Genomic DNA, 60948 nt, shown 5'->3' with positions numbered 1-60948 from the left:
AAGAAGGGGCCTTGGTCTGTCGTCCAGGCTGGAGTGCACTGGTACGATCACAGCTCACTGCAGCCTGCAACTCCTGGGCTGAAAGGACCCTGCCCGCCTCAGCCTCCCAAGTAGCCTAGACTACAGGTGCGTGCCACCATGCCCTGCTGATTTTTACGTTACTGTTATTATTATTTTTGTAGAGATGGGGGTCTCTCTCCAGCCTAGCCAACACAGTAAAACCCCGTCTCTACTAAAAATACAAAAATTATCCAGGCATGGTGGCGTGAGCCTATAATCACAGCTACTCAGGAGGCTGAGGCACGAGAATCGCTTGAATCCGGGAGGTGAAGGTTGCAGTGAACTGAAATCATGCCACTGCACTCCAGCCTGGGCGACAGAGCGAGACTCTGTCTCAAAATAATAAAATAAAAAAATAAAGATGGGAGATCTCTATTGCCCAGGTTAGTCTTGAACTTCTGGGCTCAAGGGATCCTGTCACCTCTGTCTCCTGAGTAAACTGAGACTACAGGCATGCACCACTATGCCTGGCTAATTTTTGTATGTTTTGGTAGAGACGGAGTCTCACTATGTTGCCCAGGCTGGTCTCGAACTCCTGGCCTCAAGGTATCCACCCACCTCAGCCTAGGCTTGCCACTTTTAAATAATGGAATGGACTCCATGGCCTATTGCCCAGCAGTCCCAGGGAGTCCAGGGGTAACAGCCTTTCACATCTCACCGTGAACCCCACAGAACTGAAGAGAGATTGATTTCTCCTTCAAGGGGTTGATGCTACATGGCTGTGGCCCTTGGCACACCTCCTCCCACCCCAGCTCCAATAGATGTGGCCAATTGATCATTGCTTTCTGGGAGTCACCGTCAATCACATGTGCTGACTCCAGGCTGAAATGAACTTGCCAACCGCCCCATGGTGTCTTCATGGAGATACCTGCAAGGAAGGCATTTTGACGGGAGGTGGCTTAGAGCAGGGGGCAGCAGGCTGGAGGTGTGGCCCTCCTAGTGCCACTGCTCTCAGGTCACTCATGGACAGCAGCTCTGGGGTGCTGGCTTTGGCTCCTGAGCTCTGCCCCTCAGGGACTCAGGGCTGCTTCCTGCCAGGACTCCTCACTACTCTGCAACCTGTCAACTACCCTGTGCACCGGGTCCCCTCACTCACCTTCCTCAGGGTGAGCCACATGGCCACCAGGGCCACAGTTGAAGGTCTGAAGATGCCCAGGCAAGAAGGACGCTCCGTCCAGGGCAGAGCCTTTGGAGCTACAGCAGACTCTGTGGAGGCAGGGGAGGCGCTCCTTCCAGGAGAACATGAGGCCCAGCCAGAGCCAGGTGGCCTGGAGCCACAGGCTGAGTTCGGATCTGCTCCCCTTCCCTTCCCAGGACAGCAGCCAGGCCCCAAGATAGACCCACGCCCAGGTCAGAGTCAGGGAGGTTAAATGAGGGCACAGGAATGAGGGGTGCAGAGGGGACAGGTCCAGAAGTGGTTCTGCCAGAATTCCCTTCCGGAGGGGCTGGAGGAGAGGGAGCTGGAGCTCAGCGGGTGGGTGGATGGGAGCGCTCTCCTCCCCTGCGCCCTCCCTCCCATGCCCCTGCAGGTCTGCATGGGTTCCCTCCCTGGGGAACCAGGCCGCCTCACCCACCAGCCGGCCCCTAGCACCTCAGCACTTCCTGCTCCCATGACCCTAAGGATTAAGTGATCTCAAGCCTGGCTCTGGGAAAACTGTGGGAACCGGCCGCTGGGAAGACGACCGGGCTGTGACTCCCACGTTTCCAACTGCCTAGACAGACCCGCCTTGCCCTCCTTTCCTCAAGAAACCCGAATCCCCTTTCCTTCTGAGACATCCGGGCTAGGCACCAACCTCCCTCCCTGAGCCCTCAGAGGGAATGGAAGGCCAGGGAGTCACGGAGCCCGCAGTGCCAGGCCTGCAGGCTGAGTCACAGGCCAGTCATCCTTCTATGGCTAACGGGACGACTTCACTTAAGAGGTTCAAAAAGAAGAACAGAATAAGCCCAAAGGAAAGACATAATAAAGGCAAACGCAGAAGTAATAAAATAGAAAATAGATATACAATAGAAAATACGAACAAAACCAAAAGTTAGTTCTGAGAAATGACTAATAAAGTTGACAAACCTCTGATAAGACCGATCACGAAAAAGAGAGACGGCACAAATAAATAACCTGAGGACCAACAAAGAGAACATAACTATGAATGCTGCAGAGATTTTCAAAATAAAATACTTCAAATCAACTATAAACCTATGGCAAGAATTTTGAAACCCTCCACAAGATGAACGCTGTCCTAGAAAAATATCTTACCAAATCTTGCTCAAGAACAAACAGAAAATTTGGGATGTATAACCATTAAATTAAAGTGGAATAGGTAATTACAAGCCTTAGGGCCAGGAATCTCAGCAGTTCGGGAGGCCAAGGCAGGAGGATCACTTGAAGCCAGGAGTTCAAGACCAGCCTGGGCAACATAGTGAGACCCCCTCTATACACAGATTTTAAAAATAAGCCAGGCATGGTGGTATGCAACTGTAGTCCCAGCTACTGGAAGGCTGAAGTGGGAAGATCACTTGAGCCCAGGAGGTTGAGGCTGCAGTGAACCAGGACTGCACCACTGAACTCCAACCTGGGCAATACAGCGAGACCCTTTTTCAAAAAAAAAAAAAAGAGAGGGCCAGGTATGGTGGTTCAAGCCTGTAATCCCAGCACTTTGGGAGGTGGAGGTGGGCAGATCACTTGAGTTCAGGGGTTCGAGACCAGCCTGAGCAACATCGTGAACCCTCGTCTCTACCAAAAATACAAAAAATTAACGTCACTCCAGCCTGGGCGACAGAGTGAGACTCTGTCTCAAAAAAAAATAAAAAAGAAGGAAAGTATTCACCACTGCCCACCCCCCACCCCCAAGAAAAATCACACAACACCAGGCCAGACGATTTACAAAATCTAGTACACTTCAAGGAACAGATAATCCCAACAGCCTATTAACTCTTTCAGAAAAGAGAAAGAGAAAGAACATCTGCAAACTCCTTTTCATGAGCCTAGTGTAATCTTAAAAACAAAAACTAAAGCAGACAAGGACGACATGAGACAAGACTACCAACCAATCTTGCTATGGGCATAAATTCAGAAATTCTAAACACAATATTAGCCTACCAAACCCAGTATTGAATGACAAAAAAAGATATGCCATAACCAAGTAGGGTTTGCCCCAGGAATGAAAAGATGATTAAGTACTAAAAAAATATAATACTGCGTTACAGTAACAAAGGAGAAAAACAATATGATCATCTCAATAGATGAAGAAAAAACAATCCATAAAATTCAACCCTTACTATTGATTTGAAAAAAACCTACAGAACTTGGAACAGAGGAAACCCTCATAGCCTAAGTAAATGGTATCTATCAAAAGTCATCAGCTGGCCAGGCATGGTGGCCCACACCTGTAATCCCAGCACTTTGGGAGGCTGAGGTGAATGGATCACTTGAGGTCAGGAACCTGAGACCAGCCTGGCCAACGTGGTGAAATCCCGTCTCTACTAAAAACACAAAAATTAGCCAGGCATGGTGGCTTATGCCTGTAATCCTGCTATTGGGGAGGCTGAGGCAGGAGAATCGCTTGAACCCGGGAGGCAGAGTTTGTAGTGGGCTGAGATCACGCAGTTGCACTCCAGCCCGGGCGACAGAATGAAACTGTCTCTCAAAAAAAAAAAAAAAAAAAAAAAAAGCAGCCGTCATACTAATGAAATGTTAGGGTTCCTGTCAAAACCAGAAAGGAAGCAAGGATGCCTGCTGCCACCACTTCTAGTTACCAAATGAAGGAAGACAAGAAAAAGAAAAAGAATCATGATTGGAGAAATAAAACTGTCATTATTTCCAGACAGTCTGATTGTCTATGTAAAACACCCTAAAGAACCAAGAGGAAAAAAACGATTACAATTAACCCAGAGGTAAAGGCTGAGGCTGGACAGGGAGCCCAGGTCTCCGGACAGCTGGCCGGCTAAGGCGGGTCCCCATGCCCCACCCGCCGTCATGGCTGCTCTCTGTCCTGCTCCCCCAGGACCCCCCTCTCAATGACAGACCCAAATTCCAACTGCACTTGTTGAAGACCCACTCTGGCTACCTTTGCTTGCTCCCTGTGCCGGGGGTCTTAGTGAGACGGGGACTGAGTCCTGCTTGGGGAGAGGATTTGCCCACTTCGAGTCCCGCATGCTGAGGTGCAGCGTCAGAGTTCTGGCCTCGGGGCCAGGGCCTTGTGGATGCGACAGCCCCCCTCTGTGTCTGAGTGAGATGTGCTTGGGCAGAAAAAGCCTCAGAATGTGACTGCACCAGAAGTTTCCGCTAGACTCTTGTTACAGCCATGGGTTGGGCACTGACCCTGTGGAGGAACACGGGCCTGCAAGGGCTCAGCCTTGGCAGGGAGCAAGCTCTCCTCTCTGTGGCATCATCTGGCAACTTGTGCTCGTCTTCCCAGTCACAGGCCAGCAGGCTCCTCAGACCTGACAGGCGATCTGCCCTGCTGTGGCCAGACTGGAAGCAGAGGGCACTGGAATGCAGGTCGCTAGGGCCCAGGGCACTGACCCACCTCAACCCTGTGCCACCTGCCAGGCTTGGCTCTCATCTCTCCCCATCCTCTCTGGCAAACACATCCTCCCATGGCCACTGCATCAGTGGGTGGTTAACAAGCTTCTCATCCCTGTCAGATCCAATCAGCCCTTGTTACTTCACTGAGCAGCAGAACCCGCAGGGAAGCTGTGTGGGCTGGGTTGCCAGGAAGCTGGGCATGCGAGCACGGAGGTGGCAGGGACAGAGACAGCCAGTCTTCACCTCCTCATGCCAAGGAGAGGGTAAGCCCAGGGTCAGGGGAGAGCTCTGGAGGGATCAAAGGAGGTGAGGCTGTGGGAGAGAGGCAGGGGCTCAGGCAGAAGGGAACCGGGGGGCTGAGGGACGCCTCTGAACAGGGGCCACGCCTGACCCTCAAAGAGGGTGACTCTTGCGCTCTGGGAAGTGGCCGCAACAGCACCCACAGGCTAGAGTGCACGCTGAAGCTCGACTGTCCAGGGGCACACTCGACCCAACAGAGAGCCCACATGGGAGGAGCCAAGACCTTCCACCAGCAGCCACCAGCCGCTGTCAGCCAGGCCAAGGAACTGCGAGCAGCTGGACCCAAGGATGGGTATTAGTTACCTACTGCTATGTAAAAACCCACTCCAAAACTTACGGCTTAAAACAACCATATGCATTTCTCACCTCCCACTGGGGTCAGGCATTCGGGACCCACTTGGCTGGGCATTTCTGGCTCAGGCCCTCGGTGAGGCCGCAGTCCCTATCTCAGCCAGGGCTGCTGCCACTAGAAGCCTTGGCCAGCTGGGAGGACACACTTCTAGGCAGCGTCTTCGCCTTGCAACGAGCTGCTGCTGTTGACCGTTGGTGGGAGGCCTTGGTTCCACATGGGCCTCTCTACTGGGGACTTGGGTCAACTGTGCCCCCAGACAGTTGAGCTTTGGTGTGTCTCTGCCATGTGGGCGCTGCCGTGCCCTGCCACTTGAGATGCGGCTCTGAAATTCGAGGTAGCCACTACCCTTCTTTGGGAGAGTCCATGCGGGAGAGGGACTTGATCCAGGATTAATGAATAGCATCAAAGAGTGTGAGGTCCACACAGGAGCAGGCTGGAGCCTGTGGCCATCCTGCTACCACCCCTTGTGAGGCACCAGGACTCCCGACCACTGCCCTCTGCTGTCCCTTGCATCGCAGCCAAGGGCTCCTGTTCCCTCCCTTGCCCAAGGTTCTCACTTCCTCCGCGAGGGCACAGGTTATGAATTCAAATGCCTGCAAAAGCGAATATGTGAAAAAGTCAGGTGTGACAGGAACTGGGGAGCCTGTGGCAAACTAGAGAGTGCCTGAGGGCTTAGGCTGCAGATACTGGCCAAGCAAATGGTAGCTGCCAGATTTGGCCTCTGTCCACCCGTCTGCAACTCAAACACCGTAGGGGATGAGATGAAAGCAAAGCCAAATCACGACCCCACAGCTGCCCCTTACACACACCCACACACACACACACACACACACACACACACGCGCACACACACACACACACCCACACACACACACACAGGCGCGCGCACACACACACACACACACACACACAGGCGCACACACACACACACACACACACACAGGCGCACACACACCCACACACACACACACACACACACACACACACGCGCGCGCACACACACACACCCCCACACACCCACACACACACACACGGGCGCACACACACACCTGTACCGGTGCTCCGGGCAGGCTGGAGAGCGAATCAGTCGCCCCTTGCCCAGGTTGTGGAGCCATTAGGCTGGATCCCTGTGAACCGCGAGGTCGGCCCGAAGTCCCTTCCCGCACTCCCCGGTTCCCTCCGTCCACCCCCGTCCGGATCCCTTCGGACTCATCCAGAGAAGGGAGCGACGGAGGGAGGCGCGGTGGACGCTGCAGCCAGGGCTCTGGGGCAGCCGAGAGGGTGGCGAGTGGCGCAGGGCGAGGGCATCTGCAAGAGGGCGGCGTGGTCCGCGGAGAGCGAGGCTCGGGAGCCGGAGCCCAGGCGAGCCCACCAGGGCGTTTGGAGGCGGGGAGGCGGCGGCGGGAAGGACCGGACGAGCCGAGCGCGCGCTGTGGGCCCGGGGCGGGCGGCGGGGCGGGCGGCGGGACGGGCGCGGCTCTCCTCTGCCCCCGCGCGGCCGCAGACAGCGCTGCGCCGGCCTCGCCTCTTGTTTTCCGCCAGACCCGGCCTCGTCACTGACAGCATCTGGCCGAAGCCGGTGCCGCCACCTCTGCGCCCTGGGCCTCGTTGTCTCCCCGCTAGCCGGTCCAGGGAGCGAGAGCACAGGTGCGCAGAGTGGTCCAGAGGGAAACAGGTCGGAAGCTAAGAGTGCCTGAGATGGCACAGGGCCGTCGAGGACGGGACTCACCCCAGCCAGACCTGAATTTTCCCGCAGCCACTGGGCGGGGGCTCCAGGTGGCATCTATATACCAATCATCCCCCTCACCCTGGGGGGCTCCCTTGTCCCCGGAAACTGCCCCGAAATTCCCTCCCCAGCCCCAGTCCCTCTCCTCCCTTCCCTTCCGAACACAAGAGCATTGAACTTCTCCAAACCCTGCCTTCCTCCTCCAGGCAGCCTTCCAGCCAGAGAAGAGGTATGTGGGATTTGGTAGGGGTGTGGGAAGAGAGTGGGTGAGAAAGGGGTGGAACCACGTGTGGCAGCTAAGGAGAGCACCCCCACACCCGCTCACTGGGAGACTCTCGCAGACTCCATGCATTCCGTGGGGGAAGAAGAGGTGGCAAGGACAAGAACAAAAGGATCTGGGAGGACATCGGGCCAGGTGATGATGGGCTGATGGCGGGATTACCAAGGGGGAGGGGCACTAGTCTGGGGAGAGCTCCTCACCACCTCCAACAGAGGGGCCTCTCTTCCCCCATCCCAAGAGGCAAAGCTCAACAGCAATGGAGCAAAGGAGACCAGCACACATGGCAGGCAATCCATACACACTTGTTAACTAAGGCAGGGGGATTAATGGGTAGACACTGGCCTGAGCAAAGGAGATAAGGTTTTAGTCATATCTCTGGCCCCCAAGAAGCCATGTGAACTTGAAAAAGTCTCTTTGTCTCTTTGGTCTCCAGGTTCTTCATCCATGAAGTCAGCGGTTTGCATTAGAAGCAGGATGCCAAACGGTGCTGCCTGGAGCGCATTCGGAAGGATTGTGAGGTGGGAAAGAGTCTGTGATCAGTTAGCAATGTCGGCCTTGGGCAGTGGAATGCACAGTACGGGAGGCGTGCCATGTGTTTGTGAAGTCTAGGAATCCTCTCCTAAGCCCCCTCCATTCCAATGCTCCAGGAGCTGATGAAACACCGCAAGAACAGTGTGGAACTAGGGCGGGGGCTGGAGATGCCATGAGAGACTCGGAGGAGACTCCAGCCTGACGGGGTGTGAAGGCTTGCCTCTGTGGTTAAGCCTAAGGAAGAACCCTAAGGGAACCTCCGATCCAGCGCAGTTGCTCAGTGTCACTTCCAACAGGGTATGTCCCATCAGGCTCTCCACATCGGATGGCAGTGCGCATTCCAGTTAGAGCTCCTCTCCCCGTGTACAAATGCAGTAAGCTCCAACAAGAGCCACCCCCACAGCGGACTCCTCAGAACTCGAGGCATTACAATCAGATGGTGGCCTCCAAAAAGACCCCCCTTTATAAAAACGATGGTGCCGTCCCACAGGGATGGCCTCCCAACATGGCACGTCCCAGTGGTAGTGCTGTCAGCACAGGGGAAGGAGCTGCTCCAGCTAGCACAGGAGAGGAGTCTGGCCTCCAGCTGGGGGTGCCTGTGGCTCTCCAGAGGTTCCCAGCAGGACTGTGGCAGGAGACAGAGGCAGAGACTGTCCGCTGAGAATGGAGGGTGGCCCTGACCTAGGTTCCCGGCTTAGGAGCCGCCTGACCTCTGGCTACACCCTACAAATGGGTCTCCTTCTCCCCGGCTATCAGTCCTTCCTTTGCTGGGGAGGGCCCAAAGTCCCGGCCATCGCTGCCATCCAAGTAGAGGTGTTGCTTGGGCTGTGGCAGACTGGAGTCAGGGGTGATGAGCTGACATAGGCGCTGTGGAGAGAAGAGGCAGGGATTGGAGCCGTTGGTGAGGGAGGCACACAAGGTTCCTCGTGTGAGCATCCCCAGGGCCCAGCCCAGAGCGGAGCACATGGCCAGCACCGCACCGTGTGCGTGAGTAAATGAATGAACCATGTGAGGTGAGAGGGGAGGCAATAATACCGTGACTGCGAACGAGTGTGCACTGCCTGGGTTCCAGCTCTGGCCCTGCTACCGACCTGTGCCGTCTAAGGTCACTCACGGAACCCCTCTGTTAATTTAATCCCCTCAATATTCTCACCTGTAAATTGGGAATAATAGTAGAACACATCTCACAGAACAGTGCTTGGCACAGAGTAGGTGATTGATAAATATCTGTTTTTGTTTTCCGATTGTTACTTTTGTTATGTGCTCAATAAGTATCTATTATTTTTCTTCTTATCAGTGGTACCTCCTTCTTCTTGCCTCGAATGCAGATGTGATCACGGAATCATGACAACCTTCTTGTGACCATGAGGTGATCAACATGGTGATGAAAAAACAGCATGCTCAGGATGGAAGTGTAGAAATACAGGAAAAGTCTGGTCCCTACGGGCTTCTTTAAGCAGCCAAACCAAATACTGGCAGCCCTAATCTCTGACCTTCTTGAAATGTAAAAAACAAATAAGCCTATTTGCTAAAACTGTTGTAGATTGGGTTTTCTATTATTTATAGGCAAGATAGATTTCTGCCTTTGTGGGTCACTGGCTATAGCTCCTTCCAGGAGGACATGTCCCAAACTCTAAACAGGGAGCCTCTTGGGTGTGTCCCCAGGAAGAAAAGAAGCCAGGAGCCTGTGTGTGGAGTGAACTGTGCTTGCTGGTTACCAGTTTTCCGAGGGCAAGAAACCTATAGTCTGTAAACCTTCTGTGTCTGGGCACCTTCCTATTCATGTTTGTGACTTAGTTTTCTCCTGAACCTCTCAGCAGTTTGCCCTTGGTTAGCCTGCCCAGGTCATCCACAGGAGGTCAGATTCTGCAGGTCTAGGACTCTAGAACTTTTCAGAACATTTCTGAAAAGCCACTGGACTGGCCTTCAAAGTTTGTCTCGTTAAGATTCTGTGAGACTGAAGGGCTGCCCCACAGAGTATGTGTCTGCTCCCTGGCCCCAGCCGTGTGTCCTGCCCCACGTCCAGCCTCTCTCAGTGCCCTCCCTTAAGAGGTCACTCTCCCCCGCACCACCTACCTTCTTGAAAGAACCCTGAGTCTTCAGGAGGGTGATGACGGTGAAGAGTGGGACACAGACCATGGAGGACAGAGCCAGGAACCAGCCAATGGAGTATCCCCAGGGCGGGTACACGTAGACGTTGTTGTACTTGAGGGGGGTGTACTTGCTCAAGGAGAAGAAGAAGGTGGCCTGGGAGGAGGAAGGCGCAGCCATGGGTGACATAGAGACTGAAACCCTCCCTGCAGCTACGCACAGCCAAGGACAGAGGACAAGTCAGGTGCACTGCAGCACGTCTGTAAGCTGGAGGAGCAAAAGCCCCCGCAAATCCCAGACCAACCCATCATTCACGTCACAGACGGAGACAGGAGGTCATACAAAGGGGGGAGGGGCTCAGAAGAGAAGCACAGACAGACAGGAGACCAACCACTGAGAAATCAGGTAGAAGGGGGAGGCACTGTGAGGAAGGGATGGAGCAGGAAGTAGGATAAGGTTCTACTCATGGATGGATGAAATGGCCCGGAAAGAAGAGCAGGGAAGCCAACAGAGAACGGGAAATGGACCAGGCCCCACGGTAGATGGGACAGGTGGGGAAAGAGCCATCCTTTCCCTCATCTCTGGAGTCTTCCGGGGGCAGGAAGGAATAGAGCGGCAGCTGGGTGGGCACATACCAGGCAAAGTCCAGGGGTGAGGAAGAGCCAGGAGATCTTCACCAGGGGCCATGGCCGGTAGCCAATCATGTCCTCAATGTTGTCGTAGAAACGGTCCGCCCCTGAGCAGACGTGGTGTGGGAGAGTGTGAGCCAGAGGGTGAGAACAGCTGCCCGGTGTTTGGGAGAGACCCACTTGGCTCTGTGCTCTTCCCTCACCCCCGCCCTGTGCAGGGAAACTGGAACAAGGCACATGAGTGAGATGCGCCTCCCTGACACCCTGCATCCCTGCAGGAGATGCACTCCAGTCACGAGGCAGGGAGTGCAGCGCAGACGGGGGCTGCCCCCAAGCACTGCTGCTGCCGTCTCTTGCCAGTGCCGTCTCTTGCCTCCGTCTCACGACGGAGACCCCACTGTCCTAACCACAAAGGAGAGGTGTGTTTTAGACAAACGCCTGTTTACGTGGGTAGCAGAGATGAAACTGGTTCAAGTCAAAACAGCGAAATGACAAGGCTCCCCCGTTCAAGCGTGTCACAGAAAACTCAGAGGGCTGGAGGGCTGCTGGGAACAGAGCGGTGGTCTGGATTCCAGACTCCGGAGGAACCACCTCTGAGTTCCCAAAAACGCATGGTAAGAAGGTTAATTTGTGTTTAGTGAAAACATTGACTGGCCTTATTTTGTTCTGTTTAATTCCTGAGGTTTCCACATTTGCTGTAAGTTCTGGGCAGAGCCAATCTTCTAAGTAAAGAATCACTGATTGGTAAAGATACTTGGAGGGCCTCTCTACCTTCCCACCCAAAATACCTTCCCACTGATCCCTGATGCATGAAATCACACCATGAAAGAGTCATTCCTTTGACTGTGAAAAGCCAAAGTTGAAAGCCAGATATTGCCGGGTGAGCGAACCATGTTAAGGCTTATCAGCCATTCACAGCCGCTGTGATCAAGTTTAGCAGGTCGTCTCGGAGAAGAAGTTTTGAAAAGGAGTTGGGGAAGATCGGAAGGCATCAGATGCCTGGGGTGAGAAGGAAGGAACATCTCCATGCAGAGGAAAGGACCCAAGTGGGAAGGCTTAGGGTAGCAAAATAAAGTCTTTACTACTCATGGCTTTTCCTGAGGCCCTACTGTGTGGCCCCCACTTGACCTCTACCCTGAGCCTTGTGACACTGGCACTGTGTTCCCCCAGCGTGGTGCAGTGGAGCCAGAGGGACCTGGGGTATGACGACGGCTTCTCTGCTTGCTATGTGAGCTTAGGCAAGAGGCTGAACCCTCTGAGCCTCACTCTCCCCCTGCACAGATTATAAGTGCGTGAGACCAGCCAGCAGAGTGCTTGGCACGCAGTCGCGCATTGGCTCAGTAAATCGGGTTTCCTCCCCTTCCTGTTGTAGGACAGAGTCACCACCTGGCTGTTGCAGTGATCTCAGTCTGAGGGGCCAGGCTGCCGGCGGGGGCCAGTGAAAGGCAGAATTCACCTCAGTGTAGGAAAGAAATGCGTAAACGGAAAAGACCCTCTCGAAAACACAGGGATGAGCTCCCTGTCCGTGGAAGCACTCAGACAAAGTCTGGGTGATCCCCTAGTTGTTGGAAGGGCAGTGTGGGAGTTTGTGGAGGATTGGGCTAAGTGGCGATAAACATCCCTTCTGACTAAGATTTCCAGTGGCAAAGGGCCTCTGGCCACCTCCATATCGAGGACACGGTGCCCTGTGCACTGTTACTGATCATTCTCTCACTGTTGAAGGAAATCCATTTTGTCATCATTACAGCTCTGCCTGCTGCCATGAAAATGCCAGGCTTCCCAGCCACAGGTAAATGTCCCAGCAAGAGGCAGGGCAACAGCGCAAAGACAGACAGAAACCAGAGGGCCAGAGAACCGCCTCCCCCAGGCAGAGCCTGCCCCTGGCTGGCCTCGGTGGTCTTTCTCCCGCCCCGCTTGCCCACCCCACTCCACCCCACTCACCGTACACCCAGCTGATGCAGACCACTTCAAACACTGAGAGGAACAGCAGGCATATGCCACTGGAAGCATAGTAGTCAAACAGCTGGAAGATGTACATCCCGCCCTGTGGGGAGAGAAGGAGCTGGGGCATGGCCAGTGCAGGGATGGGACACACGCCGCCCATCGGTGAGATGGGAAATGCCCCTGTGGGGCGCCCTCCTGCCCGGCCCGTGGGACGCCATTCCTTGCCTCTAAAAGGAGTTTGCCCTGCCTGCCCCGCCTTCAGGCCTCCCAATCAACATCAGGACAATAACCTCTGACATCTGCAAGGGCACTGGGAGACTGTGGTGGACGCACATCATTTCGTCTGCCCAGCATCTCTGCTTCTGGAAAGTGACACCCCCTCATTCTGTGTTCCTTTTAGAGTGGGGTGTCCCTCTCTCCCCACTCAGGCTTGAATAAGAGTCACAGCCTGGACACTTGCCACACTCTCAGGAAAGGGCCTCTCCTTCCCCCTGGGTTGGCTGACACTGACAGGTAAGCCTGAAGCCCAGCATCCGTCCCTAACGCCACCGGAGGAAAACCTGCCTCTGAGTGAAGTCCCAGGAGAGCAAGGAGCACTCCTGACAGTGTCACAAGAGCAGCTGGATCCGACCACGCCGAAACCCAAATATCTCTAGGGTTTTCAGCAACCTGACCCAACACGTTCCCCTTTCTGCTTAAGCCAGCTGTATTGGTTTCTGTCACCTGCAACCAAAAGAGACCTCACAAATGCAGGTCGTGTGGTCCGTACAACCTCACTGTGGAGAGGCAGGGCAGGCGTCCGCACCCCGCATCAGCAGATAAGAAAAGTGAGGCTCTAAGAAGGGTCAGCAGTGTCCCCCGTGGCTCCCTCCCCGGGAGCCCGGCCTGCAGGCCACCGGCCCCAGCTCACCTCGGTGACCATGAAGAGCCCTATCAGGTAACACGTGACGGCGATGGTGAGGATGAGGAGCTCCCGCCGCCCGCTCTTCCGGAGCTGCCTGGGGAACATGTCTACGGAGGCTGTCACCAGGCACTCCACACAGACAAACTGTGGGCCAGCAGGGGAACTGGATGAGAGGGTGTGGGGCAAGCTGGTGGCCACCGGCCCTGGCCTCCGCTTCCCCTGGCTCATCCACATTGATGCACAGGGGTGCAGGGAGCGGCACAAAGGGAAGAAATGGGGGTGCCCAGGGGTGAGCCAGCCCTGCCCTTGACTACAACTCCATGACAGAGTCTCAGCAGTGAGGGTTAGAGGGGGGATATGTTCTGTCCCCAGGGCTCGGGGGCTGGGGCTGGGCAGCTCAAGCTGAAGGAATATCTGGGAGGAAGCATCCATGCATGCCGAGGCCCACGCCTGGGAGCACAGAACCAGTGGCCCCTTCACACCAGAGGGTCTCCAGGCTTGGGGCCACACCCCCAGCCCCATGGCCCCTTCACACCAGAGGGTCTCCAGGCTTGGGGCCACACCCCCAGCCCCATGGCCCCTTCACACCAGAGGGTCTCCAGGCTTGAGGCCACACCCCCAGCCCCATGGCCCCTTCACACCAGAGGGTCTCCAGGCTTGAGGCCACACCCCCAGCCCCAAGGAAAAGCCCTGGACAGCAGAGGGGGCCTCAAGTTTATGGTCAGGGGAGTGGGAGTGAGGGGAAAGTAGTGCCAGGACAGGCAGAGGCTGGCAAGAGGGTGACCATGGCAGGGCAGGCCGGGCGGCAGTGACGTACCTGGCTGTCCAGCCCTAGGAATATGAGCATGATGAAGAACAGGCAGGACCACAGCTGGGATAAGGGCATCATAGTCACAGCCTTGGGGAAGGCGATGAAGGCCAGCCCAGGACCTGCCAGGCACACAGCACAGTCAGGGGGGGCTCCAGGGCATGCGCTGCCCTCGGGAAAGAGGCGCCTCTCTAAGCACTGTGTGCGTGTGTACCTGTGTGTACCTGTGTGTACCTGTGTGTACCTGTGTGTGCCTGTGCACGCACTTTAAGAGGATAGGGTGATTCCATCCACTATTCTTCTCTTTCCAGGCCTGGGAAGCACACCGTTCATCCAACCATCCCTCTATCTATCCATCCATCCATCCATCCATCCATCCATCCATCCATCCATCCCTCCATCCCTCCCTCCATCCATCCAGTGTTGGTCCATCTAGCATCCATCATCCTCCCCCTCCTCTTTCCTATGGTAATGGAAGCCCTGCTTTGTGCTAAGCACTGCCCCAGATGCTAAAATTAAATCCTATTACCCATAAATAAATCATATTGCTCATCTTCTGGGACTCACGCCTTTCAACAGGAGGGAAGTGTGTTCTCTGACTCTCTTTCCCCTCAGGCCCCAGACAGCAAAGTGGCACCTACCTGACTCGGCCACTTCAGAAATGGGCACCCCCTGCTCTTGCGACATGAAGCCCAGGATGGAGAAGACAACAAACCCAGCCACAAAGCTGGTGGCACTGTTCAGAAAGCAGAGAGCGACGCAGTCCCTGTGGGAGTGGGGCAAGGGCGGATAGGAACGACGAGGAAAAGAGAGGAGGAGAGAGCAAAAGACAGCGAGAGGGGACCGAGAAGAGAGAAGGGGAAGGCAAGGGAGGCACAGAGGAGGGGAGGAAGGGAAGAGAGGATGGGAAGAAGATAGTGGAAGAAAAAGACAAAAATTGGGTGGCAGACAACAAAGAGAGAAGTGAGAGAGAAAAAGAATAAGAAAGACACTTAGTCTGGGAACTGAACCCACCAGGTCAGTTTGATACAACTTATAATGAGCCCAGAGATGATGGGTCTTTGTCCAGAGCCCACCCCCAGGCCCCTAGCCCTCCTTCGCCCACCCCGGCCCACGCTGTTCTCACTTGTAGCAGTTGTTGTGGTACTTGTTGTAGCTGCCCAGGGCTGTCAGGCACCCCTGGCAGATGGCGAAGGAGAAGAAGATCTGGGTGCCCGCATCCATCCACACCTACACAAAACCCCAAGAAAGAGGCAGAGGAAGCCCCCAGGGCCCAGAGCCAGGGTGACCCGAGATCCAGACCCATCCCCTGCAGCACCAGCCTGGCCCTTCAGGGCTCCCTGAGCGCTTCCCTCCTGCGTCCCAAGTCTCCATGAGCACACCCTCCTGTCTCCATGGTGATCTCCTCCCCAGTGGGGCCCAGTTTCGGTTTGGTTCTGTAGGCACTTAGTGAGTACCAAATACATGTGTGTTGCTTGAATTTCTTCAGGGGAATCTACAAACCATGGCTGCACCCAAGGCCTATCTGCAGGGCACAGCTGGGAGTCACTTGTCTCATTCAACTAAGATCTCTATATATAGTGTCTTAAGCAGCTGTGACCTGGGGACAAAGGGGCTGCTTCATCAAAATATCAAGATAAAATGCCCAGGAACTATGGCTCACGCCTGTAGTCCCAGCTGCTCGGGAGGCTGAGGCGAGAGGATGCCTTGAACCCAAGAGGTTGAGGCTGCAGTGAGCTATGATGGCACCACTGCACTCCAGCCTGGGGGACAGAGCCAGACCCTGTCTCTAAGAAAGAAAAAAAAATTTTTTTAAGAAAAAAAGTTATATTTGAGTGGTGGAATTACAAGAGATTTTTAGTTTCTTTTTTATAGCTTTCTTCCATATTTTCTAATTTTTCTCCAGTGGGCATCTACTGCTTTTAAACCAATGAAAAAGCAATACAAGACTTTCAAAAATACAGACCGGGTTGGGTGGGGAGGGCATCTGGGGAAGTGGTCCCGGCACAGTACATACCTGAGGGTCCTTGAGGCGGAACAAATCTGGCTTCAAGTAATAGATGATGCCCTGGTAGGCCCCGGGAAGGGTAACACCTCGGACCAGCAGAATGACAAGCATCAGGTAGGGAAACGTGGCTGTGAAATAAACCACCTGGAGGTGGGGGGCAGGCCAAGGTCACTCCTGGTGGGGACGCAGTGGCCCTCCAGCCACGCCCCACAGGCAGTGCGAGTCACATGGAGCTCAGTCCCAGCCTCAGAGACCGCTAAGAGGGGCTAAGCACGGGAAACTTTCCACACCTCCCTTTACACATTCCAACGGGTCCGTGCTCCCCACAGATGTGGGGATACACATCCTGTGAGACGCACGTCGGCACGGGAAGGGCGGGGAGGGGAGGAGGAAGACAGGGAGGGAGGCAGGTACAGGCTTCCAGCCCATAACCTTCCCAGACCATTTTTTTCCTCTTATTTTTAGTCAACGTGTACGTATGTACATAATCTGGTACATATTTATGAAAAAGAGTGGTAGTTCCATACATGTATATAATGTGTAATGATAAAATCAAGGCAAAGACTAATTTAAAGTCCAGAATCGGGTCTTTCTTAATCCCTTATCCTGGCTGTTCTCTCCTTGCCCCCTGGCGACCCAGGGGAACGGTGACCAGATTTGTACAGTGATCTGTGGGGAAAGTTAGACTGCACTTTTCCCGGCTAATGGTTGGGGGAGCAGTGGTGGCCGGAGCTCCGGGGCGTTCTATGCTGCCACTCAGCAAACGCAGCTCCTTCCTTCCCTGGGCGGCAGCAGTGGCACTGTCTGCGCTGTTCTCACTACGGTGACCACTTTTTTTTTTTGAGACAGAGTCTCGCTCTGTGCCCCAGGCTGGAGTGCAGTGGCCGGATCTCAGCTCACGGCAAGCTCCGCCTCCCAGGTTCACGCCATTCTCCTGCCTCAGCCTCCTGAGTAGCTGGGACTACAGGCGCTGCCACTGCGCCCGGCTAATTTTTTGTATTTTTAGTAGAGACGGGGTTTCACCGTGTTCGCCAGGATGGTCTCGATCTCCTGACCTCGTGATCCGCCCGTCTCAGCCTCCCAAAGTGCTGGGATTACAGGCGTGAGCCACCGCACCCAGCTTTCGATGACCACTTTCATCATCACTATGACCAATCTGTCACAATTCAGGGAGGGGAAAGGCTGCTGCGGGAACAGACTAAGTGTACGGCCAAGCAGAGAAGTCTGTTTACCAACCATTCCTGGCTTTAAAAAGGCACGAAGCATAGTCTCCGGCTCTCTGGGTTGTAAATAATGCTCAAATCTGAATTCTCTCTACGTGACAAGCCCACCGTTGCCCATCCTTGGTGGGAACCCCTTCGATGACTGGAAACTCCCCACCTCAAAGACAGTTCTGTTTGCTAATTCAAACTCAAAATTATCTTGCTATGTGTTAAATACAACAACAAGTGAGTCACAAGAGCGTGTGACCCTCATGATGTCATAGCCACACATAATGGATACACACACACACACACACACGCATGAGAGAAACCAGAAGGCAACACCGCAGAAGTGAACAGAGATTCTCAGTGCCAACCTGGCAGCGCAGTGATTAGCTCAAACGACGGGACTTTTCTGTTTCGAATTTGCCCTGAATATTCTTATGGAAACCGGATTTTTAAAGCCATATTGAAAAAGAAAGATTTTCCTTGCATAGAGCTAAGATCCGCCTTCCTGTGACGTCCCCTGTTCTCACTACGCATCTCCCCTGCACTGCGCAGGAAGCTTCGTTTCTTAAGAGAAAGAAATCAGTTCTCCAGAGGGTCCCCCTCAAGTGTCCCCGAAAGCTCTGGGGGCCACAGGGAGCTTCCCAGGAGGCAGACCACCTCACCTTGCCTGTGGACTTGACGCCCTTCCAGATGCAGAAATAGCAGATGACCCAGGCGAGCAGGAGGCACAGGGCCAGCTCCCAGCGCAGGGCGCCCAGGTCATGGATACCCGAGGTGATGCTCAGAACTCGTCTCCTGGAGGATTGGGAAAAATAAGTAACGAGGGGAAAGGCTAAAGGGGGCAGTTTTCAACTGTCAGCAAGTCTCCTGATGCTCAGATTCTCAGAGCTGACCCCATGGATCTCATATTCCAGGGCTTCCCTGACCCCCTGGGGGAAGTTTGGTAGACCAAACTTCTACCATCATCCCATACGTATCTTTGTCTTTCTAACTCATCCGGATTTTTTTTTCTTGTACAGAAAGATGGAGAGAGAGAGAGAGAGATGAGGAATGTACACATGAGCGTTTAGCGAGTAAATATTTATGCATGCAGGTTGCTGGGCCAGTGGCATGGGTATCCCATGGAGGGGCTGAATGTGTGTGAGTGTCTAAACATGCGATGGGGTGCTGGAACCGTGTGCATGGGCGTGAGGGTTCAGCACCGCGAGGGCATTCATGTGTGAGGGCAGTGGTGCCCACGTGGGGGTGAGCTCAGTGTGAGTACAGGCAGCCTTGCGTGGGAATGTAGGTGGACGAGTGTGGGCACGGGTAATGTGAAGGTGTAAGTTGTCATGTGAGAGGGTGAGTATGTGAGCGGAGGGTATGCCCAGGTCTTGATGTGCTCACTCCCGCCTTGGGCGATTTCAAGCTACCAGCATGATGCCACCAAGCATGGCACTGGGGAGAGACATGCACACCCAGCTCGCCTAAGGCTGTGAAGGCTGTGTCCAGCACCCCACCGGACATGTATGGGCAGACATATGCGTGGAGGTAGGGATGTGGGGGTGAAGGTGGACACGATGGAGAAACGTGAGTCTACGCGGACCCAGGTGGGTAGATGTGAGAGCGTTCTCCCCTGCCTCAGCGACGTGTGGGGTTGGAGTGGGGCGGGGGAGGAAGCGCTGGAAAGCACACAGAGAATCTTAAACTTGCACCCCAGACATTCAGACTTGCACAGCTCAGACATCCAAATTTCTTCTGCTTGGAGCCTCTTCACATGTGGCATATGGGCCCAGCACCTACTCCCAGAATTCCATGACAGGTGAGGTAAAATTCTCAGATGGCGTCACTGTGCCGGCTCCCGAGTGGTTCAGAAAGTCCACGCAGTGCTCTGTTGGGGACAAGGTTAGGGACAAGATGGAGAGAGAGGCCCTCATACCCTAGTCCCCCTGGCCCTCTGGCCTTGCAGCCTAGTGGTCCTCACCACTCCTAGCCCCAAGAGCTTCTTTTGGAGCCCACCCTCTCCAGAGCATAAGGAGTCTCATAGAGCCAGCTCTTCCTCCCCCTGCTCTTGTTCCCTCTGAATCTGGCTGCTTACCTGGCTGCCCTGCCAACCTCAGACACTGTCCAGACTTCAGATCTACTCAGACCTCTCACGGGCAGCTGGTATGGAACGCATTCTCCCCACCGGCCCGTTCCGACTTCCTGTCTCTCCACTTGACAGACCAAGGGACTGAGGCCCTGTGCCTGCTCTTGCCCCTGCTTGGAATGCTGTTCACATGCTGGGCTCTTTCTCACTTCAGGCCTCAGATGACACGTCTCCCTCCCCTTGTTCTATGGTTTCTGCAGTTTCGTTCACCTATCACAATTCGTAGTGGTTGTGTTTATTTGTCTGTTTCCACCACCAGACTGTAAACACAGTGAAGGCTGGGTCCCTGTTGCTTTTGCTCAGCCTTGTACCCATCTCCAGCCCTTGGCACCATGTTTAGCACACAGTAGGTGTCCAGTAAGTGCTTGCTAAGTGCACAAGTGAGTAAGTGGTGATAACCCTTGCAGTTGTTTAATACACTCCCTTTGGGTTCTCCCAACCACACTGACTTGTCCTAGTGGCTGGCCTGAGGGCTCCAGGAGAGCCAAGGAGCAGAGCTGGCCCCGGAGCCCACATGGCTTGGCTATGAGGCAAGTTCCGCTATACACCCCATCGCTGCTTGGACATCACCAGCTGCCGCAGCCCAGCCCCTATCAGGCAACATCCCAGGGGCTGAAATGATGGATACCTGTGTTCCAAACGTTGCTGCAGGTCGTCCAGGGCAGCTCAGAGGTGAAGGAGCTGAACAGGTAGAAGAGAGCCCAGGCAAGGATGATGATGTAGTAGATATTCAAATATGACTCAATGACCACAGACGCCAGACCAATGCCTTCCAGAGTGGGGGAGCGGTGGGGAGGGACAAGAGAGATCAATGTTAGCAAAAAAGTCACACAGAAGCTGCCAGTTGAGGTTACAAGGGTATTGGGTGCTACACAAAGAGAACCACTGGGTTTATCCAGTGGCATGAGAAGCCATTCACAGCACAGTTTTCTTTCTTTTTTCTTTTTTTTTTTTTTTTCTTGAGATGGAGTCTTGTTCTGTTGCCCAGGCTAGAGTGCAGTGACATGGTCTCGGCTCACTGGAACCTCCACCTCCCGGGTTCAAGCAATTCTCCTGCCCCAGCCTCCTGAGTAGCTGGGATTACAGGCATGTGCCACCACACCCAACTAGTTTTTGTATTTTTAGTAGAGACGGGGTTTCACCATGTTGGCCAGGCTGGTCTTGAACTCCTGACCTCCCAAAGTGCTGGGATTACAGGCACATAACCTGTGCCCTAGCAGAGGAAGTAAGAACTTTGGGCAGGGGACGGAACTTTGGGCAGGAGCCCGTGGGTGTGATGCAAGGGACAGCAGATGGTAATGGTTGGGAGTCCTGGTCCCTCAGACTACAGGCGTGAGCCACCGCACCCGGCCCACAGCGTATTTTTCTAAGGAAGAAATGCAGGTTACAGGACATTACCCTACGCATTTTCCCATTTTTGTGATATGTATTTGAACGTATATATTTTTTTTTCATGGGAAAAGCTCTGGAAGGATCTTCACCCAAAAGTTAACAAGTGATTCTCTAGGTGGTAGGATTTCAGATAACATTTTCAAGTTTCTGGGTTTTTGTTTTTTTTTCGGCTATCTGCATTTTCTAGTTTTTCTACAACAACCATGTATTGGTTGGAAAATGAAAAGGGGCCAGAAGAAGGAAGGAGTAAGTAGGAAAATTTGGTAAGAATGTGTCTCGCACCTATAATCCTAGCACTTTGGGAGGCCAAGGCGGGTGAGTCACTTGAGGTCAGGAGTTTGAGACCAGCCTGGCCAACATGGTGAAACCCAACCTCTGCTAAAAATACAAAAATTAGCCAGGTGTGGTGGCACATGCCTGTAATCCCAGCTACTTGGGTGGCTGAGCCACAAGAATCCCTTGACCCCGGGAGGCAGAGGTTGCAGTGAGCCGAGATGATGCCACTGCACTCCAGCCTGGGTGACAGAGGGGTCTCAGGATAAGAGCAAAAGAAAGAAACCAGAGAGGAAGGGAGAAATGGTCTGTGTCAGGAACTTAGGAGCCTGAGTCAGCACCGAGCGCCGTCTCAGCCAGCAGCAAGACCGCCAGCAACGGTGGAGACCTCGCTGCTATTTTAACACTTGTCCTGAAGCCTCGTGGTTAGCTGGATGCACTTGGTCTCCTGGCAGCATACCTGGGGAGGGAGGGGGCAGAGAGGGAGGGCTTACACACACCTCCCCAGCACCCCCGTCTGCAAAGTGGAATCTTTTCCACAGTCATTTTAAAAGCAACATGTTGCCAGGTGGCTCGGGAGTCCTGCGGAGAAGGGCTGGAGCCCGGTTTCCCCTGTGAGAGAACCCCCGCCTGTTTCCTGCTGGGTTAGCTCTCTCTTAGTCTTTAGTCGATGCTCAGTAACTGTGTGTGTGTGTGTGTGTGTGTGTGTGTGTGTGTGTGTGTGTGTGAGAGAGAGAGAGGGGGAGAGAGAGAGAGAGAGGGTGGGGGGTCCAGGCTAGAGCTCAGTGGTGTGATCTCAGCTCACTGCAGCCTCCAACTCCTGGGTTCAAGCGATCCTCCCATCTGAGCCTCCGGTGTAGCTGAGACCACAGACAGACCCGGCTAATTTTTAAATTTTTGTGTAGAGACGAGAGAAGGGGTGGGTCTCACTATGCTGCCCAGGCTGGTCTCGAACTCCTGGGCTCAGGCCATCCTCCTGCCTCAGCCTCCCGAAGTGCTCACTACTTAATGAAGGACTGTGGACCTTTCAGAACAGCCTGGCTGAAAAATCAATGCTGACTATGAACAAAACCGCTCCTCTGGGGCCAGGCGAGCCCACCGTGGCAAGGACGGGTTCTGGGGCGGCCCAGGCGGCCCCGCGGGGGTGGGTGTGGCGTTGCGCAGGAGGGGACCCGCCGATGGCAGAGGGTCTCGGGTAGCGGGCGGGGCGTTGAGAGCGCGCACACAGACACCAAACACACAAACACACAGACACACAGACACACAAACAAGCGGCCACTGTGCCGAGGCGGAACGCGCTGTGCTCGCGGCCGTCCGGCCCATCCCGCAGCCCTGGGTCAGCCCCGTGAACTCAGCGGACCCGGGGGTCGGCGATTCTGCTGGGGCCAGCTGGAGAGGGGCAGGGCGGCCCCCATCTCCGAGAGAGCAGGAGTGACGCTGGGAGGAGAAGCGGCCACCGTGCGGCCCGGGGGCGGGTGAGCGCAGGGCGAGCCCCGAGCCTGAACCCGGGAGAGGCGAGTGGGAGAAGCGGCCACCGTGCGGCCCGGGGGCGGGTGAGCGCAGGGCGAGCCCCGGGCCTGAACCCGGGAGAGGCGAGTGGGAGAAGCGGCCCCCGTGCGGCCCGTGGCAGGGCGGGTGAGCGCAGGGCGAGCCCCGAGCCTGAACCCGGGAGAGGGGAGTGGGAGAAGCGGCCCCCGTGCGGCCCGTGGCAGGGCGGGTGAGCGCAGGGCGAGCCCCGAGCCTGAACGCGCCGTCTCCGGGGAGGGGGAGTGCGGCGGGCGCTGCGGCCGGCAGAGGGCGGGTGGCGCAGCCCGGACCTCCCACCAGCAGAGCGCGGCGCACACACCTCCCGCTGAGATCCCGGCCTTGGCGCCTCTCTGACTTGGAAAAGAAGGAAAGAGCCAAGATATCTGCTTCTCTCGCATTCCAGTGCTCCGTTTGCTCACCCTGACCATGGCACCCGCATAAGCTCTGTTTGTTCCGGAGAGGCCAGCCCTGCGTGTGCTGTCCCTGAGCGTGCTTGGACCTAGGCACAGGACCCGGCTGAGCGGGACATTTACCGCTGCTGGGATGGAGGGAGAACAGGGGGAACCTGTTCTGGCTGAGGCCCAGCACCCCTGGAGCACCCAGCACCTGTGAGTAGAACCACAGTAAGCCAAGCTTCACTCGGTTCCAGCCCCTCACTTCTGCCCCTGCAGGGGTCCCATGGTTGCCCCGAAAGGCATCAGCACCAAACTGGCCTCCCCCACCTCCCCCTAATCAGTGGTGAGAGTCCCAGCTTGCTGGGGAGCCAGTGTTTCCCCACCAGGCTCACCTCTCTCCAACCCGCCCGTGAAGCCTGATCCTGCTTCTGCACTTGGCGCAGGATGGGAGTGAGCGGATGAGTGAGGCAGTGGGTGGGTAGGAAGGGAGAGACAATGGGGGCATGCAGGCAAGGTGGAGGGCCCATGAATAGGAAGGTGGGGGAGGATACATACCCTGGAAGAGGGGGCAGATCTTCCTCCAGGCTGTGACACTCCCTTGGCTGGTGTACTGGCCCAGCGCTACCTCCAGAAAGAACACGGGGATGCCGCAGACAAAGAAGAAGATGAAGTAGGGGATGAAGAAGGCTCCTGCAGAAAAGAGAGAGGCAGGGCTGAACCACACCCAGGCTCTTCCTCAGCCTGGATCCTTTCAGACCTCCCCTCCCCCGAACAAACCCACCCTCCACCATCCTGTTCTTAATCTCCCTCCTGACACCTCCCAGGGACCCAAGTCGGCTTCCTCCTGTCTGCCTGCCGTCCTGAGTGTTAGGCAGGTGCAGGTGGGAATGTTCTGATCTGAACCCTACACAGAATGAGAAAGACCTTGGAAGGAGAATTAACGAAAACTTAGGTGGAAATTCTAATATATATACTATTTATTTTCTTAGTGTACTTTACAAATCTAGTCAATAGATTATTTTTGGAATAAACACATGGCTTCTGTATAACTTGTTATGCTTATTAAACTTTTGGTACATTTTACAGAAAAACACCTGGGAAGCATTGTTTTCCCACTGATAATTTTCAGGGTGTTTGTTGCCTCCACCCAGTTCTGATCTGAACGGGGCTCCCAGCAGAGAAGGCCATGATGTGATTAGGTGCCAACCTGCAGGTGCCAGAGGGAGGCCAGGCCTAACAGACATCCAGCAGGTTACACAGGACTGGAATCTGAAGACAACAGCAAGCCCAGGAGACCCACCTCGGTAGGAGTCACTAAGGCATAAACCTTGCGTCAGAAGTTCATCTCAGGATGAATGGATTATTGTTTGTTACACCATGAGAACACTGAGTGCTTACTTGGTGCTGACTCTTGTACGTGCTTCATCAACATCACAGTCCTTGCAAAACAACCTCCCATGGGGCAGGCCCTACTGTTATCCCCATTTTGCAGATAATAAAACTGAGGTCACTTTAAAGATGGAAAAACCGAAGCACGAATGAGGAAACTGAGGCACAAACCCAGGCGGTCTAGTCCTGAGGCTGAGCTCTTACTCACTACACTATATACCTCTGATACTTCATATCCATATTATTATGTAGAAAACACAGAAAGTACAGAGGGAAAGAAAGGCAAAAGCATTGTATATCCTTAGATTTCTTAAAAGCACACACACGTATTTCTTTTTTACAAAAATGAGAAGTAATCATGTATCAAATACATTATTTGATAACCACTTTTTAAATTTTTACCATAAACCTCTTCATGGCAATAAATACGTATCTATCTCATCATTTTGATTGCTGCATAGTGTTCCACTCTGTGTATCTATCCTAGTGCACTTTGCCAGTATGTTGTCATTGGACTTTTGGTCATTTCATCCGAAACGTTGTCATAATGAAGACTGCTGTCCACATCCTCGTGTACTTGTCTAATTCACTCCTTAGTACAAATTACCAGTAGAGGAACTCCTGAGTCAAAAGGTATGCACTTTTTTTTTTTTTTTTTTTTGCTTTGCGTGTGTGTATGATAAAATATACATAATATAAGTCACTTTAACTGTTCTTTAGTGTACAGTTCAGTGGCATTAAGTATATTCGCAATGTTGTGCAACCATCACCACCATCCATCTCCAGAGCTTTTTCATCATCCCGGACTGAGACTCTGTACACATTAAACCTGAACTCCCCATTCCCCTCTCTCCCCAGCCCCTGGCAACCGTGATTCTACTTTCTGTTTCTATGCATTTGCCTATTCTAGGTACCTCATGAACGTGTAATCATACAGTGCTTATCTCTTCGTGCCTGGCTTATTTCACTCAGCATGCATGCCTCCAAGATTCATCCAGGTCATAGCATGAATTCCCCTCTTTTTGAAGGCTACGTAATATTCACTTGCGGGAACCTACCACATTCTGTTTATCCATTCATCTGTTCGTGGATATTTGGGTTGTTTCCACACCTTTGGGGGACGCACGTTTTTTTAAACATGCATTTCCAAATTGTTCTCCAAAACTCTTGCACCCATCTGTCAGATTCCCGGTAGCACTATGTGAGAGGAGGATCTGTCAGATTCCTGATAGCACTATGTGAGAGGAGGATCTGTCAGATTCCGGATAGCACTATGTGAGAGGAGGATCTGTCAGATTCCGGATAGCACTGTGTGAGAGGAGGATCTGTCAGATTCCTGATAGCACTATGTGAGAGGAGGATCTGTCAGATTCCGGATAGCACTATGTGAGAGGAGGATCTGTCAGATTCCGGATAGCACTATGTGAGAGGAGGATCTGTCAGATTCCGGATAGCAATATGTGAGAGGAGGATCTGTCAGATTCCGGATAGCACTATGTGAGAGAAGGATCTGTCAGATTCCCGATGGCACTATGTGAGAGGAGGATCTGTCAGATTCCGGATAGCAATATGTGAGAGAAGGATCTGTCAGATTCCCGATAGCACTATGTGAGAGGAGGATCTGTCAGATTCCCGATAGCACTATGTGAGAGGAGGATCTGTCAGATTCCCGATAGCACTATGTGAGAGGAGGATCTGTCAGATTCCCGATGGCACTATGTGAGAGGAGGATCTGTCAGATTCCCGGTGGCACTATGTGAGAGGAGGATCTGTCAGATTCCCGATGGCACTATGTGAGAGGAGGATCTGTCAGATTCCGGATGGCACTATGTGAGAGGAGGATCTGTCAGATTCCCGATGGCACTATGTGAGAGGAGGATCTGTCAGATTCCCGATGGCACTATGTGAGAGGAGGATCTGTCAGATTCCGGATAGCACTATGTGAGAGGAGGATCTGTCAGATTCCGGATAGCAATATGTGAGAGGAGGATCTGTCAGATTCCTGGTAGCACTATATGAGAGGAGGATCTGTCAGATTCCGGATAGCACTATGTGAGAGGAGGATCTGTCAGATTCCGGATAGCACTATATGAGAGGAGGATCTGTCAGATTCCTGGTAGCACTATGTGAGAGGAGGATCTGTCAGATTCCGGATAGCACTATGTGAGAGGAGGATCTGTCAGATTCCGGATAGCACTATGTGAGAGGAGGATCTGTCAGATTCCGGATAGCACTATGTGAGAGGAGGATCTGTCAGATTCCGGATAGCACTATGTGAGAGGAGGATCTGTCAGATTCCGGATAGCACTATGTGAGAGAAGGAAAAGGTTGTGTCTTCTGGATCCTGGAGAGCCACAAGCCAGTAACTCTCCACTGAGTTCCAAAGTCCCTTTGAACCCCATGTTTGCCTTTCCAACCCTACGAATACTAGAGTGTTGGTCAACACAGTGCCAGTAACACCACTGACCCAGGTTTCAGTGGCTTGGGAAGTCCCAGGACCTAGGCTGAGGGGTAGCGTGCAGTAGAGGGACATGGCCTGAGGCCTCCCCAGAAGGCGCTTTACAGGATGCCTGTCAGGGCGTGTGGCCCACGGGACTCCTTCTGTCTGATAAAAGAGGTGGCTTCAGTTCTCGCCTGGGAGTGTGGACTTCTGCCCCACAGAAGACGGGGTGACCTCAGGAGGCCTGGAGCTGGACCCCCTCAGACTGGGTCCTCCCTGAAAGGGCGGCACCAAGTCTGGACCTTCGGGGGCAGATGAAAGGTTGGTTCTGGATCGCGTCTAGGGCGTCCTCTACCCTTGGGTTTCTAGAACGCTAACGCTGCCAACACCCTCCCCTCAAATTATCTGATCAGTGCCTTGCTTTGGAAGGTTACCCTGGTTCGTGTCTCCTTGGTGTCAGCCGAGGCTGTGGGCACAGGCAGTCCAATGATGTCCCACGGCAACCTTTACAGACAGGGTGTCCGGAAGCCCGTGGTTGGTTTAAACACCTCTAAGGTGTGCCTCACCTCCGCTGCGTGCTCGTTCCCGAACCACTCACAACTCAGATAATGGGAGTTTCCTAACGTCCTCTTTTGAGGTGAATGATTTCTTAAGGATGATCTAATTCAGGGGCCCCCCTCTTTTTCATAACCAAAGACCTCATTAGACCGATAGTTTTATTACTCTTTTTGTTTCTTTTGAAAGATTTTTCTCTACAGAACTATGTTTGCTAATTAATAATCAATAAATTTCCCTGCATATATTAGTAAAAATCATATTTAACTGCCAATCAGGCCTTGTGGTCAGCTTGAGATAAAGTTTATTATCACTATGAGTTAGTACAGTTCAGTCTACAGCAAAAACTAAAGGACATTTGAACTAGTCTGAGACGTCCTGTTTCCACATCCATCCATCATTAGGTTGTTGGAAATGAGAAAATGAATTCCTGGCTCCCTCGTCTTAAAGATGAAAGAAAGGGTGCCTTTCCCAAGAGTTAGGCTGGGACGAGGGTCACCCGGATCCGACATTCCGTGATGTTACTGGGGGTACTTATCTCTCTCTGTGTGCACCCCGCCCCACGGCCAGGACAGAGGCCGCAGCCACAGCAGAAGCCAGTGGCAGGACAGAGGCAGGGCGAGCGCCCGACGCCGTGGCCCTGCTTCCCAGGCCCTAGTGCTCTCTCCCTCCCGGATAGCTGGGTGAGGAGTGTGCCGTGACGCAGGAAGCAGCCAGCCTGGTTCCGGGCCCTCTGAGGTCCTGGGCAAATCCTCCTCCACCAAAGGAGGGCTTAGCCTGGGCCACCTCCACCTCCAACCCTGACATCCTATATGCCATGAGATGGTGGCCCTGGATGAAGAAGGAAACCAGCACCCTGCCCCTTCATCCTCCTTCCCCTGACTTTCTGGCCCAGGGTCAGCCTGCCCTCTCAGCCTCAGCGCTAGAGACCGAGCCAGTCCGAGAAATCCTACTGCTTTTTCTTAGGAGTTGTCAATTCAAGCAGCTTGTGATCATAACTATAAGCTTTAAAAACACATATAAGCTTTAAAATACATAGCAAGATACGTAGTAGACACTCCGTAAATATTGGTCAGATTTAATATAAATAGTGGTTAGGAGGATTTTCTCAACAACGGTTATCTCTAATGTGAGTATTCTTTCTACCTTCCTGAAATGTTTCTAATGTTTGCAATAAACATATACCTTTTCCACAAGAAGAAGAAAAGTGATTTCAAGAGGCAAAAATAAAACGACTCTGACCACTCACAAAGGACTGCCCATTGAACGACTCTATTCCTATGAAATAGCCCTAACAGCGATCCACAGAGATCGGCAGCACGCGAGCGGTTGCCAAGGGCTGGCCGGGAGAGGGAATGAGGAGCGACGGCTGATGAATATAGGATTTCTTTTGGGGATGATGAAAATGTTCTAAAAGTGATTGTGGCGACGGTTGCACAATCCTGTGACTAAAAACCACTGAACTGTACACTTAGAAAAAGGAATCGGGCCCCTCCCCACCACTGCTAATTTTTACATCCAGGGCTGAAAAACAATAAAATCATGTGTCTCTAATTTGAAAAACAAACTCAAAGGCAAGGTATTTCTCCAACCAAAATTGCTTCGGTGGCTCCTATCTCACTCAGAACAGAGCCTGAGTGACCCTGTTACCTCTCTGACCTCACCCCATTCTTCTCTCCCTCTCTCATTCCGCCCCAGCCACACCTGTCTCCTCACTGCTCCTCAGACAGGCCTGCTGCTTCCAGTCCCAGGACCTGTGTCGGGCGTGTTCTCCATCCAGGATACACCCACGACACTCACACCTTCACTTCCTTCAAGTCTGCTGAGCCGTCCCCTTCCCCTCTGCACGCCTAGCATTCCCCATCCCTCTTCCCTGCGTCACGCCTCACCCCTCCACGCGTCACCATTTGATGTGGACCGTGCTGCACTGTTTGTCCGCAACCTGCCGCGGACACAGCACCACCCCCCAGGATCCCTCCACGGAGTGTGGCACATGGAATGTGTTGTTTCGCACCCAGCGCCGGGTCTGGCACGTGACAGGCCTGCAGTCATGTTCGCTGAATGAATGGCTGAATTCTATCAACAACTGACCTTTACATAGTTACGAAGGAGCTTGCTAAAAACTAGAATTTCTTGGTCCTGCCCGTGGCCTAATTTCATCTTCACCATCGCCCTGGGAGGTACTGTCCCCATTTCACGGAGGGGACGCTGAGGCTAATGGTGGAGCTGGAACTCAAACTCAAGTCCTCCGATTCCAAAATAGCCCTCTTTTTATAAACCACACTGCCCAGGAAGGAGGGCCCAGGTAGGCACTGCCCAGCTGCCAGGGCACAGCTCTCCCCACCATGCCTACCTCAAAGTGAACTCACCACCTCCGTTTTTGTAGCAGAGATAGGGAAACCTCCAGACATTGCCCAGCCCAATGATCTCCCCGGCCACTGACAGCACAAACTCCATCTTGCTGTTCCATTGGCCCCGATCCTTCACCTGGTCCTCGTCTTCCTGATCCAACTTCTCTCCCTCCTCGGGGACCCAGGAGACCGCAGGAGGCCCGTGCTCCTGCACTGCCACTTTCCCATCCATGGCCGTGTGGCGGATTGGGAGGCCCCGCTGGGTGGGCAGGATGACGAGGGCCAAAGCCTGGTGGGAAGAGAAGAAATCAGCTGTAAAACCCGACATGCTCCCGCCAGCCCTGCTTTGCCATCCTGATCTCTGCTGTCAGCGTATCGCTGCTCTTCCCAAGTGCTCATGGCATTCACACCTAAGGTTACGCTTCGTTCTCATCACTCTCAGAGCAAATAAAGAGCAAATCTTAGTTTTCTGAGTTTGCAGATGCGGAAATCCAGGCCTTGACAGACGAAGTGATTTGCCCAAGACCGCTCGGGAGTAGAACTGTGAGGAAAACCCAGGCTTGAGCTTTTCATTTTCATGTCCCTTTTTATTGGCACAGCTCGCCACCACCCCAGCCGGCCCATCTGCCCAGGTCCTTGATGTCTGCTGAGTGACCTCAGCCTAGCCTCTGGCCTCCAGGCCAGAAGGGATCAAGGCTGCCGAGGTAGCAAGGGTCAAAGGGCAGGTGTGGCCGGAGTGACCGCATGGTTCTCTCCTAGCCAGCTGTGTGCGAAGGTGATCGATCAACGTGGAGTAAACAGGGGAGCCAGCAGCTCTGGGCAGCTGATTGGGAGGAAAAGAGAAGGTGGGGCCTCTGAACAAGGCCAGAAGACAACAAGGATTGGCACCAGGGGCAAGTGTAAGCCTTCGAGGGAGCCCCAGCTCCTCTTCTCTCTGTTGCATCTCTGTCCTGAGAAAAACCGGGGGACCCTGGTACCAGAAGGGATCAGCAGACCAGTTCTCGCTCGGCTGGCAATCATCTCCACATGACCCCCAAGGTGACCAAATGACTGGCTCTTCAAGAGGGAGGCCCAGCAGTGGCTGCCATCGCGGCGGGTCACTGCCCTTCCTTCTCCCTGCCCTCCTAGAGAGCCCAAAGTGCCCTAGACCTCCAGAAAAAATGACGTGGGCCATTCTCAGTTCTACTCTCTGGCCCTTGGCCTGCTTGTCAACTGCCAGGAGATAAATCCGGTTCTGTCAGGGTGTATCTCCAGTCTGTGTTTACCTTCTCCTCCCTCTCATACACACAAACAATTACCCTGAGGCCACCTCTGCCTTTATGCCCAGGGAATTGCCAAGAGGAGGTGCCCCAGACTGTAGAGGGGAGCACCCATCCCACAGCCCCTCACCTCAGAGGGGTATTGAGGGAATCAAGTGACCAGGTCTACCGAGTGCTCTGCGTTCCTCCAAGGCTCTAGAGAAACACAGGGATTCTTTTTATTAAGGAAGAGTCTGTGTTTATTTGTTGGTCCTTTTAACCCAGGCAACAGCCCAAGCCCAAGTCAGTTAGAAAGGTGTGGGCAGGAGCCATTTGAGGCTATGGAAATTTTTGAAGGTGACTTGGAGGGTGCCAGGAATGGGAAAGCGTGTCAGTGAAATTCTGGTTTGGGACCTACTTGGAGGCTTCCCCTGCAGCCCAGGAGGGAGGATGAGGAGAGACACCCAGTGGAAATCAAAGGTCCTGAGTCTCTGATATAAGGGAGAAGGGGGCAGGGTGGGGGAAGAGAGCTTCTGGGTCCGTCCGGAGTATGTGATCAGACCCATGGGGGCTTTGAGCACTGGAGCCTTGGGAGAACAAATGGGGAGTTAGGCCCGGGGGAGAAGTTGGTACCATCTGAACCCAAATGTCGATGTTGCTACAGAATTAGGACCGAGGCACCCTGAGAAATGACCCTGGACTCATCCCTAAACAAATGAACAAACTAGCGAACGAGCTTGAAAACATTCATGAAAAAGCACCGGATGGGAAACCCAAGTTCTAATCCAGATCTAGCTGTTAATAACAATAGCAGGCTAACACCTGAGTGAGCCCCGTGTTCACAACAGGCACTCTTTCTCTGTGTGACTGAAGTGCGTCCTCGTAAGAATCTTTGAAGTTAGGCATTACTATTAGCTCCACTTCGTGTGTGAGAAAGTGAAGCTCCGAGAGATTAAGGAACAGTGCCCGGTGCCTGCGGGGCCTTGGGGACACCATTCTCGAATGCTAGAATAAACTTACCAAGACAGTGAGTCGTGGAGCTGGGTCTCTAACTTGCTGTGTGACCTCAGGCCAATCACACCTCCTCTCTGAACCCTAAGTCTCCCTGAAAGAGAGAACGACCGCTGCTCAGCAGGGGTTTTCGGAGGGCGAAGGGATAAAAACAAGACTCAGTAAAGAGAAGGAGAACCGACGGTCTCTGCTCGCCCGCCATAGGGTGAGTTCCAAACACAAGGACCCCTGGGGCGGTGGTCAGAACTGAGCCTGACTGTTCCCAGACCAGAGGCAGCAATCGCAGGACCAAGGTGGTCTCCAGAGTTGGGGGAGTGGAGTCTTGTTGGGGAAAAGGAGTAAATGAAGGAAAAGCCGGAGGGGAGCAGGGGCAGGGAAGCAAATCACAGAATCCCGTGTGGGCCCAGGGTTTGAGTTTTATCAGAAATAGGGGAAGAGAGAAAAGAGAACAGGAGCTGATGAACTGACACTGACACTGACACATGATTTTTTAAAAAATAAAAATGTAATTGGGAGAAGCATAACTTGTGGTTAAGAATGAAAATCCAGAATGGCAGAATGAAAGCAAGAGCAAGTGAAAAGGAAAACCGGCCCTGAGCCACGGTAACTTAGGGGGAAATAGGCTTGCACTGCAGCAAGACGGATTTAAGTCAGACTCAGGGAAGAAATGGCCCAGAGGATGTTGGACACCAAAACAAGCTGTACTGAGTTCTCCTTTCTGGCTGCTTTTAAAAGGTGCACCCCACCCCCGCTGTGCGTTCCACCTCCAGCTTCAGCTGGCCGCCTCCCCAGCCCCTCGCGTCTCCTCCCAAGGCCGCCCACCTGCTTTGCTAAGCTGCGGCAGGGGTGAGGGACGGCCAATGGACCTCATCATACTTCAGTGCCCTTCAGAAGCAAACACAATTTCCACCCCGGGCTTGGTGCTGCCCAGAGAGGAAATCTTCAAGAGACTAGAAAGTCCAAAGTTAACTCTGTTTTCAGGAGCTGGGCGTGTAGCCAGAGGCCAGCTGGGGCTCGCAGAGGAACAGACAAGACCAGAAATGCTGCTGCCCAGGTACCGCTGGCGTCCCAGCTCTGTCCCCTTTGCTCCCCAGTCCAGCACAGGAACAGCTCAGCGCTTGCACATGGGGGATGGGACCCACCCCTGCTTCAGCCTACACCCACATACCAACACCCATTCGCGTACACACACTGGTGCCATTTCCCGTCACGTCCCTTTGCACACACATACCTGTGTGCATGACCAAAACCTGGCTCCCTCTGCAGTCCTCCACACCCCGTGAGCTGCTTGTCTCAGTCGGTGGCTGCCCGCAGCTCCCCTGAGTGCTCCCCTCGGGCACAAGCACACCCATGCCGCCCACCGCCCAAAGCCAAGACAGCTTCCTCCTGGGAGACGCCGGGCACCCAGCTCGTTATGCTCAGCCAGGAGGCAGACGACAGGAGCCCCTCACCTGTGATCATTTATTGCAGTTCCTGGGCCCTCAGGAATGCCCCGAGGTTTCTCCTCTCCACTGTTCCTTCCACCTCGATGGACACCATCTGCTTCCCCTCCCCTCGCCGGATGACCACCCCTGCTTTCACCCACTGCCGTGACCAGCTCCCCATCGGTGGACTTTCCTGCTCCACAGGCTGATCTCTGAGCCGCTCCCACGCTGGACGGGGCGGAGCTAGGGGGCACCCCTTGTCCTGAGAGTCGGTCGTGGGCATCAGACTTGCCCTCTGGCCCGAGGTTACTGCAGGTCCTGCCTTCCACCACAGACATGCACAGTTCCACAGTCTCACTTCCCTGGGCTCTATCCCTCCAGCCCCTCTGGGCAGCAGGTGGAGACTGCAAAACCAGAGCCAGCCCCTCCACTTCCCGCTCACCTCAGTCCCCAGCACCAGCTCCTGCGGGCAGCTCAGCTGCGGGCATCAGGTCTCCAGGAGAGTTCCAGGGTGGCTGCTTACAGGAAAGTCAAGAGAGCCGGGACCTGAAAGGGAAACTGTCCTCCACGTTCACGCCTTATGCTGTTCCTCCCAGTGCAAGATCCCATGGGACTTGTCCAGGGACTCCCAGACAGAAAGAAGCTGTGTGTGTGTGTGTGTGTGTGTGTGTTGGGAAGTGAAGGGACAGAGAAATACCAGGAGCAACAGGAGGGACTGAGGCCAAAAGTTTGTGAACCAAGATTACAACATCCAACCTCAGGAAGTCAAGTCCTCTGTCCCCAGTGTTCCCACCCCCATCCCACTCCCACTATGAACCCACTGTCTCCAGACCGGTGCCCTCCCAGTGGGCATGGTCCCATGCTGACTCCTCCAGAGCTGGGCTGAGCTGCTCCCTTGGGCAGGGGAAGGGGCTCAGAGGCTCACACCCTGACCTCATCTCCCCTCCTCCTGCTCCTTGCCCTTCCTCCTTTCCCCTCCCCCTTCCCCCTTTTCCTCTATCCCCCTCCAGAACCATCTCCTTCCCAGGGACGAGGAGATGGGATGTGCAGCACAGGGGACAGCCCTCTCTTACCAGAGACTCCAGGCTGGAAACTGAGAACCTTGGGAGGGGAGGTGACCTCACTGATGAGGGCAAGGGAGGAGGGTGAATCACACCCTGGAGTTTTCCACCAAGTACCTGCCCTCTGTGGCTTCCAGGCAAGGCCCTGGACCTTCACAACCACTACCCCTCTCCTTGGGATTTTCCTAGAGAAAGCACCCAGAGCATATCTCAAGAAGCAACGTAGAGAGGACCCAGGCTTGGGACCAGACAGACCTGAGTTTCTTCTCCTCTATCATGTATCAGTCACGACAGCTAGACAAGGGTCAGCCTCGGTTTCCCAGTCTGTCAAACGTAGGTAACAATACAGTATCGACTTTGCGGGGCTGCTGTGAAGTGCTGGGATATCACAGGTGCTTCGGGGGTGTGGGTCCTCTGGAAGCAGAGGCTGGGACAGTGGGGTATCTGCTCCCAGGCACCTCTGGTCGCTGCACAGCACCAGGCACCTACCTAGAAGTTGTCTGGAGTGGCCTGGCAGCTATCAGTGGGGAAGGGTATTTTTGAATACATGTGCCCTATGCTGTGGGCCCAGTGAGTTCCTCCAGAATAGTCTCCTCGTCACTGTCCCTGAGCACGTCCACCTGGTGCTGGGTACGGCACCGTCCCACCGCCCTTCATTCAGAATAGCCGGTGCCTCCTTCAAGCAAAGGAGATGCTTCTTCAGCTCTAGGTGGCATGAAGGGAGAGGAAGTTGTGGGGAGAAAGGGAAAATTCCTTTTACATGTGCTTCCTCTTTGTACTTTAGAACTTCTCAGCAGGGGTGGGGTGTGAAGTGAGAATCTCAGTCTGTAGTTTTCCATCAAGCACCCCCACTGTGTGTCTCTCGGTCCCCTCTCAGCATCTCCTGTGGGGTTTCACATGATGAGGAAGGCAGAGCAGGTCTCAGCTCTCAGACCCATTGCCTCTACGAAACCAGCAGCCGGGCTGGGGGTCAGCCGTGGCACAGTAGGACGTGGCCCAGCAAGAATCCATACTTGAGCCACCCCGGTGCTCAGGTGTGGCCTGTCCCTGAGTGTCAGGTCCACCGTGGATTGACCATAGAGCTATTGCAGAGGGGACATCAAAGTCCGTGCGATCACCTAGCTGTAGCTACTGCAGAACAAAACACGAGCCTCTGCATAAAAATGAGAAAGAGGGGAGAGGATCCGGCAACCCACGAGGGTGAGTTTTCCTCAAAAATTACATTTAGCGCCTACGGTGTGACATGCTTTCTGCGAGGACGAACAGCAACAGCCCAGCAGTCCTGTCTCCTCTCCTTCACCTTGTCAGAGAACAACTGCCTGGTTGACCTGGCCCGGGGAGTGCAGTTTGACTTGCCCCCGAAACAGCTACCTAGTTCCTCCCTGTTTTTATCTGACTACCTCTGGCCTTAGTCCCACCATCTTAATGTTGAGTCCTTCCTTACTCAAGTTCTCCTAGCCTCCAACACCCACTTAGTATTCAGACCAGTTAGTAAACTCCTGGAGGCCAGAGACTCTCACCTTTGCAAAAGGTAGGCATCCTGGGAAGCCTAGCTGAGCCTGGGCTGTTTCCACACTGAGGAGTGGGCAGAGTGAAGATGACGTGTAGCTAAATGAATCTATCACCTTGGCTGAGGTAGGAACCACTGGCCACCACAGAACGTTCTCACCACCCTCATCTTCTAACCCCGTGCGTACTTTCGGAGGGCCTGGAATAGGACTTACTCCTGAGCATCTAACTCAGACGAGGAGTTTCACATGTTACTTCATTTCATCCCCTTAAGAACTTTGAAATGTAAAAATCATCAGCCCCGTTTTACAGATGGGAAACTGGGGTGAGTAAATAGAAGCTACGGGGTTTGTCCGAAGGCCACACACGAGTGAGTGATGGTGCTGGGATTTGAACCTAGGCCTCTTGGCTCCAAAAATCTATGCTTGTTCCACTGTAGCATACTGTCCCCCTGACCATGGATATTGATAGGGCAGGGGTCTCATTTCATAATTCGTTATTTCTGCCTCTCACAGGTAATACAATTCTGCCTCAGAAAAGGCACTCGGTGTTTACTGGATGGAGGATGGATGGACGCACAGATGGACAGATGGATGGATGGATGGATGGATGGATGGACGGACGGACGGACAGACGGATGGATGGATGGATGGATGGACGGACGGATGGATGGACGGACGGACGGATGGACGGATGGATGGACGGACGGACGGACGGATGGACGGATGGATGGATGGACGGACGCATGGATGGACGCACGGATGGACGGACAGATGGATGGATGGACGGATGGATGGACGGACGGATGGAACTTGAAGGGGGAAAAATGATCACAGTTTTCCCTTTTCTGGGAGGACATTGTTTCCCCAGAATCAGAGGGCTTAGATGACTCAGGTCCTGCTTATCTTGGACGATGCTGCTGTGCGGAGTAGCACTCTCAGGCCACCGGAGGCAGAATTATTTTAGGACTACCTCTCCCTCCAGTGCAACCTAGTCTGAGACTGGGGACAGCAAGGGTATCTCTAAACTCTTCCTGAGCTCTCCTGTGATGCTGGCAGCCCGAAGTGGTGGGGCTGGAGCTATGGGAAATAGGATGGGTTTGCCCGAATGCTCCCCAGGGCAGCTGTCCCTATAGCATCTGTTGGACTCTAACAACACTGATGTGAGTAGTGGTATTCCTGTTTTATGGAAGAGAAGACTAAGGATCAGAGAGGTTACACTTGCCCAAGGTCACACACTTAGTATGTAAAAGGGCCAGGATCCAAGCCAGGCCTGCAAGCCCCTCTAAAGGAGTACGCCCAGCTGGCTGTGGCGTCTCTGAGTTGGCGCACATGCGCGCCTGTCTCTGAGGATGAGGAGGGGCTGGTGCCTGCATGGCTGTGTATGGATCTGAGACCCGGGTGTCCATGTGGGCAAGGTCTGAGGCCCCACGCAGCCTGGTGGGCTCGGTGTCTAACAAGCTGCTTCCCCACAGCCCTGGGCATAGTCTGTAACTCTCCTGTACCTCTGCTTCTGCTCTCCCTGTTCAGCGTGCCCCGGGCTCTCACTGCTTGCCTTTCTTCTCTAACAGGTGTGGCCTCCAGACAAGAGAGGGCCCCTTCCTTTGGGTCTTCTTCTCTGGGAACTCCACGATACAGGGCCCACCCTTCCAGGCTGGGGAAGCAGGTGTCACTGACTCGGCTGCCCTACACTCCCACCCCCGCCCCACCCCCATCTCTTCAGCCCTACTGGCTAAGGCCAAGGTACTCCTGCTTCCTTCCCTCAACCCTGACCCCTGACCCAAGCCAGCAGCATTCTCACACACTGCCTGCCAGCCCCGCCTGCGGTTACAGCCTCATCCCCTCGGCCACCTCCTTCGAGTTCGATGACCTCACACCGTGTGTCACCAAGTGACTGAAAGGACCCTCACACCCATGACCGCCTTTGAGCCCCACAACAAGCCTGCTTGGAGAAGGAGCACCTGGCATTATCTTCAACTGCAGAGCAAAGAACCTGAATTCCAAGCGGCTGCCCAAAGACACCCAGCAAGTGCTGGCACCACATCTCCTGATTCTTACACCAACAGGTGACTCTCACACCATGTTCCACCATCAGGACGCTCCTAGATGCGACTCAGATCACATCTGAGTCTCACATTCCGCCGAGGCTGGCAGTTCTGGCAACTTTGGTCAGATGGATGGATACAGACAGGGACCCTTAGAACCTAACCTGCACCATGAGGTCCTGCCCCACCCCAGTTATCCTTTTCCACAGCTCTTTGCTCTTTTCTGTCATGGTATCTGTCACTCATTGTTTAGGAAATTGTGTCTGTTTTTGCTCCTGGTGTGTCACGAGCCCAGCACAGCACCATGAACCCAGCACCACACCACGAGCCCAGCACCGCACCACGAGCCCAGCACCGCACCACGAACCCAGCACCGCACCACGAGCCCAGCACCGCACCACGAGCCCAGCACCACACCACGAGCCCAGCAGGGCACCACGAACCCAGCACCGCACCACGAACCCAGCACCGCACCGCGAGCCCAGCACGGCACCACGAGCCCAGCACCGCACCACGAGCCCAGCAGGGCACCACGAGCCCAGCAGGGCACCGCGAGCCCAGCACCGCACCACACGGGAGGTGTTCTGTCAATAGTGTCCAATGGATGGAGCTGCGGGTCTTGCAGCGTCTCGAGTTCCGGCCTGCCTCTCCAGCAGACGTATTTCTCCCCCGGTGAGACTGACACTGAGCCCAGCACCCTTGGGGAATGCCTGAGCAGTCATTCTCCAGGGAAGGGCAGCCAAGGCTGACATACAGTGGGACAGCTGTCATTAATCTTCACCAACTCTTCCAACGACAAAAAGTCAAAAATTGAAGACTAGCAAATATTTCAGTGCATTTTTGTCCACTAATGGACATGTGAAGAGCTGAGATCACCCAGGGGAGCCTGTGCACCCTCCGACTGCAGATCTAAGAATCACGGGACACACCAAGGGCAGCATCAGAAGACCCATCAGAACAAAGGTGGGCACAAGGGCAGACCCCCAAGCCCGCACATAGGCAGGGAGAGATGTAGCCGTGTGCACAGCCACCTCCAAAACCACACACAAAGCAACAGCCCGTGGCCGGGCGCGGTGGCTCACGCCTGTAATCCCAGCACTTTGGGAGGCCGAGGCGGGCAGATCACGAGGTCAGGAGATCGAGACCATCCTGGCTAACACGGTGAAACCCCGTCTCTACTGAAAATACAAAAAAAAACTAGCCGGGCGAGGTGGCGGCGCCTGTAGTCCCAGCTGCTCGGGAGGCTGAGGCAGGAGAATGGCGGGAACCCGGGAGGCGGAGCTCGCAGTGAGCTGAGATCCGGCCACTGCACTCCAGCCTGGGCAACAGAGCGAGACTCTGTCTCAAAAAAAAAAAAAAAAAGCAACAGCCAGAAATATGTGGGCCCTGGCTCCATGCCCATATCCAGAGGTAAGGCTGCAGAGACACATCTGTGGCACCCTCTGGGCACCCCCTCCGCCATGCCCACTGTCCCCGAGCGGGGGCGGACTTCCTTCCACCTGGATCCTCTTTGCAGCCTCACCGGAAAGAGCTCCTCGCTCCTCCCTGCAGCTCAGGCCCCGACAGCAGCGCGGCGGCCACGGCAGCACCACCCCCTCGTGGCCACATCTGGCGGTGCCCCAGCATCCGGTGTCTCCAATCCTCAGAAGAGCGAGGCGGTCCCAAGGAAGTGGCATTCCTCTGCTGGACGGGCCGGGCAGTGCCCTCCTCTGCCAAGGCTCCCGAACCTGCTGCACTGGGCGTGGTCACAGCCAGCCCTCTCCCACGTCCCCCGCGCCCGGCCTCGGTGGGCACACGGGCACAGTTTTGGCCGCTGGGGGTAGGCGAGGACACAGCAGGGAACGTGGGGAGGAGGAAGCTGCCACCAGCCTTCGCCGTTCCTTTGGCTAGGACTCGGGTCTCCTTCATGCGTCCCTCAATTTCCTTTCTTATTCCACAGCGCAAAGGAGGAGGAAGGAAGCTGAGGACGTGTGGAGAGAGGCGGGGCAGCCCCCTCTGGTCCAGATGCCTGATGATGGAGGCCCTCAGCCTGGCCCCACCACCAGCTCCCCATCACCGTGCTGAGTGGGCCCCAGGGAGAACTCAGTGGGGGAGGCTATGATGGGGAGGGGCAAGGTCCTAAAGTCACAACTGTAGCATGGGGAAGGGTCAAGGCAGCCAGGCAGAGGGGCAGAAATCAGACAGAACCACTAGCAGTCAGCGGGAAGAATGTGGATTTAATGGAATGAAGGGTGAGGGGGCCCGAAGCCAGCAACAGTCTCGCCCCATCCACCAGCCCCCACCCAGCTTCCCAAGGGTCTCAGAGGGCCACTCTTGGCACTGGCCTTGCACATCTGTTCAGCAACTCCCGAGCTGAAAAGTCGGAGTGGGAGGCCTCCAGCTCGGCAGGTGGATTCCAAAACACCCCTTTTGTCTTATCTACTCCAGGTGCGGGGCAGGGAAGCACATGCGGCTGCTTCTGCCCTGTCCCCTCTGCAGCCATCCCCACGGCCAGGCTCACAGGCACCATCCCAGGGCCTGCCCCTAACAGTGAGACTCTAGCTCTGTGAGTCTGAGCAGCGAGGTCCTGGGGGTGGCGGGAGCCGAGGGTCCTGCTGGGTTCCGCTGGGGCAGGTCCTCGGCTGGGCACATGAGCTGACGGATTCTCTGCAGGGAGCGCGGAGGCGGCTGTCAGGGGGCAGAGTGGGGGCAGGTCTGCCAGCTTCCCTCATCACCAACATCTGCCTGCCTCCCCACACACACACCTGCCCTCCTGTCATCACAGCTCCTGTCTGGGAGTCACCCTGTCTCTTCCTGAGACTTCTCAGCAGCCCCTCTGTCGCTCCCTGACACCCAGGCTAGGCCCGCGGGCCCCTCCGTACAACTGTGTGTACCCCGGCTGGCCATCCACCTGCCAGCACCTGCGAAGCCTCCCAGCTCCCCGGGCTGCTTTCTTGCCCACAAAGGCTCTACCTCTCTGAAGGGGCCCTTGAGGGTGCCAAGTCTGTAGAGGCTCCAGGCAGGAATGCAGACCATGGAGGAGAGAGCCAGGAGCCAGCCCAGGGCATCGCCCCACCACGGGTACGTGTATTTCTTGTTGTAGGTCAGTGGAGTGTACTTGATCAGGGAGAAGAGGAAGGTGGCCTGGGGGGGAACGGAAGAGAAAGGGGTTGGGGGCGGGGCCTGTGCCCTCAGCTCCCCCACCCCCAGCAGCCTGGAAGAAATCATCCTCCGAGCCTGAATTCCTTTTAGGCTCTTCTGGGCCAATTGGCCTCCAATCTTCTCCATCCACACTCTGCCCGAAACCCACACCCCCAGCAGTAGACTCTGCCACGCCAGGGCCCCTGTGCCCCTGGGCACCTCTACGTGCAGCTGACTCCCAGTTAGGACATGATCGTGTGCCCACTGCGTGCTGTGAGGTATTTCCCTCCCCTCCTGCATCGTGAGTTTGGGGTATGAGTGCATCGAGGGTAGAGGCCATGCCTCGTTCTCCCGCTGCCCCTCAGTTTTATCCTGCACACAGTGGGGGCCTGGGAACGGCTGACACAAAGAGATATGACCAAAGTTCTCTGCAACTTTCTAGCTCGGGCCAGTGGCTTAACCACCTCTTCAACCTCAGCTTCATCTGTAACACCAGTGTAACAGCAGCACTTCCTTTATGGGGCTCTTGTGAAGATGAAATGAGTTAATACGTGTTCAAGCACCTCGGGCCCAGCACCCAGTCAGTGCCCTGTACTGGCCGCTTTTACCATTGCTGTGGTGATTAGAATATTATGAGCCGTCCAGTGCACCCGGGTTCAGTCCTGGCCTGTGACGTTAGACTCACACTGTGGTGTTGGTCAAACCGTCTGACAGCTCTGGACCTCAGTTTATCCTTCTGTGACATGGAAAGGAAGAATCTATCTTGCTGTAGTTTTCTAGAATCCAAAAGCAGGATGAGTGAAAGCCTAAGATGATTTTCAGTTCCTAGGGAGAAGTCCATGGCAGGGCTAACGGCTTCTCTACCCTGCTAGCCACCGTCTCTCCCTCCCTTCATCTGACTGTATCCCTGAAATGAGCTTACTGTGCACACAGCTGGCGTGAGGAACAGCCAACAGTATTTGATAAGAGGCCACGGCCTGTACCCAATCATGTCTTCGATGTTGTCGTAGAAACGTCTGGCTCCTACCATGCAGAAAAGAAGAAGGAAGCAGGAGAGTCATTCTTCGGCACCCAGAACATCAGGAGGGGGCCACAAACAGACCAGAACGGGCGGGGACCCATGAAGAGACGGCATCACAGCTGTCTGTTCAAATCGCTGCTGGGAGAAAGCTCTTGCCTGGCTCTCACAGGCAGAAACAGCAGCAAGCAGGCCTTGGCCTGGGGACGGGCAGTTACTTCCTGGTTATCGAGGTTGTCAAAAGCTGAAAATGTTTGGACAGGGCGGGATACGGGCCCACCTGAGGTGGTCTAGGTACAGCTATAACCAAGACTGTGGGCAAGGCAGCGTCCGGGGGTCCTTCCAAAGGCAGCAATTTAGGATTTGCCCGATTTTTGAGGTTGGGTAGGGAGGCGCCCCAGGAAAAGGTAAGTGTGAGCAGTGGATGCCTGTTTCGTGTCTAAGGGCCCCGAGATCCTTAGACAAGAGGAGGATGCGGGGACCTAGGGGAGGAGTCACTCACCGTAAACCCAAGCCACACAGAGGGACTCAAAGATGGCCACGAACAGGAGACACATGCCACTGGCGGCGTAGTAGTCGAAGAGCTGGAACACATACATTCCGCCCTGCACGGGAGGAGAGAGCTGTAAAAAGAACTTCATCCAGTGGGAACAGACAAATTCCCTCCTACGCCCTTGAGCGTCACACGGTGGAGGCACCGAGCAGAGCTGGTGAGGATCACAGGAGACGGATCACAAAAGAGAAGTCATTTGTAAGGCGTAAAGCACGAGGCAGATATGAGACGCTAATTATTTTTATTATTGTTTTGAGACAGAAGATAGATGAAATAAGACAGCGATTGTTAGAGTATGTCTGAGAACACTTAGGGACTGGCCCTGAAGCCCAAGACATAGCGTGTCCTCTCTGGGGAAAGGATTAGGATAAGGGCTGTCATTGATATTGTCAAGCTGACAAGCTGCGTCTCCCTCCTTCTCCCTCGAGACGGCACACGGAACGCTCCCCAGCCCCAGGGCTCCCTTTCTCGCTTTGAAGTTTGTACACAGAACTCGGTTCAGCTGCCTGGGAAATCACCAGATCTTGCTGGAGAGGCAGCTCCTCCCAATCCAACGCTCCACATACCTCTTCACTTACTGGGGAGCCAAATGGCTCCTCACCCATCCCTGGAGGTGGGTGGTCTGTGCCCAAAGGCCAGAGGAGGGACCTGCCTACTTTGTCCTTCCTGGGATGGGGAAAAGAGGGAGTCCTAGTGTCCGGAAGCCCGGAAGACCTGCCCTGACCCGAAGCCAGGGCATCTGCCTCACTGACAGGTAGCAGCTGTCACTCGGCTCCTCCTCCCCGTCGTCCCCCGCCTCCCCGGCCCTCACCTCCGTGAGCATGACCAGCCCTACAAGGAAGGAGACGACGGATACTCCAAGGATAAGGACTTCCCGCCGGTTCTTCTTGCGGAACACGCGAGGGTACATGTCCACCAGCGCTGTCACCAGGCTTTCTACACACACAAACTGGATGAGAGGGCAAAGGGATTGCAGGCAAGGAGAGCTCCCGAGATGCCCTGTCCCTGAGCGCTGGCTTCTCGCTCCCAGGATCAGCCCTGCCAGCCTCACTCTCTCAGGTCCCCAGAGCCATTGTCCTTGCCTGGTGAGGTCAGGACTCACCCTCAAGCTCCCCTGCGCCCCCAAAAGGGCATCCTCGTCTGACATTCACCCAGCCCCCAGCTAGTTTACGGGCCCTCGGGGCATACAGTTCAACCACATGCCCGCTGCTCCTCCTCCCAGCACACACCCCCCCACTCATCTCTCAGCCCCTGAGTGGCTGCCTCTTGATACCTGACTATCCAGTCCCAGGAGAACGACCATGAAGAAGAAACAGCAGGCCCAGAGAGGAGAGAAGGGCAGCATCACCACGGCCCGCGGGTAAGCAATGAAAGCCAGGCCAGGGCCTACGACAAGGAGCAGAGGAACACGGGCCAGTGCCTGGGCCAGCTCCAGGCCGTGTGTGACCCATGGCTTCCCAGTGTGGGACCATGGAATACCAGGAGCTAGAGGAAACTTCACCCCAAAGTTACTATCGCCACCACCATCCTCACCCGGGAGAAGCCACCCCAACCTCCACCCGTTTCTCGGATTTCCAAGGTACCTCTCACTGCATTCTCATTGGCAAGAACAAAATTTAGAGATGGTAGGTGTAAAGGGCTGTGGGCCTAAAAGGACTCCAGATCTCCAGATCTATTGTACAGACCTGAGGTTTAAAGCCTAGAATGAGCTCAGAAGCCAGCAGGCCATAGACATGTGTGAAGCAGACCCGGTGCAAAACACAAGGAGGTGGCAGGGCCTGGTGAGAAGCGGAGCGATCAGGCCCCAGCTGCTAGCGATGATTTCTTGTATTTGTAAGGAATGTAGATGGTACCAAAGAAAATTGCCCCAAGGCCAGGTTTGGCCTGGGGCCTCCAGTTTACCACCTCTGTGCCTGGAGCCCTTTCTGTCACCCTACGACGACGCTGGCACCGATTGCAGAGTGCTGCTGACCCACATCCTCACGGTTCGTGAACGCTTCTCTCAACTGACTCGTGTGGCAGGAAAAAATGCACATAACAGAGCCTGGGTCTCCCCATGGGAAGTTCCTCTGAAAAGTGAAGGGCATCACTGTGACCTTGGAGGTCTTTTGCTTCTGCCCGTCCCAGCTCCCACACTGGTGAGGTGGGGATTGTGCAGGGCCTGCCCCACAGGTTTCCGTTGCATGGTACAAGCAGAGCGCCTCGCCCAGCACCTGGCATACAGTCCACACTTAGAAAGTGAGACATGGGCCAGGCACGGTGGCTCATGCCTATAATCCCAGCAGTTTGGGAGGTTGGGGTGGGTGAATCACTTGAGGCCAGGGGGTCAAGACCAGCCTGGCCAACATGGTGAAAACCCGTCTCTACTAAAAATACAAAAATTAGCCGGGCATGGTGGCACATGCCTGTAATCTCAGCTACTCAGGAAGCTGAGGCACGAGAATCACTTCAGCCTGAGAAGCGGAGGTTGCAGTGAGCCAAGATCATGTCACCACACTCCAGCCTGGGTGACAGAGCAAGACTCCCTCTCAAAAAGTTAAAAAAAAAAAAAAAAAAAAGCGAGAGAGACTATCCTTAATGAGAATCCCAGACCTCCCCTGCCCAGGGCTTGGCATCCTGTGTGGCCCAGGCGTGCTTCTGAATGCCATGGTAAAAAATCATCTTGTGCCAGGCGCAGTGGCTCAAGCCTGTAATCCCAGCACTTTGGGAGGCCGAGACGGGAGGATCACGAGGTCAGGAGATCGAGACCATCCTGGCTAACACGGTGAAACCCCGTCTCTACTAAAAAACACAAAAAACTGGCCAGGCGAGGTGGCGGGCGCCTGTAGTCCCAGCTACTCGGGAGGCTGAGGCAGCAGAATGGCGGGAACCCGGGAGGCGGAGCTTGCAGTGAACCGAGATCGCTCCACTGCACTCCAGCCTCGGCGACAGAGCGAGACTCCGTCTCAAAAAAAAAAAATCATCTTGTTACAGGGCAAAAGTAGGTGAGCAAGAGCAACATTTTACGGCTTATTCAGATCAGAGCCTGGGCCTTGATGTTCTTTGAAAGCAGCAACAACAGCACTGCATGGCGGAAAGGCAGTCACTCACAAACGGGGGAAGCTCTATACGCTGATAGAAACTTCCCCTTGAGATTCCTTTTAAAATGAACAAAATGAGACAAGGTACAGAACAGTGGATATAGTGTGTTATCATTTGGTTTTTTAAGAAGGAGGCAAGAAATAGAAATAGTAATATGTATCACATGTATATGTCTGTATATATATTTTTTCTCATATATGTCTAAACTATTTCTGGAAGGATAAACACGAAGCAGATAACATTGGCTGCCTCCAGGGTAATGAACTGGAAGCCAAGGATGGGAAGAAAAATGTTCACTACATGCCTCCTCTTTGAAGCTGGAATTACTTCTCCCCCAAGCCATCCCGGAATGCATCCACTGAATGGTGGCCGTAGCTCACCCCGAGTGGAGGCGACACGCAGAAACGTCTCTCGACCCTCGCTGCCAGAGGTCTGAGCCAGGCTCCCCGCCTCCGGGCCGCCCCAGAAACACTCACCTGACTCGGCCACCTCAGAAATGGGCACCCCCTGCTCCTGGGACATGAAGCCCAGGATGGAGAAGATGGCGAAGCCGGCCACAAAGCTGGTGCCGCTGTTGAGGAAGCAGAGGGCGAGGCAGTCCCTGTGGGGCAGGGGTGAGGAGAGGGCGGAATGGCAGGATCAGAACAGGGCTGTGAACTCTCCCGCTTCCTGTCTGGGAGCACAGCCCCTCCTGACGGACACTGTCCTGGCCCCTTCACGGAAGCCGGAGCAGGGCTACCTGGCAGAATTCAGAGGACCACGCATAGCATGGGCTCTCCTCCAACACTCCCTGGCCCCCCCAGCCCAGGCATGGAATAAATCAAGGTAGTCCTGAAAGAATGAGGCTCCAGGGAAGTAAAACATGAATCTAGATGTGTCAAACTGCCACACAGCCGCCCCTCTCTGCCATCCTGGTCCACTCCTCGTGGGACACTACCACTCGGCCACGATCCCATTTGGCATGCCAACACAGGCATAGAGACGTGGTGGTCCCAAACAAGAAGTAACCCTTAGTCACCTAAATTCAATGTTGAGATGCACAAGAATGATTTCATTTCAGCTATGCTTCAGCTGGTATTAAAATTGGCTTAAATTTTCTGAGCACAAACCAGGTAGGCAAGGAGAGAACAACGGGGACAGGACGTGAAGTGAGGGAGATGGTGTGAAAAATGGGTAAGGATTCAAAGTTTTGGGGGCAGAGTTACCAAGCAGGCAAGACTGGGGTGCAATGCATGACATTGCTAATCACAGTAGGACCTCACTTATCATCGATACATTCTTGCAAATTGCAACTTTATGCAAAACAACCTATAATGAAACCAGTTTTTTTTTTCTCATCAAAGTTATAAGGAAACGACATTATTCAAAGACCTGTTGTGCTTCTCAGGCTTGCTTACTTAGCACTCCTGAGCCCACCAACCTCTACATCAGCCAGGAGGCCAGATCCTCCTGCTGTGGTCCCCCAGCCAATCACAACTATCCCACCCTTTCAGATGCAATTCTCTGTCCACCTTGCAGTTGGCTCCTTGCAGCTCCTGGTAGCCCTGGGGTGTTGGATATGGAAGTGTAGACAGGGGGGCAGATCCAGGAGCTGATACACCCTCTGACTCACCCTCGTCTAGCGTGGCTGGAGGGACAGTAGAGAGATGCAGGTGTGTGGCTCAGGCCCCACGCCCCCAATCACCTGTAGCAGTTGTTGTGGTACTTGTTGTAGCTGCCCAGGGCTGTCAGGCACCCCAGACAGATGGCGAAGGAGAAGAAGATCTGGGTGCCCGCATCCATCCACACCTACAAAGGGAAAGGGCAAGAAAGGTGAACTCCCAGGAAAGCCGGGCCATTCAAGCCATGGAAGGACATAGGCACGTGGCTGAGCCAGACACTGGCTAGGGATGGTGAGAAACCTGTTCTCAGCCAACACTGGCATCCTGCGACCTCTGTCACCCCAGTGGGCTCTACTCCCTGGGCTCCTGGATGAAGTTTCTTGGGCACTACTAGGATAGGACAGGCATTAAGCATTCAAAGAAAACGAAAAGACTAAAAGACCCGTGGTGGAAGTGTGTAGGAGGGCGGGACAGGGCTCTAGAACAAAGTTAGGTCTCCTGTCAAGGTTTGGATCCTAGGTTCTGCCCCCACTTTCTCCTGTGACCAGTGTGGAGGAATCCAGGCACAGGGTCTCCGGAACACTCTCCCTAACATCAGGGCTACCACCAGTACGTAGCTTTGCCCCTCACATCTCAGCCACCTCCGTCTGCAGACAAGGAGAGTAATTCTCGGCCCGCAAAAAGGCAAAAGGACGAACAGAAACACCTCTGAAAAGGGCTTTGTAGTGCTTGGGAGGGGAAAAATCACAGTCCAGCTAAACATAGAGTTGGCTGTTATTGTTATTATCTCAGCTGGCTCGCCCAGCCTGTGCATGTTGTGATTTAGATCTAACAGCTAGAATAACATCCCAGACAGAAAGAACATCAAGGCAACAGGACCGAGTGACCCCGCAGATCTGCAGGACCCTCCCCAGGCGCTCCTGCCCCGGCGACGTGCGCACAGCCAGGGAGCACCCCGCTATGGACGCAGACATCCAAGCAGGTGTTCCTCACATGTCTGTGTTCCTAACGGAAAGGGTACCGGATGACCCGTCTGTGTCTTTTGCTCAGCCTCATTCCGGTACCCCCAAGCAGGCCCCTACTTTCCACAAAACCCTCTATTGCTTTCATCACTCCCTTCCGCTAATATCAGGCCTCCAATTCCTCAGTCCCTTCCTGGTCTTTGCCTGCCTGCCTAGGCATGGTCACCACCCTCAGCCCCTACCCCTTGCTCCCTCCTTTCACGCTCACCCCTACCAAAGCGGCCACATTCCTCAGCAGTGTAGGGGCCCGAGGGATCCATCAGCAGGCTGACCGCCTCAGAATCACGCCGATTCCTCAGTCAGCATTCCCAGTCGAGACGCTAAATCCCTAGGCCTGAAGGAGAACCCAGAACTCGTATCCTTTTCAGAGCTTCCTGGGTGATCCTAATGGTCACCAGGTATGGGATGCCCCTATCGGGGTGCACCCAGGGCACCCATCCTCTTATCATGTTTCCATTCTGCAGGGCCAGGGACAGAGTAGGGAAGACGGTAGGGGGAAGGGGAGAATGTCTCCAGCCTCCCATTCTTGAGTTCACTGGGAATCCCGTCCTGAGATGGTCTGTGAGGCAGGAGGCGCCACCAGGAACAAGGGGTCAGCAGCAAGAAGCACAGAGGAGGATTTGGAGGGGCTGGAGCCAGTGAGGAAATCACACAGAGAAGGAAGTGGTAGGAATGAAATGCTAGAGAAGGAAACGGTGGGAATGCTAGAGAAGGAAACAAACCCTGAGGACAGGCAAGAGGAGTGCTTGCAAATTTCAGCGTCTCGCTTCTCCCAGTTAAAAAAAAAAAGTTTCGGTGTGATGCCACACCAGTTTTGAGGAGATGCCTTGGCCAGTCTGTTTCCTCCTTTGAGATGTTCCAAATCCTTTTCTCTTCTAAAACTCTACCACACAGATCGTGCACAGATAGTCATCTCAGGAAAACTCACTGACTTTGGCATGAAAGTCATTTGGTTCTATCTTATTCCTGCTTCACCGGCTACGTTATTGGCAGCTTCAAGAGCAGGACCTTCTGGCGAAAGGCCCTGAGCTTATAGAGAAAGCGTTTCCCCAGGGTGAGAGGTGGAGGGGCTCAGGACCAATGCGTGTCTCCTGGGTACTGCCCCTTCATGAGGTCAGGCACCTCCTCCCACAAAGGTCATTCAGGATGTGGCTCAGGAGCCTGGAGGCCTCACGCCTTGGACGTTTGCTCCCGGGCCTGACAGTGCACTGGGTGCAGACCGGGCCATGAGTTCCCAAGGAAGCACACTGTAGCTGCCCACACACAGGCAGAGGCACAAGCCTGAGATGGGCAGCTTTGTGAACTTGTGCTTGGGAAGGAATAATAAGAGAAATCGTGACTTGGCCATTCACCTCGCCTCGGCAGGGGTGGGAGGTCAGAGTGGGGTCATGTGGAGACTGAGTTGGGGGAGACATTAATGAGAACCAAGGAAAATGCAGCAGGAGGGCTGGAAACCCAGAGCACAAGGGTCAATGCACTCTTTGACCAAAGCCTTTGACTACAGCCCCCTCGCTGGGAGCTTGGCAAGCCGCAGCTCCCCACACAGCTGCTGCCCGACAAGCCTGCTGGGATGGGGAAAAGAACAGGGTCAGAAGCAGGGCTGAGGGACACGCAGAGCAAGCTGTTCCATTCCCACCACAGGCGCCCACCCCCTGCCCACGCCAGGAGCTCTGGTTTCTGGAAGAAAGCTCTGACATGTCTTTGGCTAGGGCAGAAGGCTGACCGAGGGAAAAACAAGTGTGAAAAATTCTTGGTGGAACGCAGGTAAAAAGAGGTCTTGGGGGGAAAGAGGAGGAGAGAGGATCTGGGAGAAATGTTTTCAGCCTCAAGTCCAACCCCCAGAATTATCCATCTCTCTCTACTGTTTTTAGGAAGGCAATGTGGTGTGACGGAAAAGCACGGGCTCTGAAGTTACGTTAATCTGGGCTCAATTCCTGACTTTATTAATTGCTGGCTGTGTGACCTTAGGCAACTCACTTAACCTCCCTGAACCTCCCTTTTCTCATGAGGAAAATGGGTATAATAACAAATAAAATAATGTATGTGAAATGCCTAACACATAAATAAATATTCGTTTCCTATCTCACCTTCTAGAATGATAAAAAGCAGCTCTTAAAACTCTCAAATAGGGGCCAGGCGCGGTGGCTCACGCCTGTAATCCCAGCACTTTGGGAGGCCGAGGCGGGCGGATCACAAGGTCAGGAGATCGAGACCACGGTGAAACCCCGTCTCTACTAAAAATACAAAAAATTAGCCGGGCGCGGTTGTGGGCGCCTGTAGTCCCAGCTACTCGGGAGGCTGAGGCAGGAGAATGGCGGGAACCCGGGAGGCGGAGCTTGCAGTGAGCCGAGATCGCGCCACTGCACTCCAGCCTGGGCGACAGAGCGAGACTCCATCTCAAAAAAAAAAAAAAAAAAAAACTCTCAAATAATTCATATTCTTTGGAAATATCGATCACGGTGAATAAGACAGTAGTCTTTGAAAAACTACTTGAGATCAGCCCAAGCTCCCCCGCGTGCTAGTTTTGTGATTCTGGGCAAGTTTCTTGGGTTCCCTAAGCTTCTGTTTCTCCCTCTGTAAGATGAGGCTGGCCCCACACTCACAGGGTTGGACTGTGTCAAGCACTCGGCAAAGGGCCTGGCAAATAAGGAGGACGCAATAAGGTTAGCTTTGGCCACTGTTTACTGCTATTATTTTAAAAAGCAACTCATCTTTCATTGGTAATGAGGTGGCATAGATTGGATTTCAATGCTAAAATAAAGACTAGTTCTAATCGGTGATTTCAACTTCCTCCCTAAACAAACCTTTCCTTAGACTTGCTTCACGTAGGGATTTAAAAGGTTCCAGGAGGGCTCTTTGGTGCCCTCCTCCCGTCCCCCGCCTTTGGCAATCTCCTAAAGTGCAGCAGAACGGGCACAGGGCCAGGACCCAGGAAAGAAACGAGTGGCCTGAACAAAGCGCAGGGCTCCAGCAGAGCCCTGGGTCTCCAGTGGCCACTCTCCAGGGGGACGAGACAAGGCCTGGGAACACCGGGAAAGGCAGCAACCTGCCCCCCACACAGCAAGCCTGGCAGGAAAAGGGGAGCAAACAAGAGGGGAGCACGGCGTGGTCTCTGCCTGGCCCCCAAGCACCAGCCTCAGTGCTTGGCAGAGAGATCCGCCTTTGGTCTGTGTCGTGGAGAAGAAATTTTGCACCTTTCTCGAGTGCCAGGCAAATGCCAGTGAGAATAATCACACTTCCCGGGGAGTGCCAACGAGATTCAATTAGGGCTCTGGCAGAGCCCCCACACCCCGCAGGTGCTGCTGTGTTCACTGACAACAAAGGCCCAGCTTCAGCATGAGACTTGGACCAGGCAGAGAAGGCGGCCGCTCAGGACCCGTCCTGGCACTTGGCCCAGCCCCCTCCCCACCGCCCCAAAGCACTTGGAAGACAGACGCTGCCTGCACGGCCCAAAGCTGGCTGGAATGGAAAGAACGGTATCCCGGACCACAGGCTGAAAGAGGTCTTTGTCCCTGCAGTCACCCAGACAGAGACTTAGGGCCTCATTAATGCTCAGAACTTGAAAGCCACCCGGTCCACCTTCTTTATGTTTTCTGGAAGCTATTATGTACCAAACATGTCACCGGAACAGATTCGGCACGTAGTAGATACTCGTAGTAGATTCATTCAGGTTTTTTCTGATAAGCTGTGAGAGAAACAAAGGTGAGCAGCCAGGGACCTCGTCTCCAAGAGGGGACCATAAAGTGCACGGCATTTGTCACCCTTCGGACCCAGTCCCAGCTGCAGGTATGAGGGTGAAAATATGCTTGAAGCTCTCTAGGCCTTAACGTCCTAATCTATAAAATGGGGTTGCCTGGTTGACCTGCTGTGAGCGTTTGCTGAAATAAGGCATGTAAGCCTCTGAACGATGTCAGGGACAGAGGAAGCACGCCCTAGTAGTTAGCTGTAAATAGCTGATCAGGACAAAGCCGTGAATCTGTTGTGGAAATACTGAGCCCCTCTGTCCTTCCTCCCTGCCTGTCACCTTTCCTGGTCCTGCCTGCATCCTCTCTGGCCTACCTGCGGACAAAGGTGGTCAGTGATCTTCGCAGCTTAGCCACTGGTTCTCAACTCTGCCGCTCCAGAACCACCGTGGCTTTCTCGTGTGCGGGGAGTCCAAGCCAAACTCTTCACCCGGCCTTCAAAGCCTCCCCTCCTCTCAGCCTCCCCCACAACTCCTGCTCGCCGCCTACTGTCCACCACAGCCCTTTGGTTCTAGGTAAGTCAAAGGACTTATGATTCACAAAACAAAGATATCCTTTGCCTGGTAATTGCCATAATTACTGGCTGCACAAACTTAGGCCACGGTGGGCTCATCTTACAATGAGGAACATGCACTGGGGTCCTAGAAGGATCCCAGTTGTGCTTCGACAGTTTGGCTCCAAAGTCTGACTGCAGCCCTAGTACCCTGCGTGGACACGCGGCAGTAGCAATCTTATCTCTGCGCTGTCTGAGAAATGGGAGAAGGGAAAGATAAGCCTCTATCCCACCAGAGGGTTATTGAGAAACACTCAGGACCAGGGCTACTCGACTCTGCAGGGAGGTTTCTGAAGAGCAGTGGTCTGGCTGCTTCCGGAAGCCACAGCGTCCCAGTAGAGCTCAGGATGAAAGAATCAAAACCGGGCCGCAGCGGCCAGGAGACGGAGAACGGCGTGGCTTCCGGATCGCCTGACGTTCCGCACCAGGGGGAGCTGTTGCCCCTGTGTGCACGGAGCTCCCAGCCTCGGTGTGCCTGTCCCCTTTCTCTTGCTCCCTGTCAGCAACGTCGTGAATATGCTGGTGCCCGACTATTTTAAAACGTTTGGAGCCATCCCAGTGTCTTCTATGTGCTGGGAGCCACTCGCCCTTATGTCTCCTTGGGGCTTCTTTCACAGACACAGAGAGATCCTCCAGCAACAAGAGGAGGGTCTCCAGGTTGCACACTCACTCCCCCAGCAGGGTGGCCTCTGCGCCCAGGAGGCAGAGGCAGGGCATAACCGCGTAACATTTCAGGGCCTCTGGGGCAGAGATTACCCACGCTCCCCTCCGGCCCTCAACACCTCCTAGCTTTGCCAGCTTTCAACTGGCTGCCAAAGAGGGGAAGGTAAGAGACCTGTCAGAGGCAGGGGCGGCCCATTCCAGGTCTTGCTTTTCAACCCCCTTCAGGCAGCAGGCAACACCAGCTCTCCCTACCCAGACGGTGAAAAAGCTGTAGCAGAGGGAGTGCAGACCATGAAGGCAGGGTGGGGAGGAGACCCGGAGTCTCTGGACATCTGACAGGGAAACTTAACACTAGCCCAGCTGGCTGAGGGCAGGGCCAGGGAGCTGAGACCTAGACGTGGGTCACATGGGCAGAGGGAGGGAACCAGGAGGCAGATTGAGGGGTAAGAATTAAAGAGGAAGCTCAGTAGGAGACAAGCCCCTAAGAGATAAATGTATGAAGTGGGTGGGGAGAGGATGGGAGAAGGATACCCGAGTAAGGACTGTGAGTGACACTTGCGGCCCTTGAGAAATATTACTAGAAATATTACCCTAGTAATATTTGCCTGGGTTCCCTGGCAGCTGTGAACCCAAGAAGGGACAGTGTCCAACACCTTATGACCACAAACAGCTGCTAACACGTCAGAGGCATTTGAACCAGAGCGACTCCAGCTTGAACAGGGGCTGGGTGAAATAAAGCTGAGATCTACTGGGCTGCGATCCTAGGAGGTGAGGCATTCTCAGTCACGGGATGAGACAGGAGGTCGTCACGTCCCCAGACACAGGTCGTAAAGACCATGCTGATAAAACAGGTTTCAGTAAAGAAGGACAGCCAAAACCCGCGAAAACCAAGATGGCGACAGAAGTGACCTCTGGTCTTCCTCACCACTCTTTACATGCAAATTAGTATGCGTTAGCATGCCTGAAAGACCCTCCCACCAGTGCCATGACAGTTTACAAATGCGAAGGGAGTTAACCTCTATGGTCTGAAATCGGGGGAGAACCTTCAGTTTTGGGAATTGCCCACACCTTTCTGGAAAACTGATGAATAACCCACCCCTTGTTTAGCATATAATCGAGAAATAACCATAAAAACGGGCAACCAGTAGCCCTGGGGCATCCTACCTATGGAGCAGCCATTCTTTATTCCTTTATTTTATTTTATTTTATTTTATTTTATTTTATTTTAGAGACAGAGTCTCACTCTGTTGGCCAGGCTGGAGTGCAGTGGTGCCATCTCAGCTCACTGCAACATTCGCCTCCCGGGTTCAAGTGATTCTCCTGCCTCAGCCTCCCGAGTAGCTGGCATTACAGGCTCCCACCACCACGCCCGGCTAATTTTTGTATTTTTTAGTAGAGGGGGAGGTTTCACTATGTTGGCCAGGCTGGTCTTGAACTCCTAACATCAAATGATCCACCCACCTCGGCCTCCCAAAGTGCTGAGATTACAGGCATGAGCCAGCGCACCTGGCCTCCTTTACTTTCCTAATAAGCTTGCTTTTGCTTTATTCTACTCCCCCCAAATTCTTTCTTGTGCAAGGTCCAAGAACCCTCTCTTGGGGTCTGGATTGGGACCCCTTTCCAGCAACAAACAGATATCTAGAGAAGGAAGGGTGCACCCCTGTTGCCACTGTGGACATCCTAGGGTAGTGCTAGGTGCAGGGGTTCCCTGCCAGAGTGCAGGGAAAGCCTGGAGCTCAGGTGCCCTGGGAGTCATGTGAGGGCTCCTGTCTGTGGTTTCTTACCTGGGGATCCCACAGACGCGTGAGGTTTGGGTACAGGTAAAACTGAATTCCTTGGGCTGCCCCAGGCAACGTCACCCCTCGAATTAACAGGACCACCAGCATGAGGTAAGGAAATGTGGCCGTGAAGTACACCACCTAGTCATGGGCAAATGAGAGACAAGGAGCTTGTGAGTGAGGAAGTGGCAGGGGCAGGAGGCAGGGGCAGGAGCTCCTCAGAAAAGGTCAAGGGAGTGTTCCTCCTGCTCCCAGCTCGCCCGCAGCTGTTTAGTTCTGTTGCGGGAAGTCAGGGACCCCCCGAATGGAGGGACCGGCTGGGAGCCACGGCAGAGGAACATAAATTGTGAAGATTTCATGGACATTTATCAGTTTCCAAATAATACTTTTATAATTTCTTATGCCTGTTTTTACTTTAATCTCTTAATCCTGTGGTCTTTGTAAGCTGAGGATGTACATCACCTCAGGACCACTGTGATAAATTTGTTAACTGTACAAATTGATTGTAAAACACGTGTGTTTGAACAATATGAAATCAGTGCACCTTGAAAAAGAACAGAATAACAGCGATTTTTGAGGAACAAGGGAAGACAACCATAAGGTCTGACTGCCTGTGGAGTCGGGCAAAAAGAGCCATAGTTTTCTTCTTGCAGAGAGCCTGTAAGTGGACGTGCAAGTAGGAGAGATATCACTAAATTCTTTTTCTAGCAAGGAATATAATATTAATACCCTGGGAAAGGAATGCATTCCTCGGGGGAGGTCTATAAACGGCTGCTCTGGGATTGTCTGCCTTATGCAGTTGAGATAAGGACTGAGATATGCCCTGGTCTCCTGCAGTACGCTCAGGCTTACTAGGGTGGGGGAAAACTCCGCCCTGGTAAATTTGTGGTCAGACCGGTTCTCTGCTCTCGAACCCTGTTTTCTGTTGTTTAAGATGTTTATCAAGACAATACATGCACCACTGAACATAGACCCTTATCAGTAGTTCTGCTTCTGCCCTTTGCCCTGTGATCTTTGTTGGACCCTTATTAGTAGCTCTACTTTTGCCCCTTGTCCTGTTCCCTCAAAAGCATGTGATCTTTGTTAGACCCTTATTAGTGGTTCTGCTTTTTGCCCTTTGAAGCATGTGATCTTTGTTACCTACTCCCTGTTCTTACACCCCCTCCCCTTTTGAAACCCTTAATAAAAACTTGCTGGTTTTGAGGCTCAGGTGGGCATCACGGTCCTACTGATATGTGATGTCGCCCCCGGCAGCCCAGCTATAAAATTCCTCTCTTTGTACTGTCTCTCTTTATTTCTCAGTTGGCTGACACTTATGGAAAATAGAAAGAACCTACATTGAAATACTAGGGGCCGGTTCCCTGATATAGTTCCATCTCCCCTATCCCTTGAGCCACAGCCTCCCCTCTTCCCTTCCTCCCTCCAGCTAAAAGCTCCCGCCTCCCCTGACACATATTCAATAAATATTTGTTGAGTGACTGAATGACATTTGGCATTCTCCCAACAAGTGTGCTTGGCATTCATGGCAAGGATTGTCAGATATGAAAAGATTTGTGACACATGACCCCTGTCCTCACATAGCTTAGCACAACCAGGCAGCCAGATTAGGAGAGGCCCCCAGGGCAAGAGTTTGGAAGAATTCAGAATGCCCTCTTTGCTCCAGGGCAAAGAGTCCCCCGGAATTCTTGAGTGGGTTAAGAGTCATTTTGAGATGAAGTGTCTTCATGGAATTCTTTTTCCAAAGAACTGTTGTATGAATTAGGGAATCATGACTCGTGTTCAATTTGCAATGTGCCCACACATCATCAATTCCAAGATCAGATTACCCTGGAGGTGTCCTTCCTGTCCTTCTTGCTCTCTTCCAGTCCCAAAATCCAGAAGCACGTGAATCCAGGAGAGGCACAGAAGCAAGGACGGAAGCTGCATCAAATCCTTGCTGGGTCATTGCCTCCCATCCTCGACGGGGCCACAGCTTCGAGAACTCCTGGGTGACAGCCCCTAGTGAAGACAGGGAGTCCGGGGATGGGAGGGGCAGGAGCTCCCCACACGAACCTTGCCTGTGGACTTGACCCCCTTCCAGATGCAGAAGTAGCAGATGACCCAGGCCAGCAGGAGGCACAGAGCCAGCTCCCAGCGCAGGGCCCCCAGGTGCTGGATCCCATCAGAGATCTTCAAGACCCGCCGCCTGGGGAAAGAAGGGTTGAACCTGGCTTACTTTTTCTGCCAGCCTCAGTTTTGTGGCCCCATTCCTGGGACAGTGGAGCCAAGCTGTGCCTCCCGGCTCTTGTCCAAAGGCTTCTCTGCTCTCTTCACATGAGGACATCCTTAGCCCAGAGCTGGAGGTGGACATAAAAGTGGAGAATGGAGACTGCAGAGCTGGAGGCGGACATAAAGGTGGAGAACGGAGACTGCAGAGCTGGAGGTGGACATAAAGGTGGAGAACGGAGACTGCAGAGCTGGAGGTGGAAATAAAGGTGGAGAACGGAGACTGCAGAGCTGGAGGTGGACATAAAGGTGGAGAAAGGAGACTGCAGAGCTGGAGGTGGACATAAAGGTGGAGAATGGAGACTGCAGAGCTGGAGGTGGACATAAAGGTAGAGAACGGAGACTGCAGAAAGGTGGAGAATGGAGACTGTCCCAGGTAAGTTTGCTCCAAGTGCTTTCTCCCCAGCCAGGGGAAGGAGGTGCAGGCACCTATGTTCCCAACCAAGGTTTTAGGACTTTTTGACAGCAGGACTCTTGCCCTGGGTGAATATCAGTACTGGGGGGAGGGGTGGGTCACAGTCCACACACTTGTAGCCACAGGGAGGAGGAAGTGCGGAGTGAGAGCACATATGCACACACATTCTCTGACGAGGGGCAGGGGTGCTGGCAAGGAAGGCCAGGCACAGCCCAAGGAGAACTGCAAGAGTCTTATCTCTGAAACGAGTCCTGCAATAACCACAAACACGGGCACCACAGAAAAAAGCCACTTAGTGGAAATTCTTCCCTTGCTGTCTATTGAGAGTGACCTTGGTGTGACCTCCTCCCCATACCCTTCTTCTGAACACATGGCCCACACTGGGTGGGGAAGGGTCTCACTTACTCCCAGAACTCGATGACGGGAGAGGTGGCGTTCTCAGAGGTGCCATTCAGGGAGCCGTTGGTCTTCTGGAACTCCACACAGTGTTCTAGCCATGGGTCACGAGGAGGGAAAAAAGAGAAAAATCACCAGCCAGCATATGACACAACTAGAGAGCGGGATGAAATTCTAGGAGAATGGGAAGGAAGGTGTTTGGCAGAAGCCAGGCTAAGGTTATCTGCACAAAACATCCTCCCACACACGGTAACCTCAACAAACGCAGCTGACTCTCTACTGCACACTTGGACATGTGGGTACATAGATGCTTGGGTATATATTCTCCTTAAGCATGATCAGATGGCAACAGGAAAGATGCTCTCCAGACCAGCTGCTTCAAAGCACACTAACATTTCTAGGTAGGCACGCTGTGCAAAGTCACCACCTTTGAGGAATAATAAGAACGGTTTCTGGGGAAGTGACGTGTCAGAATGACCAAGAGCACAGGCTGGAAGGCTCTGGCCTGAATGCTGACCCCCCGGGTATGAACTGTGCATCTGGGCGTAAGTTATAACTCAGTTCTCTGTGTTTGGCTTCCCTCGTCTCTAAAATGCAGATAGTGAGATCCATTACGTAGGATTGATAAGAAATTAAATGAAAACATGGATGTAGAGTGCTCAATAAATGGTCTCATTATTTGTATGTGACTTTGGAGTTTTACAAAGAGTATTGACTTTTTTATGTTTGATAAATACAATAATCCTAATCCTGGGAAATATTAAAACAGATACTGTTTTCCCCATTGTGCCCATGAAGACAGTGGATCGTCTTATAAATGGCCTGTATCTGCTCATGAATGAGCAAGCGTAGGCTGGAACCCAGGTCAGCAAGTTGTCTGGGTTCCACCTTCAAAATACCTAGACGGATCCTTCTTGTCACCTCTACTACCACCACCCTGGTAGAGGGTAGGCACCATCCGCTCCCGGCTCCTACTTGGCCTTCAGTTTTCACCCTTGCTCCCCTCGTGAAATCTCCATTTTGTTAAACCTTAGATCACTCTATGTCACACCCTAGGCCAAGGCCTCCAATCGGTTTCCCATCCCACTCAAAGGAAGAAGCTGCAACCCCTTTAGTTGCCTTCAAGGCCCTACTGGATCCATTCCCGCACCGTTCCCTCAGCCACCTGCCCTCCCACAACCACCCTGTTCCCTGCGCACACGGGGCGTGTTAGGTGCCGCCTCAGCTCCTTCCTCCTAGAGTTCTTGTCCCCCAGCTCAATGCCTCGTTCCCCTCCTCCTTGAGACCAGTGCTGAAGGGGCATCTCAGTAAGGCCGTTCCTGACCATGCCACTGAAAATTGCAACCCCACCCATAAAACTCACAGTCTCTGTCTTATTTTCCTCCATAGCCCGTCTTCTAACATGACATGTCCTGCTGCTTTCTAACCGGACACGTCTCACCCACTTGTTTTGTTTACGTCTCTACCTCCCGGACACGTCTCACCCACTTGTTTTGTTTACGTCTCTACCTCCCGGACACGTCTCGTCCACTTGTTTTGTTTACGTCTCTACCTCCCGGACACGTCTCGTCCACTTGTTTTGTTTACGTCTCTACCTCCCGGACACGTCTCGTCCACTTGTTTTGTTTACGTCTCTACCTCCCGGACACGTCTCGTCCACTTGTTTTGTTTACGTCTCTACCTCCCGGACACGTCTCATCCACTTGTTTTGTTTACGTCTCTACCTCCCGCCGCTAGAATGAGGGTGGCCAGGAGGATGAGGTCTTTGTTTTTGTTTATTACCATATTCCCAGTGCTCAGAACAGAGCCTGGTATCATATGGCAGGAGCTCAACACATATCTGTTGGGTGGTTGAAGGCCAGCTGGGAGCTCTGTCCACTAAACCATTCACTTCCTTGACACCGCAGCACACCCAGAAAAGCATTATTTCATCTTGGCAGGACGGCGTGTCTTGTGCTGTTCAAATGCTGGGCTCTGAGTAAAACCAGGCTCACCGGGAGAGATGTCAACAATGTCAAAAAATAACACTCAGGTATTCAATTTGCCTCAGAATTGTCCCAGAGACCGCCAGTCGATCCAAAGGAAGATAGGCCTAACGATGCCCTGAAGCAAACGCTCTAGGCCACCAAAAATTGACAAAATCGTTTTAAGAGGGACTCCACTGAGATCTGGATAAAATCTTTACTCTCTGACAAGCTGGTTGTCAAGGCTGGTTTCAGTACACAAAGATATTTTTAAAAATAAAATAAAAACGAAGAAAAGAAATATATACATAAAGCTAAAGAATTACAATAAAACAGATTTTTTTTTGGAGACCAAGTCTCTCTCTGCTACCCAGGCTGGAGCGCAGTGGCACAGTCTCGGCTCACTGCAACCTCCACCTCCCAGGCTCAAGCGATCCTCCTGTCTCAGCCTCCCACGTAGCGAGGGCCATGGGTGTGTGCCACCACCCCGGCACAATTTGTGTATTTTTAGTAGAGATGGGGTTTCAGCATCTTGCCCAGGCTGGTCTCGAACCCCTGAGCTGAAGGGATCCGCTGGCTTCAGCCTCCTAAAGTGCTGGGATTACAGGCGTGAGCCACTGCCCCCAGACTAATTATAATAAAACAGATCTTCAAACCTCGATTCATTCAGTCA

The 60948-nt window shown here is 53.7% G+C and overlaps 2 protein-coding genes across 20 annotated transcripts in view; both read right to left on the bottom strand.

Moving 5' to 3' along the window:
- Positions 1 to 7526: 7526 nt before the first annotated feature.
- On the bottom strand, positions 7527 to 34166 carry LOC105463802 (solute carrier family 6 member 12). 5 transcript variants are annotated; one of them, XM_011711113.2, is made up of 16 exons: positions 33932 to 34166; positions 32075 to 32159; positions 29835 to 30105; positions 23637 to 23771; positions 20123 to 20263; positions 19149 to 19236; positions 18029 to 18161; positions 16165 to 16299; positions 15274 to 15377; positions 14789 to 14913; positions 14157 to 14269; positions 13346 to 13483; positions 12433 to 12535; positions 10498 to 10598; positions 9848 to 10018; positions 7527 to 8638 (listed from the first exon to the last, which is right to left on the bottom strand). In XM_011711113.2, exons 3-16 carry the CDS (start codon positions 30046 to 30048, stop codon positions 8495 to 8497), a joined length of 1845 nt encoding a protein of 614 aa, XP_011709415.1. In that variant the 5' UTR covers positions 30049 to 30105; positions 32075 to 32159; positions 33932 to 34166; the 3' UTR covers positions 7527 to 8494. The 5 variants fall into 5 exon arrangements, with proteins under 5 accessions (XP_011709415.1, XP_011709416.1, XP_011709417.1 ...); XM_011711114.3 differs by lacking the exon at positions 33932 to 34166 and adding an exon at positions 33517 to 33708; XM_011711115.3 differs by lacking the exon at positions 33932 to 34166 and adding an exon at positions 32888 to 33039.
- Positions 34167 to 40299: 6133 nt separating this feature from the next.
- LOC105463805 (solute carrier family 6 member 13) overlaps positions 40300 to 60948 on the bottom strand; it is a 56489-nt gene continuing 35840 nt past the window's right edge. For 12 of the 15 annotated variants that reach the window (XM_071072387.1, XM_071072394.1, XM_071072386.1 and 9 more), the window contains 11 exons: positions 58321 to 58405; positions 57288 to 57420; positions 55242 to 55376; positions 47560 to 47663; positions 46352 to 46476; positions 44068 to 44180; positions 43606 to 43743; positions 42744 to 42846; positions 42146 to 42246; positions 41056 to 41226; positions 40300 to 40770 (listed from right to left, as the gene is read on the bottom strand). In XM_071072387.1, coding sequence (XP_070928488.1) covers positions 40627 to 40770; positions 41056 to 41226; positions 42146 to 42246; positions 42744 to 42846; positions 43606 to 43743; positions 44068 to 44180; positions 46352 to 46476; positions 47560 to 47663; positions 55242 to 55376; positions 57288 to 57420; positions 58321 to 58405 — 1352 coding nt within the window. In that variant the 3' untranslated portion in view covers positions 40300 to 40626. Of the gene's footprint in view, positions 40771 to 41055; positions 41227 to 41908; positions 42000 to 42145; positions 42247 to 42743; positions 42847 to 43605; positions 43744 to 44067; positions 44181 to 46351; positions 46477 to 47559; positions 47664 to 55241; positions 55377 to 57287; positions 57421 to 58320; positions 58406 to 60948 lie in introns of those variants that run through there. The other 3 variants (XM_071072392.1, XM_071072398.1, XR_011609467.1) reach the window with 2 other exon arrangements.

This window comes from Macaca nemestrina, chromosome 10 (genome assembly GCF_043159975.1).
Source record: "Macaca nemestrina isolate mMacNem1 chromosome 10, mMacNem.hap1, whole genome shotgun sequence".
NCBI classification, from domain to species: domain Eukaryota; kingdom Metazoa; phylum Chordata; class Mammalia; order Primates; family Cercopithecidae; genus Macaca; species Macaca nemestrina.
The sequence above is the reverse complement of the archived record's forward strand: the minus strand, read 5'-3'. Positions and strand labels throughout refer to the sequence as shown.

Bases quoted from the DNA above. Each gene is read 5' to 3' on its own strand.
- LOC105463802 (XM_011711113.2), bottom strand. From the start codon at position 30,048: ATGGATGGGAAAGTGGCAGTGCAGGAGCACGGGCCTCCTGCGGTCTCC. The intron at 14,914-15,273 runs GTGAGAACAGCG...CCACTCCCACAG, and splicing joins TACCACAACAACTGCTACAA to GGACTGCGTCGCTCTCTGCT. The intron at 10,019-10,497 runs GTATGTGCCCAC...TCCTCCTCCCAG, and splicing joins TCACCCCTGGACTTTGCCTG to GCCACCTTCTTCTTCTCCTT.